The 64,368-nt window shown below is 40.6% G+C and overlaps 2 protein-coding genes across 2 annotated transcripts; both read right to left on the reverse strand.

The window, feature by feature from the left end:
• Window positions 1-7,440: 7,440 nt before the first annotated feature.
• Window positions 7,441-34,029, reverse strand: smyd5 (SMYD family member 5). Its single transcript, XM_084041311.1, has 13 exons — window positions 33,914-34,029; window positions 31,098-31,206; window positions 28,390-28,529; window positions 26,982-27,103; window positions 22,102-22,171; window positions 21,137-21,241; window positions 20,323-20,385; window positions 20,031-20,101; window positions 18,337-18,443; window positions 15,531-15,587; window positions 12,886-12,980; window positions 9,055-9,125; window positions 7,441-7,758 (listed from the first exon to the last, which is right to left on the reverse strand). Exons 1-13 carry the CDS (start codon window positions 34,019-34,021, stop codon window positions 7,617-7,619), a joined length of 1,260 nt encoding a protein of 419 aa, XP_083897437.1. The 5' UTR covers window positions 34,022-34,029; the 3' UTR covers window positions 7,441-7,616.
• A 3,178-nt stretch (window positions 34,030-37,207) lies between these two features.
• On the reverse strand, window positions 37,208-57,566 carry sfxn5b (sideroflexin 5b; the record flags this gene model as incomplete). Its single annotated transcript, XM_084086050.1, has 14 exons — window positions 37,208-37,285; window positions 38,375-38,492; window positions 40,209-40,294; window positions 42,304-42,419; window positions 43,194-43,284; window positions 43,699-43,764; window positions 44,629-44,685; window positions 45,615-45,668; window positions 46,798-46,823; window positions 46,928-46,982; window positions 47,128-47,154; window positions 48,574-48,651; window positions 49,005-49,073; window positions 57,507-57,566. The coding sequence occupies 14 exons, from the start codon at window positions 57,564-57,566 to the stop codon at window positions 37,208-37,210; spliced, it is 981 nt and encodes a 326-aa protein (XP_083942176.1).
• Window positions 57,567-64,368: the final 6,802 nt, after the last annotated feature.

Genomic DNA, 64,368 nt, shown 5'->3' on the forward strand with positions numbered 1-64,368 from the left:
CTAAAGTTCTCCTCAGAAAAGGGATGCTAGGGTTCAAGTGGTTAATGTAAAAAAATAATAATCATAGCACACAAAGTTTTGGCAGACCCCCTGTAGTAACTCTGAGGACCCCCTAGGGGTCCCGGACCCCCTGTTGAAGACCCTTGCAATAGATAATGTGTTACTTTACCCACCTTTGACAATTTAGACGGAGAGTGATTTTTTTTCTTCTGGAGTTTTGGCCTTTAAACTTTCTGTTTATAAACCACTGATTTAACGTTTGAGCCACACTGGCATTGAAGATGCAACCGAGAATGTAATATTTAACCCACCTTTTAGAATTTAGATAGAGTGATGATAATGTTCTTCATGAGGTTTGATCCCTGAACCAATTGCATTTATAAAACCCTGAATAATACCTCGAGCCACACTAACATGGAAAACTCACGTAAGAATGTAATACTTCTTACTTCTAAACCAACCTCTTCGATTTTAGATTGAGAGTGAAAAAATATATTAAGTGTTTCAAACCCTAAACCTTCAGTTTATAAATCCCTGGTATATCTCCTGAGCCACACTAATATGGAAGATGCGACTCTATTTAATGACTATAAGATATGACAATAACGGATTTCTATTTTGATGACATTAAACATCCCTCTGTTTGCTCTCAATGAAAGAGTAAATCTGGGTGCAGAGAAAAATGTTCCAACAGATGTTTTTTTTAACAATAACTGTTGTGTTTTCTTGTTGTGTTCCCTGTTTCTTAGTTATACCTGGTGTTTTACAATACAGTTGTGTTCCTTTACATTTTTAAGAAATGTATAAGTTATTTGTTTTTTAAGTCTGACATCATTTTGTAGTCAGGTGTCACTTCCGGGTCCAAAAGGCACCAGCGCCGTCCACTCTTCATTGTAAACATAAAACATATTAATATTAAACATCCCTCCATTTGCTCTCCGACCATCTGTTGGATTCTTTTTTTCCAACAGATGGTATTTAACAATAACCTAAAACTCAGTGTCATAATGAACCCTGATCATCAGTGGGGTCTATCTGTAGATTCAGTCGTTCTGTCAGAGGGAGAGGTGTTTTCAGTGTACTTACTGTATGTACTTATTATTAATGATTTAAGATTTGTTTTTGTGTCTCAAGACATATACATATTAAGGAAAGCTATTGTTTTATTAAACAATTTCTTATTTCACATAATTGATTTGATTGCTTTTTTATTTTCTTATTTCCCCTGTCATGGTTTCAATCACAGTGTTAGAATTTTATTGAGACACTTTTGAGTTTTGTAGTATTATTTGCAACATTAGTTTGATATGATAACTATTTTGGTTGTTTGAGTCGTTTTGTTTTAGTTGAGGTTTGAACCCTGAACATTTGGTTTATGAAACCCTGATTTATTTATTGCGCCACGCTGGCATGGATAATACAATTGAGAATGTAATACTTAACCCACCTTTTAGAATTTAGTTGGAAAGAGAAAAATGTTTCGTGAAGTTTTCAACTCTAAATCTAAACCCCTGATTTATATCTTAAGCCACAATGGCATGGAAAAATAAATGGAGAATTGAATACTTAACCCACCTTTTAGAATGGAGATGGAGAGCGAAAAATGTTCTTCAGGAGCTTTGAACACTACACCTTTGGTTTGTAAACACGGATGCATGTTATGATCCACGCTGGCGTGGACAATGCAACTGAGAGTGTAATACTTAACTGAGGACATAATACCTCACCCACTTTTTAGGATTTAGATGGAGAGTGAAAAATGTTCTTTATATAGAGTTTTGATTCCCAAACCTTTCGTTTTAAAACCCCTGATTTATCTCTGAAGCCACACTGGCATTTAAGATACACTGAGCATGTAATACTTAAACAACCTTTTAGAATTTAGATGTGAATTTAGATGTTTAGATGAGTGTGAAAAATGTTCTTTGGTAGAATTGAAACCTGAACATTCTGTTTAAATACCTCGGATTTATCACTTGAGCCACACTGGCATGGAAGATGCAACTGAGAATGTAATAGTTAAATCTTTTTGGACATAAGAGAGTGACATGACACGATGCGACGCGTTGTGACTCTGAGCTTTATTCTTCATTTTCTAAAGATTTTGATAGCTAATCAAAGAGAAACTGTGGTCATAATACCCACTGTTACAGAAAGTAGTTGAAACCCTAATATCCACCAATTATTCTCATGCAACAGTGACAAATGTACTTGATTAAACAAAACCTTGTATAGTCTTGTTTGATTAAAACTGCTATACTTCAGGTCTTCTCAAACTGATACATGAATATAAATTTTAATGACATCTCTCTGATTGCTCTCAAAGAAAGAATAGATCTATGGGTGCAGAGTAAAGATGTTCCAACCAGTGGTTCTCAGCCTTTTCAGTCTGTGACCCTCCAAAATAATCATATTTGAACTGACAAGCACTTGGAATTGTAGGAGTTGAGGCATTCAATTTAGTTTGACTCTGTTCCACAGATAAATATTGTGGAATAGCCGATCTACAAGCTCACAACGCCTCGCAACGCAAGGCGTTGTGAGCTTGTAGATTGGCTATTTTGATTTTTTTTTGCTTCTTTCTTATATTATTTGACAATTTGGCCAATGTTTGACCAGTTTTTATAGTATAGGTTGTTGATTACATTTGATGCAGTAATGCTTTTATTTTTTGCTTTATTTTTGGTATTGAAAAGGTCTTAAAAGTCCTTAAATTGTCACTTCAATGCCATCTGGGGACCCCCCAAAAATCATGCGGGGGACCCCCAGTATAGTATGTTATAATACTTAAGTAGTTTTTGGAGGGAACCTATACTTGAGTTTATATATTTATCACAACTTTCACTTTTATTTCAATACATTTAAAATAAGAAAATTAAGATTTTACTCCGCTACATTATCATTGGACACATTGTTACTAAAATAAAATCTGAATATACTGTAATTGCAAGTCTCTCATCATCATGACATTGTATCCATGTTCATATTAACATGTTAACAACTGGTACTCTCAATTATGGTGACTTATTAGTGCCCGATTCATAACGCATTCATGCATTTTGATGTTTGATAGGATGCTGCAATATTATATTGACCGATTCAATACCATTCAATTTGATTTTAGCTGTATGAGTGTGTACGTCACGATCTTTCAAACATAGCAGATATACAAGCTCATAGTGCGTCACACTTCGTGCCACGCTACGAGTTTGTAGATCTGCTATTTTTTCTGAAATCTGTGCAAATCTTTGAATATATATATATTTTTTAAAGCAAACATTAGTTACTCAAATCTTTGCTTCTGGGGGTCCCTGGAACAAAATATTTTGAGATGGCGGTTCCGTGGCCAAATACATATCATTTTGGGGGTCCTTTTGAGCAACATTATCATCACACACACACACACACACACATATATATATATATATATATATATATATATATATATATATACACCATGTATATAGGCTCACTGGTAGGCGGGTTTCTGAACTCTCCACAGCCCTCCTCTGAGTCACAGAGTCAATAGACAAAATGGTGCCATATAATAATGAGCATTAATTAGTGAGGACCACTTACTGTATATGAAGACAGGTTGAAAGTGGATGAAGTCGTCCTTTAACTGTGTAAAAAGTCACATTAGTAAGACTTTAAGTTGTTATTACTCCTCACACATTGAACTATACAGTATGACACTGTCACTGAACTGCATCACCAGCAGTTGATTTAACCATCATCAAGGTTAAAGGTGGACTATGTTGTTTATAACAGCCTGGTGCTAAACGTGTCCACTAGCTACTGCACACTGGCTGGGTAAAATGGACAAACAATGGAAGCTGATTTTTCTCTTTTACAAACAAAAGTCATAGTGAGTGGTTGTTCAAAATGGGAACCACATGGAAACAATCTCCAAACGACATTAGTGCTTGTCCAAACCGCTTACCGCAAATGGAGACCATGGCTGGCCTGGTTGGTCTGCTCCATGTCTGAGTGATGGATGAACGGACGGACGGACGGACGACCATGTGTATATTTCACCTCATATCAGCCAACCTAAAGTTTTGGCGGATGTACTGAATGAAAAATAAACAGTGAGGTATCATTTTAAGAACACATAGAGAACAGAACAGACCACTTTGTACTGTAGGGTTTGATTGTGGTGATTTGGGATTTCTGCGGTGGGTTCGTTCTGCTCATAAGTCATTTCCTTGGCCAGATGGGAGTGGTCAGAACTGGTCTGAAGCAGCTCAGGGACAAAGCAAAGCAAAGTTTGTTGTTTACCCAGGGTGTCAGACTAAGTACGAAACTTGTTTCCAGCCAGACCCTGCATGGAAGCCTTGCTCAAGGGCTATTCAGCGGTGATTCATGATTGATGTGATGAATTGGGGAATCGAACTAGGGACCTTCCGGTATCAAGGCCGCCCCTCTAACCACTAGGCCACCGCTGCCACCTTGGACACGTTGTGGGCCGGCCGTCCCCGGTTGCCTCGCGGTCACCTTCACACAGAAACATTGTAGACTTTCAAGTGGCATCACATAGTGGTTCTTAACCACTAATAAATAGCAGATCGACAAGCTCACAACGCGGCGCGTTGTGAGCTTGTAGATCTGCTATTTTCAGCAAAGACATTTAATGCAGAGTGAAAACTGAAAAGTCACTATAGTAGCCTATACAGTGCTGAGGAACTTCGAACAACCATATAGGGTTAAGTGGTTTAACTTTTTTTGGCTTAAATTTACGACCCCCACAACTCTGTTACGGGTCCATTTGGTTCTATTTGTACACTCAGAGTTAGAGACCTGTTAAGGGTCCATTTCAAAATGTTTCAACATTTTTCTCCAAAAAGTATGAAATATGGTTAAAGTGGTTAAAATGATTTTGATGCTATATTAAAAGATTTTGCTGGGGACCCCCCCCCCCTCAAGGTCAAGGACCCCTGGGGGTTCTCAAACCTTCTAGCTCAAGACCCAAAAGAGACATTTGATGTCTCCCCGGGACCCAAACTAGTGAAAATAGCCAATCAATATGAATGCATTGCGAGCTTATAGATCTGCTATTTTCACTACTTAAGATTTTTTATAAACATTTTTTATTTATGGAACTTCTTTGATAGATTTAAATATTTGTTAATTTATTTAATTGATTATTTTGGAAAACATCTTTTTAATTTCAATATTAAGGGGAATTTACCCGCAACCCATAAAAATTGGTCCGCGATCCAAACATGGGTACCAACCCAGTGTTTGGGAAACAGTGCTCTAGGGGTTCCTTTTACCCCCCATATAAGAAACACAGATGTAAATCTCGCTGAATGCTAGTCTGAGCCAATGGAACGGAACCTGAAGAACTGAGTTGCGTATACTGTATATATCATTCAAACAGAGCGTTCAAAACCACTTGAACCCTATAGCATCCCTTTTCTGGGAGCAAGCGAGCAGTTACCGAGAATAGACGATCTACAAAGCTCACAAAGTGCCGCAACACGACACATTGTGAGCTTGTAGATCGGCTATTTCCAGCGAAGAGATATGGTGGTGTTTCATAAGAGAACCTTTGTTAACATAATATTCAGATAAAGAAATAAGCCTTAAGACATAGCAACATTTTACAGCCTATTATTAGACTGTCAAAAGTTCCTATATTCTGTTTTGTAGCGTACAAAGACTGGGGATAAACAAACAAATCTGCCTGTAGTATAATAGACCAAAGACATATTGCTCCCATTAATCCGTGGCCTCTGAACAAGCATGCATTTAAACCTGAAATAATAATAATAATATTTATGGCAGTTTATTTATTTCTTTTCTTTCTAACCACCACTCAGAAGAAGCAGCATGTTTTTTTTGCTCCTACGCGGGCTGTCAAGTAAATCCTGGTTTATTTTCCTCGCCGGTAGTTCGTATCGAGACGCCTGAACATGTTGACATTTCCCACATTTCTGCCAGTGCCAAATGCTGCAGAGCCTCGGACAATTAAAAAAAAAAATACAGCCATTGTTGCTTCATGTGAAAGCCATGATGAACTGTTGAATGCACAGAAGAAATTCTCTGGCGAAGGTCAAAGCCAGGCCCTCCCTGTTTGACACCCAACTTGGCTCTGACTCATGCGGCGCAAATGAGGCTTTTGAACCCCTTTGGGCCATTCAAGCGTTATCTCGCAATCTCAATGTCACATTTCCCTCCGCGCTTACAGACAATCAACACATCCTTGCTGGATGAGGCTAACGCTTTCTTTGGTTTTGTGTGGCATTTTGAAGTCAGTGGATGCCACAGGGAGCGACAGTATCCAATTATGCTTTGGCGCTTATTCTTGGGTCGTCGGAATATTTTGCGGGCTAACAAGATAGCTTTGAGAGATAAGAACTTTTTTTTTTCAATATCAAGTGCTTTCTCTCTCTCTCTCTCACATCCGGGGAGCGGTTTGATGGCCTGCCTGCCTGCTCAAGTGCTGCTCATCACACAAAAGGTCACATTCAGCACCAGCAGGCAATTAAAACAGAATTCTTTTCACACAATGTAAACAGAGAAAACACAGGACTGGACTTGTTATGCTGTGGGCCTGATGTGTATGCAGTGTAATGAGCTTTTTTAAATTTAAATTGTAGTATTATCATTATTTAGATAGAGAAGGGGGGGGTTCTTAAGACAAATGGAAAACATGAAACGGCAGCACAAACACTTACTGGATTTGATTAATTTATCATAGAAGTCATAAATGTTACAGTTGCTAGGATAAACAGGATGAGTTGGCACCTAAATATATATATTTTTTACAATATTATGTAAAAAAAATAAAGAATTTGGAAAATAGTCTGAAGTAATGTAAAGTATACATACATGATTTAAACATGCTTGAGCAATTTACATTTAAGGCATAATATTTCTACAATTGCTATATAGCTACAAAACCTGTGGCTAGCAAGTCATTAGGGGCATAATGCATACACCAGAAGTTGAATGGTAAACATAGGTCTGATAATAATGTACCGTGCATGTTCAAATCATATCATGTAAACTTTGCCAAGCTCACGACGCATCATGTTGTGAAACGCTGAACGTTTACCATTTTCGACTTAACCTTCACCTATTTCCCCGAATGTTCGCCAACTATGACATGCCCAGAATAGGGACGCTACGGTTCATATTGTCATTTTCCACTTTTTAACAAGGTGTTTGAAATTAATAAACAAAACAAAAACAGATGCTTCTGTGAACTTTATTTTGTGATCTTGGACCTGTTGACATATCAGCAAAAAGAAAAAAAAAAAAAGAAAGGAAAACCTGAGGGTTAACATTTCTTGTAAACATTTTGTTTGTTTTTGCACAACTTTAACCACTTGAACCCCAGCATCCGTATTCCGGGGAAAACTTCTCGTTGAAAATAGCCGTTCGACCAGCTCACAGCGCGTCACGGCGTGACGCGCTGTGAGCTGGTCGAACGGCTATTTTCAGCGAAGATATTTAACGTAGAGGGAAAACTGAAAAGACACTAGTACAAAGCCCTGAGGGACTGAGCTCAACCACATGGGGTTTAAAGTGGTTGATGTGGATGGTGTCGGTGATATGTCTCATGTTTTGGCATGGCGGAGGGGAAGGGGAAGAGGGGGGGGGGGGTGTCACACGTCTGTCATCTCATCCTCCATGTCGTCGCCTTCGGCTTCACCCTCCTCCTCCTCCTCTTCCTCCTCCGACGTGATGTCCAGCTCGTCCGACTGTGACGTGCACTTTGGACACGAGCACGCGAACAGGTAGTTCTCCCTGGGGAGAGAAGAGAGAAGAGCCACAACGTTACATACACACCCTGTCATGTAAGGACGGAAACTACCATCAATCAATCATTGGTTCTCAAACTTTTTCATGTCAAGGACCCCCCAATCTGGGAACCCTGAGCCAACTGAAAAGGAAAAACAGCGACCTCTGCTGTTTGTTCTATCTCAGTTAGCTCTGGGACAATGACGACGTAACACCCGTGCGCAAGGAAACCGGGGTTTTGGTCTGCCTTCAGCGCATCACTTCCGGTGGTGCGACTATGTTTTCATTCCCACTAACAATATTTCTACACGGAACACTAACACCACTTCTCCCAGAGAACATGGATCGTTTTGGTTATAAGCCCACTTGTTTCTATGATGAAAGGGCAAGTTAAAATGTGAATATCTTTCCGTGGTTTTGTCTGCTCCGAGGACGCTATTGTTAAATTCGTTTCGGTTTGTTTCGAGGGGGGAAGGATCGACGGACACGTGAATCCCGCCCACTACATTTGATTGGGTAAAGCGCGGCCTGCTTCCTGATCTGAAGGCACGCCCACTTGTAGGCCAGTGTGTACACGTTATGACGAACCTTCACGACAGATTCCAACGCAGAGCAGAATCTGTTCTTGAGAGATTAAGGACCCCCAAATTGACATGCGTTTGGCCGCAAACCCTGCCCCCAACTGAAAATATTTTGTGCCAGGGACCCCCCCCAGAAGAGAAACGGTGTCATCAGTTTGGGGGCAGTGTGGGGGCGGGGCATCAAGGCCACTGTGGCCCTAGAGGTCATGCACATGTTTGAGGGGCAGAGGGCCAAACTGAGGGGCCATGGCTTTCGTGGTCTGTGAAATTCCTAACCATACTTTTACTTAAGTAAAAAGTAAAAAAATCTTTGTACTTCCTCCACCACTGCTAATTTGTACGCTAGAGGTGGCTGCAGTCACAGCCCATTCCACAGGATAAAGGCAAATATGAATATTAGAAAAACAAACTTTGTCCTTGAGGTGAGGACTAAGAACTAAAATCAATAATGGATTTGTTGGAGCTTGGCTGACCAATATGTTAAGAGGAGAAGAGCAGTCACCAGACACCCACTGGTATTTATGCTTCAGGAGGACTGCCTGTTAAACCCCATTTATACTCCGTACTTAGTATACTTTAAGTTCTTATTTAATCGGTGTCACAATGTAAACTCAATTACTTGAGTTACATGATTACATGATTTTATTTTCCTTTTACATACATTTTTCTTAACATGAATTTTAATTTGTGTGTATTAACAATAAAATGTTAAGTTGTTCACCTCAGGGTTTTGTGTCTGCTGTGACGGCTCCGGTCACGCTGGCAGCAGTCCAAGTAGCTGATGCAGATCTCCTGGAGGACAGACGGACACAACGGACAGGTGAGGCTGGGTTCCAGACAGCGGAGGAACAACCCCACATCTCAACACGTTCTTGTTGAATTGAAGGAATAGTTCAGCCAAGAAATTACTTTATTTATATCATTTACCTACCCGGTGTCGTCTTTGACTCACGGAGCATTTTAGTTTGTAAAACATTCCTTAACACTTTACCTGCCAAAAACGGACATGTCCGTCTTTTAAAATACACCCGTTTACCTCCAAAGACGGACATGTCCGTCTTTTAAAAATAAAAGTCAAAAAAGTAAATTCCACACAGAACCAGAGATATCGCTATCCAAAGATTTACTGCTCCATTCACTCCCTGGTTAATTTATTACTTAAAAATCCTGTATCTCGGCTCCTGTGTACTTTTTCTTTTTACCATGTAATTTTTGGTGAAACATGCTTTTTTCAACTGGCTGCAATTATGGAACGGATAATTTTTTTTCCACGACTCCTGTGTGTGTAATGAGGGGATCACCGTGAGGATGGTGATCACAGAAAATATTTTGTGACTACTTAAAAAATGGTTAAAAAAGGTTAAAACATCTTACAAAATGCTGGCACTGGGTGGGAATTAAAAAAAAAAAACTGGCAGGGAATGTGAAAAAAAATGTGATGAATGGAATCAATCAGAGACTTGTAACAGCAAAACAATAACCCAAAATCAGTCCAAAACTCTGCTCATAATGCATTCCGGTGTCTGTTCTATATCTTCACGTTCTATATTTTCTTCTTTTATGGTTATAGAAGGAGAAAATAAACGTTTAAAACATGTCCAGGCTAAACCGGTTCATGCTCGAAAGACGCACACGCCTGGGCGCTCGTGCATGTGAATAATTGATGTTTTTGTTTAAATGTTTGTGTCAGACCCCAGGAAGACTAGCTTTTGTCATGGCAAAAGCTAATGAGGATCCTAATAAACAATAAAAAATAAGCTCCGTTTGAACCCTACGGGCACGCCCATGCGAGTTCTTCGCTCGCGCATGAGCCGGTTTAGCTTCCGGGTGTTTTAAAAGTTTATTTTCTTCTCCTTTGGCGATATTTCCGGAACGTTTCTGAGCGGACTTCGGTAGAACAGAATCTAAATGATAATATGAGCGGTGTTTTGAACTTCTTGGACAGATTTTTGTTATCGTTTTGTTGATGTTACGCGCAGTCCGTTTTGCTAACTAAAACTCTGCATGAGTCAAAGACAACACCGGGTAGGTAAACGAAATAAACTACTGCTTTAAGCAATAATACATGCTTCATACCGTCATTATCGGCAGTTTGGCAGCGACAGTGATGCACAGGTCAAGGACAAGGCGCTTACGCCAAGAGCGTCACCCAAGTATTATTGTGATTACCCTACAAAAGGTTACCAGCTAATTGAAATGGAATAACTGAAAGAAAAAATGCATTCATACTGTATTGTGGGGCAATTTGCTTTCAAAAAAAGAAAAAAAAAAACCTTTTTGCTAGTGTTATCTCAGTTTCTATGGCAACACCTCAGATCTGATTGAGACATTAATTTGACTTAACCGCGATGAGTAAGCCAATCCTGAGCCATTAACCCATTAACACAATGGCTGCCAATGACGTATATATACGTCTTTTAATTATCAGCTGTTGTCCGCCAAAGACGTATATATACGTCATGGAAAAAAGGAAAAAAAAATAAAAAAAATTCAAAATTTTTTTTTTTTTTTTTTTTTTTGATTTTTTTTATAATTTCAACCCTTGTCGAATTACGAACAGATTAGGAGCTAAAAATGTTCGAAGATTTGCTGCTCCATTCACTTCAATGTTAAAATTCAAACGGACAAACAATTCACTTTGTTTTTTGGTTTAAAACTACTGGTTTTGAGCTATATTGAAACATCAAACAACACATGTCAACGAGGTCAAAATGACCTCGTTGACATTTGTGAAACCACACCTGAATCTCATCTGTGATTAGAAACCATCTGGGGATCAATCATACTGGAGGAAAAAAATCTGTGGCTACACGAACAGGTACCAAAATCATGGCAAAACCCTGGCAGACAACAGCTAAAAATCTGAAAAAACTCTGGCAGGCAATGTGTTAAGACCTGGAACGCATCTGTGTCACTTTAGATTTCTTTGGCTATTTTAGAAAAATCATTTTTAAGAATCGCCTCAGGCCTTAATGTGTTAAGACGGCTCTATGCCAGCCAAATTAAGCAATTTCTTTTTTTTATTAAAATAAATAAATAAATAAGTAGAACTTAAGCAGCAACCATGATCTGGCACAACCCAAATTTACGGGAAAGTTCTCATTCTACTACTCTGCAACCATTAAAGGATGTGGTATCACTATTACTTTCCAGGATTCAAATTCAAAAATGGCAAAAGTAGTATATCGACAAGGTCAAAACACGGTGCGGATTCAAGCGTGTAGATCTGCTACTTTTGATGCTTTTGTGTGACACTGTAGTACAGCGCTACTCAACATGCGGCCCGAACGCAGCGTCTCTGCGGCCCCTCATGGTCAAACCATGAGGGGCCGCGGGTTGCACAGGATAAAAATATACATTTCCGTTATGGGTTGCTACATTTTTTTTCAAAAACAAACAGACAGACATACATACAGGTGCGTCAATTGTTACAGGTATAATGCATAGTTTTCTATGCATTTCGTTTTTTGGGGGGGATTTGACCCCCATTTTTTTTCGGCTGCGCGCCCAGGATAGGTGTCCCTTATTTCAATCTCTGGGAGTTGGCAACCCTAACCTTGCCATACCTTAGCTTTTGCTGAACTGATGCCACTGGACATACACAAAATAAACGGGTACAGTGAAAAGAATATGATGTCAAAATGTACATTTTCTTATAACAATAACAATGTGTAGTGTGTGTTACAAAATCGAAAAATCCAAAATAGGACCGTCATTTTTAGCTTGCGGCCCCTTGGACTTTTGGTATTTTGCTGAGTGGCCCCTGAGCCATCTTAAGTTGAGTAGCCCTGCTGTAGTATGATCAAGTAGGTGTTAATTAATGAAAAAACACAGTAAGAACACAGAGGTTTCTGCCCGACAGAAACGTCTACTTCTCCTCAATCTTTTCCAACAGCAGCCCCGACAAAATCCGCTACGATCCAACAAAGCCTCTGTTGCCCTGGTTTGCTCTCTGACACCGGAGCACCGACAGAGAGGGAGGGCAGCGTTCTACAGTCGTGGAAAGACTACTCGCCATTCTTTACTTAAGTAAAAGTGTCAATACTGCAATGTAGAAATACTACTGTTACAAGTATAACTCCGGAATTTATTGGAGTAAAAGTACAAAAGTATTGGCATCAAAAAAGTTAAAAAGGTAAAGTACTCGTTATGCAGAATGTCCCAAGTTTCCCAAAAAATCTTTTGAAAATAGCAGATCTACAAGCTCACAATGCAGATCGGCTATTTTCAAATGGCCGAAATGTATATAGGGCTGAAGTGGTTACTGTATGTTTTGTTTAAAAAAAAAAATCAGAATCTACAAAGTAATTACGTTTTCAAATAATTGTAGTGGAGTAAAAAAGTACAATATTTGCCTCCGAGATGTAGTGGAGTAGAAGTACAGAAAATTGGAAATACTCCAGTAAAGTAAAAAAAAAAAAAACTCAAAACTGTACTTAAGTACAGCACTTGAGTAAAAGTACTAAGTTACTTAGTACTGGCGGTTCTGTAAACCGTCTAGCCAGGGCCAGGGATTTGTCATCAACCTCGGAACCCAGACATGTCTACTGACCTCTCCCGGCGTGATGTCAGTAAGGGCACTGAGGTGAAGCAGGAAGTTGTTATCTGGGAAGGCTGCCTCTGCGTTGGGTATGCAGCTGTGGTTGCCTGCAAAAAAAGGGCCAGGGACACAAAAAGGCACACAAACACTTAGAACAGTGCTTTTAAAACCCTTTTCATATCAAGGTCCATTATTTATTCGGAAAATGAGCCACGGAACCACCGTTTGATGAGATTTAGCCTCTCAGAACCCAAAGCGTAATATGTTTTTGTTGGATACGATTTTGTCCACAATTCCATCCATGCTGTATTGATGTTGGTACCAATAGGAGAGATAACAGGCAAACGTTGATCAAAATATCAATTCTTCTACATTCTCTAATTGTGTAGACTTCTTGTAAATTAAGTAATGCAGATGTTTAACAATAATTTAACTCTTGAGAGCGTAAAATTAAACCAAATGGACCCTTACGGGTCCATTTGGTTTCATTTGACGCACTCAAGAATTAAAAGATCTATAAGGGTCCATTTGGTTACCAACTCTCCATCATTTAGCTGGGGACCACCTGGAACCCCCTCAAGGACCACTGGTGGTCACCAGACCACTGGTTGAGAACCACTGACTTAGAACAGTGGTTCTCAACCCTTTTCATGTCAAGGACCCCCCCACATTGAAATGTATTGATATTTGGCCACGGAGCCCCATCTGAAAATATGTTGTGCCAGGGACCACCAGAAGAGAAGAGTAAGTTAATAAATTATCAGAATTATTTAAAATGTTTCAAACATTTTCACTAATGTTCAAGATTTCTATTTTTTAATAGCAGATCTACAAGCTCATAACGCGTCACGAAGTGACACGCTATGAGCTTGTATATCTGCTATTTATTAACACATTGAGTGCCAAAAACGGTCCGGACCGTTTTTCATAATTCAAACGAGGTGTGCCAAAAGCGGTTATGTTTTTGGGCAAAAATATATTAATATTCACAGCACCAGGAGATATGATTTTACGAAGATTTAGACTCCAATCCACTTCCTGGTTAACTTATGACTTCAAAAGCCTGTATCTCGGCTCCTGTGTACTTTTTGTTTTTACAATGTATTTTCGACTATTTTCAACTGGCTGCAACTATGGAACGGATTACCGAATGTTTTTAATCTTTTTCCCCGGATTGTACGAGACCTCTATGTGTGTAATGAGGGTATCACCGTGAGGACGGTGATCACTGAAAATGTTTTGTGACTACTTGAAAAAGGTTAAAAAATAGTTAAAAATCCAGGTACCCTGTTTTGAAAAAGGAGGTACCCTGTTTTGAAAAACCCCTGGCACTCAATGTGTGATGCTATATTAACTACTTTTGCTGGGCACTCCTGGGGGTCCCTGGACCCCACTTTGAGAACCACAGACTTAGAAGGAGCACTTCATCCATGTTCAACCGTGTCTTCATATAATTGGTCCTCACTATAATGCTCATAATAAGATGGCACCGTTTACGTGTACTCGCTCTCAATTTTCTTTACCAAGGTACATTTGCTGTGCTCATTTTCAGCGACACACACACACACACACACACGTTAATTTGTTGTCCTGGCATCCTATAGTTTCTATAGTTTCAATGTACAAATCATTTTTTCCGTTGCTGTCGGGCAGAAACCAGCTAACTCCATTTTTTCCCTGCCGGTCTGGGGAATCGAACCGGGAACCTTTCGGTAACAAGTGGGCACGTCTAACCTTTAGGCCACCGCTGCCCCCAAACTATAGATAATACTGTATGTTTAAAGTTGACAGCATTCTGGCCCCTTGAACCGGTTCCTTCTTTTTTCCCACCTAATTTGAACCAGTTGAGTTTTTTCTTGCCCTGAACAGGGAACCAAAGTGGGCGTGTCTCTATTATACAGGATGGAAGATGCAGATGCGATATAATGGCAAAAGCTAGCGAAAAATCATCATTATAAAAAAAGAAAAGGAAAAGGGAAACCGTAACTGCCACTGACGATTGAATTTCCCCTGTGAAAATGGACACTTCGGCCGGTCATATTTGACACGTTGCTGGCCAGGCCTGAAATCGAACCTGGGGCAACTGGGGACTCCTGCTCCCCAGGCGGGCTCTCTAACCACTTAGCATAACCCATTAAGACCGGGAACGCATCTGTGAGTCATCTCAAGATTTCTTTGGGCTATACAAAAATAGCAGATAATATACAAGCTCATAGCACAGCACCGAGCGCCGCACTACGAGCTTGTAGATCTGCTATTTTTGAAAAATCGTGAACATTTGTGCAAATCTTTGAATATATATATTATTATAAAAACAAAAACTTATGCTGCTATACTATAAGTAGTTCTCAAACTTTTTCATGTCAAGGACCCCCAAAATTATATTTTGTTCCAGGGACCCCCCAGAAGCAAAGATTTGAGTTACAAATGTTATACGAATAGCCAAAGAAATCTTAAAATGACACAGATGTCATTTAAAGGGTTAAAACTGGTTGGAAACGCAAGCCGGTTTCACAGCCAGTTCTGTGAAAGCACCAAGGTTCCAAGAATCTAGAATGGAGCCAGTTCTAGAATCAAAAGTTATTTTAGTGGAAAAGGGGCCTTTGAGATGTCTGGTATCCCAGATCCTCACACATAATGGATGGATGGGAACTCACATGAGCTTTGAAGGAGGAAAAGTCCAGAGCCCTCACAGTTCAGGAAGTCTCCCGTTGCTACGGAGAGAAAAATAAACAAAACGACAAAATCAGGTTCACTGCTGCTGACCTTCATGAAGATTAGTGTGCAAGGTCAATCACATTATTCCATTGATGTTCTTGCTTTGAATTTCCAACAGGGACACTAATTACTGATCGATCACACCAGACGATCATTACAAATCCACTCCTAGTTGACAAGGGTTTCACATCATCAGTGGTGAACAGAAGTACTCAATTCAATACTTGAGTCAAAGTATAGAGTTTTGTTCTCAAATGTTATATCTCAGCTACAAGCGAAAAGTTGCTCAGTCAAATTTGTTCTCGAGTTAAAGTACTAGATTATACTACAGCGTCACACAAAAGATCAAAAATATCAGGTCTACAAGCTCAAAACGTGTTGCGTCGCACTGTGTTTTGAGCTTGTACTACTACTTCTACTACTACTACTACTACTTTTGAATTTGAATAATAAAAAGTATGAGTTTTGGACGCATGAGGTTTCCACGATAGATGGCTGTGGTTGGTTGTGTGGGTTTGTGTCCCATTAGTGCAATCGTAATTAACCCTGTACGGATTCACGCTCTAGTAAGGCCTGCCACTAATTCTACACCCGTGGACCCGCTCCCCGGAGTTTCTTTTATCTCCCACGTCGCAGGTCCATGGACTGTCACTACGGACACCAAGCTGCGGCTCAAGACTGTGACTGCGGACCGGGCCTCTCCATGGAGCACAACCGTGGATTTCTACTACATTACACTGTACCACTACACTATACTGTATATTATCTTAACATTCTTATATTATACTGCATACACATTATTGTTGTACTATATTATATTATCATATACTATCTTACACTATTATATTTGCTACTATTGTTATTGTTACTACTTGTATCTCTCTCCCTCTCTCTCTCTCTTCTTTCCCCCCCCGACACGGTCGAGGCAGAAGGCCGCCACCCTAGAGCCTAGGGTCTGCCTGACGTTTCTTCCAGTTAAGGGGGAGTTTTTCGTTGCCACTGTCGCAAAATTGCTTGCTCAGGGTGGGACTGTCGGGTCTCTGCTCTACATGTAAAGTGTCTTGAGACAACTTGTTGTGATTTGACACTTTAATAAAATTTAATTGAATTGAATTAGATCGATTGATGTACCCACACGTATACACTTTAGTATTGAAATGTGCATGCTTTTAAAAATATGTGAAAAGGTACAAATGACAAAGTACATTTTCTGTTTTAATTGTACAAAGATTTTGATGTAAAAAAAAAACACCCCTTCCTAGAGATGGAAGTGTAGTCTGATATTTGTCTTTCCATGTAGTGGAATGAAAAGCATAAGTATCCCCAAAAAAACAAAACAAATACTCAAGTAAAGTACAGGTACTCAAAAAGAATCAATGGGGAGCGGGTCATATATTACTGGGAAATAAACCCTGACGGGGTGATTAGACCCCGCGATAGAAGAGGGTCTAATCAAATGTTTTTTTTTTTAAAACATTCTTGAGAGCATTGTTTAGCTGTAAATGGCATTGTGTGTTTGTTTACATGGCTGCCATGTTGGATACGGAAACGGCACAAAATCAAGCAGCGCAGATTTGTATGAGAAAGTGCTCTGAGCCTTTGATTAGACAGCGGTCTGTCTGTTAATGAGTTCAGTGGTCATCGGTGGTGGAAAAAGTACTCGAATATTTTACGTAAAAGTCATTTTAACTCATTCAATGCCAATGACGTCTTTTGACGGCTGTTTTCAATTGGCCATTAGTGCCAATGACGTCTTTTGACGTCTCCTAAAAAAAAAAAAAAAAATTCAAAATAAAATTTTTACATTTTTTTTTGGGTTATTTTTTCATTATTTTTATCTCAAAGGAACTAGGAGAAAACGATTTTCAAAAACGTATTGCTCCATCCACTTCAATGTTAAAAAGGAAACGGAGAAAAAAAAAACATTTTTCCTACCATTGTAAACCCTGTATTTCTGAGTGTGCCATGCCACATTCAAACATCAAAAACAAATGTCAACGAGGTCACAATGACCTCGTTGAAATTTGTGAAACCACACCTGAAGTGACTCAGTGATTAGCAACCATCAGGGGATCAATCACACTGAAGACAAACACTCTGTGACCAATTGAAAAGGTAAAATAATAGCCTTTTCCATGGCACAGGGATCAACAGGCTTGAAAAAGCCTGGCACTGAATGAGTTAAGCAAAAGTAGCAATGCCTCAATAATGAAAAGTACTCTGTTACAAGTAAAAGGCCTGTGTTCAACATGTTACTTGAGTAAAAGTACAAAAGTATTAAAATGTTTGAAAATAGCAGATCTACAAGCTCGCGATGCGACGCGTTGTGAGCTTGTCGATCGGCTATTTTCAAATAGCCTAGGTATAATATAGGGCTAAAGTGGTTAATGTATGTTTTATTATGTAATAATTCTGCAAATCTGCAAAGTAACTAAAGTTTTCAAATAATTGTAGTCGAGTAAAAGTACAATATTTGCCTCTGAGATGTAGTGGAGTAGAAGTAAAAGTATCGGAAATTGGAAATACTCAAGTAAAGTACAAATCCCTCAAAAGTGTACTTAAGTAAATCTACTTAGTTACTTTCCACCACTGGTGGTCATTGTTAGAAAAATAACAATTGAATTCAGTGATTGACCAATCGAAATCAAGCATTAGACCCAAGCTGTGTAATAAACTATAAACTACGTTACTGTCCACCACTGTATGACAGGTTATCCACAAACACAGCTGAAGATGCATTGTGACCTTTCTCTATGTCCTTGTACAGCTGGTCAATAAAGGCATCCAACGTCTCCCTCTGCTGGCCAGGAAGCTCAAGTGCATCACAGGCATGAACCCACCGACTTAAGGAGCTTGATATTGTGGGGGGAAAAGAAGGAAGAAAAGAAATACACCAGTCAGTCCAAAAGTACCATTTCTTTAGTTCACACGGTGGCCATTTTGTACTTCAAAATCTCTGTGTTGTTATTCATAGGTGTGTACTATAGTAAAAGCACTCATTATGCAGAATGCCTCATTTCAAGTTTTCTAAATGTATATATTTTTTTGAAAATAGCAGATCTACAAGCTCACAACGCGCCACGGCACGATGCAATGCGTTGTGAGCTTGTAGATCGCCTATGTTCAAACAGCCAAAATATATAATGTATGTTTAGTAATGAAATCTAAATCTGAAAAGTAACTAGTTAACTAAAGTTTTCAAATAATTGAGGAGTGGAGTAAAAAGTACAATATTTTCCTCAGAGATGTAGTGGAATAGAAGTAAAAGTATTGAAAATTGGAAATACGCCACTGAAGTAAAAAAAAATACCTCAAAAAGGTACTTAGGGCGCGCTCCCACCGCACTTTTATTTTACCTCTGGGGCAGAATCTGCCAATGCTTTGTCAATGCAAATGCGTGGATTCACGCAAGAGCAGATTTTTCCGCTTGTCGCGCAGACCTTGCGTTTATCCGCTCTACACGAAGAAGCATAAAACTGCTGGAGGCAGGAGCTGATTTTCCCCCTCTGTCCAATCGGGTGAGTCGAAGGCGGACCGTCCCAAGACTCAGGAAGCAACATGGTGCTCTCAGTGGACCAACTGGTTGTAGCTGTTGCATCACCCAGTACTTTATGATTTGACCATGAAAGAGTTCCATATGACTGACATTAAAGAACTGGCCTAGTTACAAGTCAGTGCGGTCGCAAAGGCTTCAGGTTAGTGTAATAATATATTTAGTGTAATAATATTACTACTACTCTACTACTCTAACTATATATTTAATAGCCTTATCAGTTAAAAATAGTCTTTTGCACTTGGGGTTCGTACATCTACATACACATTTAAAATATAAAGTGCTTACCCCATGGCCACGGATTTTACAATCATGTACGGGCCCTGAGAAGTACCCGTATCTTCCGTATTGTTCAATAAAAAGCATTTTAATCCGATTGGTGGCCATTTTTCCATAGAGTTATAATGTACCAACAGTGCAATACACCTCTCAACCGCTAGGATCGCGCAGTTGAAAACATACGGAGAAAATTACCACTGATTGGATTAAAATGCTTTTTATTGAACAATACGGAAGATACGGATACTTATGAGGGCCCGTACATGATTGTAACATCCGTGGCCATGGGGTAAGTACTTTATATTTTAAATCTGAATGTGTATGTAGATGTACGAACCCCAAGTGTGAAAGTGCAAAGACAGATGCTGATGTGCGTCAGTGGTTGCCTGGCAACGTCAAGGCAGAAGTCTGTGCGGGCTACGGGGACGGTCTTGAATGTGAGTGACAGGTGCATCACAGCGTTTTTTTAGAATCCGCTGGCTGCAAAAAACTGTGGCCGCGCACAACCTGCGTTTAACAGCGGCCAGCCAACTTTTGGTGAGAGCGCGCCCTTAATAGGTACTTTACACCACTGGAAAAAAGGTGAGATGAAAGCAAGGACAATTACCTGGTGCCGATGCCTTGTCCATTGGTCCCAACCAGAGAGAACAGCGAGCGGAACCCGTCAGGAGTGAACCACTGGAATAAACCACAGCCACATCCTGTATGACTCACCAATCAATGTCCAGCATCACATGCAGTAGCTGGTGTTTAGCTGCCCGAGTCGGCTCAGGTATACTTCCTTTATCGTGCTGAACGATAAACTAAGCCCTGGCTTTTAGTCGGTGCCAATAATACAGTATAATTCAGAACACAGTTGAGATGGAAGTAAAGAACTATGGAGCAGAATCCACACTCACCCGATTGAGATGGTCGTCATAAAGTGCTGTCTTAAACAGGCTCTGCAGCAAGGCCAACTGCCCCTACGGACACATAACGTGTTAGAAGTCATACATTCTATATCTAAAACTGCCCAAAAAAAAGTTCTGACTTTGGTCGATTATATCTCTCTTTTAACTCTTTCAGTGCCAGAGTATTTTCATAAAGTACTCCCCCAGTGCCAGCAATTTTCGTTTTTTTGTTGTTGTTATTTTGTAATTTAATTTTCAAATAGCTTGTCTATATGCAGTTTTAAACTCATACGACAGTTCTACCAGTAGAGAGCAGCAAATCGAAACATTGATCACCTCGTTGACTCGCTCGCCCCCTCCCAAACAGGCCCACGTCACATCCGGTCATAAACCGGATGTGACGCTTTCGACAAAACAACAAAAAAACGGTGCGTACCCGCTTCTATAATCTTTAGTTTGTTCACATATGCTTTGTCGTCTATGCGTGCTCCCGTTTCAGATACGTCCTCTTTCAAAAGTACAAACGAACCGGGAACTGGGTTCAGCAAATTAACTGAAAATATATCAAACCTCATCATTTTCATAATCCGTCATCGATCGTAATCAAAAGTTTGAAATACCGGTGGTATCGATTTGAAATCATAACGGCATATTATCGTGTACAAGAGAAGTAGGCCAGCCACAATTGATACATAATCGTCTCCAATGTTGACAAATGTTCAGACATTTTCTAACATTTTCCAAAAATTCTCTAACATTTCCCCCAAAAATAGCAGTAATAGCAGATCAACAAGCCGACAGCCCTACAACAAAAAGTCCTTACTCTGAACTGTTCTCCTAGGAGTTTATGAGCCATCTCCTCTTCCTCGTTGGCAGCACGGCTGCAGAAGTGAGAGAATAACTTCTGCCAAGGTCCTTTGCCTTGGGCCTGGGATGGAAAGGAATGAAACAATATGAATATTAATAACAAGTGGGGTGTGTGAATTATTAATGTGTGTCCTTTACGACACAGTTTGTATCAGACAGGTCTAACCCATTCGATCCGGGAACGCATCCGTGTCATTTTAGATTTTTGGCTACTGTATAACCATTATTTTTTATACTTTGGCTATTCAAAAATAGCAGATCTACAAGCTATGAGCTTGTAGATCAGCTATTTTTGAAACATTTCGAAAATGTGTGCAAATCTTTGAATACATGTTTTTTAAAGCTAACATTTGTAACTCAAATCTTTGCTTCTGGGGGGTCCCTGTAACAAAATATTTTACAAATGTTAGCTTAGAAAATAAAAAAAGATTATATATATATATATATATATATATATATATATATATAGCACAAATTTTCACGATTTCTCAAAAATAGCAGATCTACAAGCTCATAGCGCGGCACGGCACCGATGAGCTTGTATATCTGCTATTTTTGAATAGCCAAAGACATCTAAAATGACAGAGATGCTTTCCCTGATTGAATGGGTTAAAGGACAATTAACTTAAAAGTCATACCAAAAGTGCACCTGTGACCGGTGTCGGGGGGGGGGGGGGTTAACGCGGTACAAGTAACGGCGTTACCGTAATCGGATTACTTTTTCAAGTAACGGCATATGTTTTCCAATTAGAGTACTCGGTTACTTAGTTACTATTTTCCTAAATCAGTGGTGTTACTTAGTTACATTTGAGACATATATACCCCCTGTTATATATATGGAGATCAGAGGTTCCTGCCCGACCCGCGACGAAATGAAGAAAATCAAAAAGGAACAAAAAGGTAATAGGAGTGTTTGTTTACCTGTTTGACAACAGCGACCATTCTGGCCATGAGCATGATGCTGGACGTCTCTGGGGGATAATGCATACTCCTGCACAGAGAGAATGTATATCGACTGAGCAAGGCCATCCTCCGCATGACTGAATGGACTCTTATAATGAAAGCAATCACCAGCGGTGAAACATTTTTCTTCCAATCTGTGATTTGTGAAACCGAGTGGGAGCCTTCCCACACTAGCACTGTTTCCTACAAAAAATAGCACAATATGGAGCATTGTGATGTTTTGTTAATATGTTTCTATTTCTACATTCCAGTTGAAGAATTGGCAGATTGAGGCCTTTGTCTTTATTTATTCTTTTTACAAAATTTGGATCCCACGATTTTCTAACCCATTTTTTCACCCAGTGCCAATTGTCTAAGTAATCCTGGGCGCTACACTCCCTCTGCCAGCCTAGGGAGAGCCTAGAGCCAAGCTCATTCCTCTTTCAATGCATGAGAGCTAGCAAGCCGCTTCTTATCTCCTGACAGGGGGGAGTTTCCCAGTAACGCGTGGAAGGAACACGTTATTCCAACCAGTTCCTTTCCCCTCCATCAGGCGCCCCGGCTGACCAGAGGGAGGCAGTATAGTGACCAGGACTACTGCATGTATTTGTGAGGGTACCTACCCTAGGAGACATGGGGAGAACATGCAAACTGCCCTTTGCTTTTATGAAATATCCAACACCATTATGTTTTTATTTTTTGGAAGATGCTTCTGAACATGCAGTCTATAGCTAGTTTGGCCATTTCAAATACTCTTTAATCTTAAAATAACATAATCATTTATTTTGTCTTTTCTTTCTTTCGAAAATAGGCGATCTACAAGCTCACAACACATTGAATATAGCCTATCTACGAGCTCACAACACATTGAAAATAGGCGATCTACAAGCTCACAACACATTGAATATAGACTATCTACGAGCTCACAACACATTGAAAATAGGCGATCTACAAGCTCTTAACACATTGAAAATAGGCGATCTACAAGCTCACAACACATTGCGACGCGTTATGAGCTCGTAGACCGGCCCATTTCGAAAGGCAGAAGCATACAATAGTGCTTTCTTCTTTCTTTGTCTTTCGGCTGCTCCCGTCAGGGGTTGCCACAGCGGATCATTCGCTTCCATTTGGCTCGGTCCTCTGCATCCTCCTCCGTCACGCCCACTACCTTCATGTCCTCCTTCACCGCGTCCATGTACCTTCTCTTCGGCCTTCCCTTCCTCCTCTTCCCTGGCAGCTCCATCTCCAGCATCCTCCTCCCAATGTACTCCCCTTCCCTTCTCCGCACATGTCCATACCACCTCAGTCTTGCCTCTCTCACTTTCTGTCCCAGCGCTTCCCCTTATGTACTCATTCCTGATCTTGTCCACTCTCGTCACTCCCAGAGAGAAGCGCAGCATTTTCATTTCTGCCACCTCCAGCTCCGTCACCTGCCTGCTGGTCAGTGCCACAGTCTCTAGTCCATACAGCATGGCTGGTCTCACGACACTGCTATAGACCCTTCCCTTCACTCTCGCTGGTACCATTCTGTCACAGATCACCCCAGTCATCCTTCTCCACCCGCACCACCCCGCCTGCACTCTCTTCTTCACCTCCCTGCCACAATCTCCACTACTCTGCACCGTTGACCCCAAGTATTTAAACTCGTGCACTTTCGGTACCTCCACTCCCTGCATCTTCACCCCCCCTCCTTCCTCCCTCTCATTTACACACATGTACTCTGTCTTGCTCCTGCTCACTCTCATCCCTCTTCTCTCCAGTGCATGTCTCCACTTCTCTAGATTTTCTTCTACCTGCTCCCTGCTCTCACTACAAATTGCGATGTCGTCTGCAAACATCATGGTCCACGGGGCCTCCTGCCTGACCTCATCTGTCAGCCTGTCCATCATCATGGCGAATAGGAATGGGCTGAGGGCCGACCCTTGGTGCAATCCCACCCCGACCTTGAAACCCTCTGTCACTCCCACTGCACACTTCACCACCGTCTCACTACCCTCATACATGTCCTGTACTACTCTCACATACTTTTCTGCCACTCCTGACTTCCTCATACAGTGCCACAGCTCCTCTCTTGGTACCCTATCGTATGCCTTTTCTAGGTCTACGAATACACAGTGTAGCTCCTTTTGTCCTTCTCTATACTTCTCCATCAGCATTCTCAGGGCGAACAATGCATCTGTTGTGCTTTTCCCTGGCATGAACCCATACTGCTGCTCGCTGATGTCCACCTCTGCTCTCAATCTGGTCTCTACTACTCTTTCCCAGAGCTTCATGCTATGACTGATCAGCTTAATACCCCTGTAATTGCTGCAGCTCTGTGCATCTCCCTTGTTCTTAAAAATGGGCACTAGGACGCTTTGCCTCCACTCCTCTGGCATTTTCTCATTGGCCAAGATGTTGTTGAACAATCTTGCCAAAAAGTCCACTGCTAACTCTCCTAGGCAACTCCAGGCTTCCGCTGGTATATCGTCTGGTCCTACCGCCTTCCCTCTCTTCATTCCCCTCATAGCTGCCCTCACTTCCTCCTTGCTAATCTGTAGCACTTCCTGGTTCACTGCCTCCGCACTGTCTGTCCTCCTCTCTCTCTCATTTTCTTCATTCATCAACTCTTCAAAATACTCCTTCCACCTTCCCATCACACTGTCCTCACTGGTAAGCACCTTGCCCTCCTTATCCTTTATCACTCTAACCTGCTGTATATCCTTCCCTGCCTGGTCCCTCTGTCTAGCTAATCTATATAAGTCCTTTTCTCCTTCCTTGGTTTCCAGCCTCTCATACAACTCACTAAATGCCCTTTCCTTTGCCTTCTCTCTCTTCACCTCCTGCCGTGTCGCCTTGTATGCCTGTCTACTCTCTTCATCTCCCATCCTATCCCACTTCTTCTTCGCCAACTTCTTCCTCTGTACACTTTCCTGCACTTCCTCATTCCACCACCAGGTCTCCTTTTCTTGCTTCCTTTTTCCTGTAGACATGCCAAGTACCTTTCTTGCTGCCTCCCTCATAACTTCTGCTGTGGCTGGCCAACCTAACGGCAGCTCTTTTCTCCTACCTAACGCCTGTTTGACCTCCTCCCTGAACTCCCCACAACAATCCTCTCTCTTTAGCTTCCACCATTTGATCCGTCGCTCTCTCTTCCCTCCCTGGACTTTCTTCCTCTTGACCTCCACTGTCATCCTACAGACCACCATCCGGTGCTGTCTAGCTACACTCTCTCCTGCAATCACCTTGCAATCCCTAACCTCTTTCAAATTACCCCTTCTACATAGGATATAGTCTATCTGTGTGCTCCTACCCCCACTCTTGTATGTTATCCTGTGCTCCTCCCTCTTCGTGAAGTATGTATTCACTACTGCCATCCTCATCCTTTTTGCAAAGTCTACCACCATCTGCCCTTCTACATTTCTCTCCTTGGCACCATACTTTCCTATCACCTCCTCATCCCCCTTGTTACCTTCTCCTACATGCCCATTGAAGTCTGCTCCAATCACAACTCTCTCCCCTGCGGGTATGCTCTCTACCACTTCATCTACCCTGCTCCAGAATTCTTCTTTCTCTTCCATCCCACATCCCACCTGGGGGGCATATGCGCTAATGATATTAAGTATTAGCCCTTCCCTCACGAGTTTCACAGCTATCACTCTGTCTGATATTCTCCTCACTTCTACCACTCCACTAGCATACTCCTCCTTTAGGATTACTCCTACCCCATTTCTTTTCCCGTCCACCCCATAGTAGAGGAGTTTGTAGCCTCTCCCCATACTCCTGGCCTTACTCCCCTTCCACTTGGTCTCCTGCACGCACAATATGTCTACCTTTCTTCTCTCCATCATATCCACTATCTCACCCCCTTTGCCAGACATGGTGCCAACGTTCAGGGTTCCTACCCTCACCTCCTCCCTCCTCCCCGCTCTCTTCTCCCTCCTCCTCTGGACATGCTGCCCTCCTCTTCTTTTCTTTCTACCTACAGTAGCCCAATTTCCACCGGCGCCCTGCTGGTCCGCAACGCCGGAGGCGGTCGTTGTTAACCCGGGCCTCGACCGATCCGGTATAGAAGCCTGTATCCTGATCCGCATAGTTTATTTGGCATAGGTTTTACGCCGGATGCCCTTCCTGACGCAACCCTCCCCATTTTTCCGGGCTTGGGACCGGCACTCTAGGAGTGCATACAATAGTGCGTAAGTGGTTAATGTATGTTTTATAATAATAATCTAAATCTGGAAATTAACTAAACCTGACAAAATCATAGTGGAGTAAAAAGTACAATATTTGCCTCAGAGAGGAGAGTAGAAAATGGAAATACTCGAGTCAGTAAAAGTACCTCAAAATGTTACTCAAGTAACAGTAATTGATTAACGTTCCACCACTGGCAACCAGCCAAATAAAATCTCACGACTCACAACATTTTTGTATGACCAGGTCCTAATGTGCGATTTGTGAAACATTCTAAAAGGAGCCCCCCACACTAGCATGGATTCCTAAACAATTAACACAATATGTAAAATCGTTTTAGTAATATAAGTACTATTATTATTATTATTATTATTGTTCCTGCTGTTCCTTCATACCGCCAACCAGGTGAAGAAATCACAGATCGAGGCTTTAACCTTTGCTTTTATATGAAATATCCAACACTATTAAGATGTCATGGAAGACGTTTCTGAACACATTGCTAGTTTGACCACTTAAAATGCTCTAATCTTAAAACAATAAAATAAAATAGGCACAATCTACAAGCACATTGAGAGCTTGTAGACGGGTTACTTTGGCTGCGCAACATGCTTCCATATAATTCAAATGTCTGAAACCAGTCGTGGCGACTGAGAACGTGAATCCATGGACCGGGTGAAGTGGTCCCTCACCTCCAGGCATCCTGCAGTTTGTTGACGGGGTGGTCCGGGTCGTCCTGGGAGGGTCCTAAACACAGAGCCCTGTGGTACTGGTCCAGTGCAGCTTGTCTGCACTCACTGCTGCAGTACATGACCTACAGGAAGAGACAGAGGCTTTACTTGACCACTTAACACATTGGGTGCCAAAACCGTAAATCTACGGTTTTGCAAAAAGTGGCGTTGAGTGCCAACCGTAAAAAAGAAAACGTAGATATACGATCTTTTCGTGGTTTAATAAACGATCGCGCTGTTTTCTGTAAATTCCGTCACCGGGTTCCCTTTCCACTCACTTCCCACTCACCCGGATGCAGAAATAGCGGGTTCCGTTTCTCGGTTTTAGCTTGAAAAATTAGATTTTTAGGAAAACATGCCAAAACACGTTTTTTCACACGGTATAAAAAACGAACGGAGAGCTCCGGTTATATTTTCTTTACTCTGGACGACGAACAGTTATCGTCGTCGTGTTTACCAACGATCTGAAACCCGATCATAAGCTAAGCTAGGCTAAGATGGCCTGCGGAAGGGGGGCGGAAATACGACTACAGCCACCGGATATGACGTTTGCAGCCTGTTTGGGAGGCGCAGAGAGAGAGAGAATGTTGACAGAGAGAAAAAACGTAACTCTTTGAGTGCTGGTCGATCTGTCGTGTGTGTTTATAAACACAGCCAGACAAACGTTTGTGCATATCTTTGAATGTATATAGTTATTTTACATTAATTTTTATCTCCGATCTGTGCTTCTGGGGGGTCCCTGGAACAACATATTTTGAGATGGGGGTCCGCCAAATACATATCATTTTGGGTGGTCCTTGACATGGCAAGGTTGGAGCACCACTGATATAGCAACATACTTAGATTTAGAAAGCATTTTTATATATGTATTTGGCTGCGGTCCCCCCAACATCTCAAAATGGTTTGTTCCAGGGACCCCCATGAAGCAAAGATTTGAGTTACAAATGCTCGCTTTAAAAATAAATATATTCAAAGATTTGCACAAATTTTCAAGATTTTTCAAAAATAGCAGATCTACAAGCTCATAGCGTGGCACTTGGTGCAGGTTCAAAATTGGAGTTCCCTTCAACATGGCAGCAGCACATTTAAGAATGACTTAACAGCAATTGCATCTCAAGGGCACTTTTACCCAAAATAAAAACTTTTTCAATCACACAACTGTGCAGCAAGTGTTGGTAGCTACTTTAAGAACAAAAGGACAAGGACTTAGGAAAAAATAACAGGAGACTCAAAGCAAGCAATTCCAAAATACTGAACATTGTTGGCTCTAAGGGGTAATTTCTGGTGTCAAGCTTAGAAGACTTTTCTTGTTATTTTGGTTGACTTTCTTGATTGATTTTTGTTGCCATTTTATGCTTCATTCACTCACCTGGCATTGAGGACAGGCTTGGTGCAGCTCTGGGCGTACTCGACACAGTTCAGGGTAGGGTAAGCTGAGCGCTGGCTTACCACTCAGTCTCCTTGCATTCTCCTCCGCCGTCTCCAAGGCCCGTAAACAGTATTCACAGGCTGAAAAGTACACACACGACACGCACAACTTCATTTGTACACACACAAAAAAAACTGAGCTGGGTACAGTTAAAGGTAGGGTTAAAACAAAACATGTTTTTGTTAAGGTTAAAGCACTATATTCTGATAGTACTCATTGCTACAGTGTTTGCTGAGTAACAGGGATGTGACGTCCCCGTCTCTCCAGCTCTTTAATAAACAGAAAAGGTGGGTTGTAAAAAATCCAGCCACTAAGGAGAGCGTACCCATTTATCAGCTTCAGTTTCATAGTGTTCCAGTTAAACTTTTGTGGCTCATTTCTTTGCGTCATCACTTACAATTTCACTTGTTTAATCTGTGTCCTGTCCGAGTTCTCTGTCCTGATTGGATTAAATTGGTATGTTCTGTTTAATAAAGAGCTGGAGTGACATGGAGACTCCTGTTACTGAACAAACACTCTATATCAATGAATACTATCAGAATATAGTTGTTTAAAACTTATTTTAACCAAAGCAAATCACTTACTTACCCTACCTTTAAGCCTTATATAAGTTCTCAAAACTTTTCATTTCAAGGACCCCCATAACTCTGAGACTTACAGACCTGTAAGGGTCCATTTGGAACCCCCTCATGGAACCCTGTGACCCCAATTTGAGAACCACTCAATACTCATTGTATGACGAAAACAAATATAGCAGATCTACAAGATCACTGCGTGTTGCATTTAATTTGCCCAAAATAGGGACACCAGGGTTAATGTGAAGACCCTGTAAACAGAAAGTACCCTAACCCAGGACAGTATGAGTAGGCCTATAAGCAGCATTATGTATTCACATTGTTTTCAGACCACAGAATAATATGTTATAAACCAACCAGCCGAATTACAATGATTTAAAAAAATATATATTAACATACTTTATTATTCATTGAAACATTAAAATATTATATTATCAAACATGAATATGAAATAGATCAGACAATCTACATGTTCCAAAAGGAAATGCATGTACAGTGTTTAACTCAGTCTGACCAGAAGCAATGATAGAACATATTCCCACCAGGCATCATTTCAGAGAATAAGAGGGTGGCAAGAAATGTGACCACTTAAGGGATATTTCACTTTCAAAATAACTTTGGGTCATTTTATCGTCTACTCAGGCTTTTGGGAGCACCCCGGACAGTTTTTAAGTTGCTTGATTCAGTATTTAGATATTTGATATTCATTTTATCAGACACGCCCCCTTCCTATACAAACCCATTGTAACTTCAAACTCCATTTTAACCATGTTAGATTCATCGGAAACACCCGTCCTTGGTTCTGGTGACTGATCTTGTCCTTCTATCACGTGTCCTTTTGTCAGTGTTTTTTTCAATTACTTTTCATTTATTTTTTATATATATTTTGGAAAATGAAAAAAATGAAATACAATAAAAAAATAAAAGAAGAAGAAAAATGTAATCGAAAAAACACGGCCCCCTCACGTATTAGGAGGGCAGGGTGAGTCACCAAAACCAAGGACGGGTGTTTTTGATGAATCTAAGATGTTAAAAATGTAGTTTGAAGTTATAATGGGTTTGTATAGGAAGGGGGCGTGTCTGTTAAAATTAATATCAAATATAAATACTGAATCAAACAACTCAAAAACCGTCTGGGGGGTTCACAAAAGCCTGAGCAGACGATAAAATGACCAAACGTTTTTTTGAAAGTGAAATATCCCTTTAAGTCCGATTTCAAAAATAGCAACATTAGCTGCAATTCCAGTTGATTCACAATGCGAAGCCTGCGAGCTTGTACACAGCCAAAGAATATAGGTTTAAAATGCATGTGGCCTAGTCGCTTCTTTTGGGCTTGTTTTCGTAGACCCGTCACCTGGCTGCTTATTTCTCACACAAAATCTGGCAACAGAGAAGGTGGCAGCAAGGCGTACGGGGAGAGGTAAGTACAACCCCTTGGGGGTCCCCGGACCCTACACTTTACTGCTTTACTGTATTAATCCATTCAGACTGGCGGACGCAGCTGTGTCATTTTAAGATTGCTTTGGGCTTTTCAAAAATAGCTGATCTACAAGCTCATACGAGCTTGTAGATCTGCTATTTTTGAAAATTTGTTTTGATTTTGAATCATTTTTTGCAAATCTTTGAATATAAATATATATGTTAAAGCAAACATTTTTAACTAAAATCTTTGCTTCTGGGGGATTCTACAAATGTCTTCTATATCCTAACAGTTTCTTTAATTTTTATTATGTTGCTATAATATCAGTGGTTCTCAAACTTTTTTCATGTCAAGGACCACCCAAAATGTTGAGAAGCAAAGATTTGAGTTAAAAATGCTTGCTTCAAAAGTATATATACTTAATATACATTCAAAGATTTGCAAAAATAAAAAAGGAAAATAGCAGATCTACAAGCTCGTAGCGCGGCACCGAGTGCCGCGCTACGAGCTTGTATATCTGCTATTTTTGAATAGCCAAAGTATAAAATAATGCTTAAAGTGGTTACACACAGATGCGTTCCCGGCTTTAATGGTTTAAGCTGTGCCAGTGTGCCACTTCTGTCAAATTAAAATGAATGCATGAATGGCCTCACCTTTATATTTGTACAATGAATTCCACAGGAACTGGGCAGAGACGAGCGGGCGCTCTGTGAAAATGGTGTCTCCCTTTTTGATGGCCTTTTTAGCAAACAGACCTTTACCCTGGAAATGCAGAGTCAAACCATTCATAAATATAAACAATTGAACCTGAAAAACGTTAAACATAAACATGCGTTTAAACCACGTGTTGCAATTATGTGACAGCATTGTCCACCTTCGTGTAGGTTAACTGGGCAGTTGTATGCATACCAATAGAGTACTACAACATGATAGTAAATCTGAGTTCAGGAGCCAGGGACCGAAAAGGAAATTTATGTCAAAAAAATAATAATTCTAAAATAGCAGATGTGCAAGCTCGCTGTGAGCTTGTAAATCTGCTATCTTTTAATACCCAACTTATAAATGTATAAAGAGGTTAAAATGATTGTGACGCTATACTTTTGCTGCACGGCACCCCCTGGAACCCCCTCGCCCCCCACCCAGGGAAAACCACTGCAACAGGAGTATTGCAATAAACATAACATTACATAGTAATATTGATTGCCACTTTCAGGCCATCAGCTAGAGAGAGTACCCATTCATCAGTTTGGATACAAGTGGTATCCAAAGCTGAACATGTATTTTGTGTTTACTAAAGAGCTGTAGAGAAAGGTATTACTAGTACCCCAGGTTCTGAACAGAACAAACGCCATGATTTACTATCACAATATATATCACAATATAGTAGTCTCGCGTAGCCAGACCCCACAGAAAATGAAAAACAGCGACCTCTGCTGTTTGTGATCATTGTCTGTGGGGTCTGGCCGGAGGCAAATGGAAGCCTAGTGCGCAGGGAAACACCGGTTTCATGTCTGCCTATAGCGCATCACTTCCGGTTGGTGCGACCATGTTTTCATTCCCACTAACAATATTTCTACACGGAACACTAACACCACTTCTCCCAGAGAACATGGATGGTTTTGGTTATAAGCCCACTTGTTTCTATGATGAAAGAGTAATTTAAAATGTGAATATCTTTCCGTGGTTTTGTCCGCTCCGAGGACGCTATTGTTAAATTAGTTTCGGCTAGTTTCGAGGGGGGGAGGGTGGATCATGGTGGATGGACACGTGAATCCCGCCCACTACATTTGATTGGGTAAAGCGCGGCCCACTTCCTGATCTGAAGGCACGCCCACTTTTAGCCAATGCGCACTGGTTAGGACGAACCGCTCCGACAGATTCCACCGCAGGTCGGAATCTGTTCTTGAGAGATTACAATATAGAGCTACATTTTATTATTTTATTTGGTAAAAACAAATGTTAATTACAATTAACAATTGTTTTTTTTAACCAAATAAATTCACTTACAAGCTTACAGACAATAACCTGTTGGATGTTGTCATTTTGGAAATGGTTGAGCTTTAATACAGTGAAATCCTCAGTGTTAAGAGTGTACAAATTATGTACATTTGCTGCATTCTGTCTCTACTGTTTTACACTTGGTGTTGCATGCTGTAAATAGCAGATCTACAACGCGTTGTGAGCTTGTAGATCTGCTATTTACAGAGCACGAGATACTTGCATGCAGATGTAGACTAGCCCCATTACGAACAGCTCCGAAATGAGGTTCCACTGGGACGGCTACCGGAATCGGTAGAACACCGGGCAAAGGGTCCGTGGATTACCCCTTTCGCTACATGGTATCCAAAAACAAATGTTAGTCCTCAACTTCTACAGTTGTTTGAAGATGTTCCGGAACCCTAACCTTTTAGAAAGGGGCGAAACAACCACTTAAATCGCTTATTTTAGTCAGCCTGTGGCTATGGATTTCCCCATTGTAGCCGAACCGGGAGCTGCAGTACTGGCACCTGACGCAAGGGGGTTCTTTCGGATTGACTGGGAAAACATGGCCACGGGCTGACTAAATAAGCGATTTAAACGGTCGTTTCGACCCGGTCTAAAAAGTTAGAGTTCCGGAACATCCTGAAACATCTGTAGAATTCGGGGACTACCATTAGTTTTTGGATACGATGTGGCGAAAATAGAGCCCCATAGAGACATGGACTTTCTGCACTATGACCCTCAGATACTCCAAACGTGTACACATTGAAAATAAAGGTGCTTACCCCAAAGCCCCAAATTAACTACTTCTACGCGGTAGTAGTTTAATGTAATAATCCATATCTTTCAATAAAGAAGTGTTTTAATGCCGTCTGTGGCCGATTCTGTCGGAAGTTCCCAATGGGCGGTAGTGACGGGAAGTGAGGGGGCGCATCCGGTGAAACCCGGAATTACACTAAATGTAAACAGAAAGTAAACGAGGGTGAAAAAATGGCGTTCGGCCACAGACGGCATTAAAACACTTCTTTATTGAAAGATATGGATTATTACATTAAACTACTACCCCGTAGAAGTAGTTAACATTTGGGGCTTTCGGGTAAGCACCTTTATTTTCAATTTGTACACGTTTGGAGTGTCTACGGGGCAGTGCTGAAAGTCCCTGTGTCCATGGGGGGTGAACCCTACAACTCTCGTAGATCGAAAACGTCAGAATCATAAATACGTCTACGAGGGTTGTATACTACAGCTAACACTTGGGTGTTGCGTGCTGTAAAATAGCAGATCTACAAGCTCACAACGCGTCACGTACGTGACGCGTTGTGAGCTTGTGTGTATGTGCAAACGGACGATACTGTATGCAAACTGGCAGGCTGTGCAGCGTGGCGCTGCTGCATGCACGTGTTGTTCTTCACCAAAAATAACAAACACCGCAACCACAACAACAAGCGTGTTGGGGAGAAAAGGAAGCACAAACAAAGTCATCGTTTACCTTGATTTTGTCAATGAATCTCACTTCGGCACAGCCGCTAACTTTGCCGGGATCCACGCAGAAGGAAAACATGTCATCCTGGGGAGCAGCCATGTTCTCTCCATCCATCCACAACCTTTACCCTTTCCACTATGACACTGTACTGACGTATACACAGAGAGAGAGAGGAGGGAGGGCGACCTCTAGCGGAGAGGAAAACATCTCTCTCTCTCTCTCTCTCTCTCTCTCTCTCTCTCTCTCTCTCTCTCTCTCTCTCTCTCTCTCTCTCTCTCTCTCTCTCTCTCTCTCTCTCTCTCTCTCTCTCTCTCTCTCTCTCTCTCTCTCTCTCTCTCTCTCTCTCTCTCTCTCTCTCTCTCTCTCTCTCTCTCTCTCTCTCTCTCTCTCTCTCTCTCTCTCTCTCTCTCTCTCTCTCTCTCTCTCTCTCTCTCTCTCTCTCTCTCAAACCCTTTCCACTACGACAGTGGTTCTCAACCAGTGGTCTGGGGACCACCGGTGGTCCTTGAGGGGGTACCAGGGGGTCAACAGCTAAATGATAGATATTTAAGAACCAAATGGACCTTTTATCATAAGGGTCTTATGTGCCTGTCACTCAGAGAGTGTACAAATGGAACCAAATGGACCCTAATGGGTCCAGTTACACAGCATACAGATTAAGCTGATGAATGGGTACTCTTTCCTGATTGGCTGAAATCTTGCAACTAACTTAAAAATGTATTTTCTGTTTATTAAAGAGCTGGAGAGACTGGGAGACCCCTGTAACTGAACAAACACTATATCTATAGCAATGATTACTATCAGATACAGTGCCTTTTAACAACTCTTTTTTTTTTTACCAAAAAATATCACTTGCCCTACTGTACCTTTACTGTACAGCTATTATGTAGCTATATGTGTTACGACCAAGGGGCAAGTCTTAGTCTTACGATGAGGCCGACACGGAAGCTTATAAATGGCCAGAGTGGCGCTGTTTTACCCTGCGCCGACCTGCGGTGTCAGAAAGAATTTATTTTAACGCAAGTGAATGGGTTTTTTGACAAACTTTAGATGTAATAAAAAATGTCATAAATTCTATATGCTTCCAGTCGCTAGTTTAAAGTCTCCTTTCAATCATCAGGGTATGCGTTTTGCTAAATTATGGCAAAATGAATCGGCTTCATTTTCGGTCTGTAGAAAGCAACGGAGAGGCTTTGTCCATCTCATTTATACAGTCTGTGGTTACGACAGAGAAAAGAAAGGGAGTCAAAAAACAAGGATTTATTATATTATTTAGATAACATGATTAAAAGTTTGAGTAGCAAACATTAGTATACATATTTAAACAGCATTTTATAAAGGAAATTAAGAACGCTACAGTACTTGGATCATCGGTACGATAATATTCAGTGTTATATTAAGATCATGTGCAAAATATTGTGCAAAATAAGTTATTCATTAGGAATATATAATAACAGCTCGTATAGGTTAATAATCAGACGGTGGAGTATACCTGCTGTTGTCCCTTTAGTTAGTAGGCTAGTTAAGAAGGATATATCAAAATCGATACAGTACAGTACATACTTTAGAAAAGTCGTTCCCAACCTTTTCACAGTCCACTTGAAAAACCTTGAAAGCGTTCGCACCGGCTCGCCCGTTTTGGCCGCATTCCTAAGCCGAGACTCTTTGTGTCTCCTACCGGAACCGCTGCCGGTCATCAAATTATTGGCTTAGGAATGCGACAAAAACAAAAAAGAAATATCCATGAATTCGAGTCTCCATGGGGTGACTAATCGATAGAAAAAGTCATTTTGGGGGTGAACTATCCCTTTAGGTAATCAGATGGGCGGGCCGTGTGCATTTTCAGAACACGTTCAATTTTGAGGATCAACAAATTGATTGTGTTCCGAATTATCAACAGAACTAACGTGGTATACTTCACTGCTAGAAAAAAACAATACCTGCGACCTCATCTCTACCATTTTCACATTGTTAGGGAGACCATGATCAATAAAGATATCAATCAATCAATTAATCAATCAATCATGCAGCTGGCTGCCTTTCACAAGCTTAAGCATTTAGCATTACTATCTATCTACAAGCTTCGCAATGGCTCATTGTTTCAATTGACAAAATTACAGCTGTTGAATGGCATAATTCACATTGGCAGTATCTCCTTAGAATGCTGAATTAAACATTTCATAAATGTTTAGTCTCTAGTGGCCAGACTACTATTCCACAATCTCCGAATGATAAAGAGAGAGTCTGGAAATACAACTCCCGTTTTTGGCGCTTCCGTGGACCAGACCGGATGACGTAAGCATTCGAATATTGTGGGAGGCAACAGTCTAACTCGCGAGACCATGTTTTATTTAAAGGGCACAACACCACTTTGGTAGAGGTTTGGGTTGTGTAGGTACCTTGCCATGATGTAACTCCAAAAATAATTGCTCCATTGATTAGAAATTGATAATTCAAAATATACTCCTCGTTGACTTACAGTACTGTATGTTGTACGCAGAAACAGCTCTCAAAGTCACTCTTTTAGCATATAAACAAATGCAAACAAAGTTGATTCAGACAATATAGAACATCACCAAACCCAGTACTGTTTTATTTTTTATATATAGAAATGTTACCTTCCCGTTGATTTTACTATTTGAAGGATCCATGGATCCAGTCCGGGTTTTCTTCCTAATAAAAATAGCAAAATCAACAGAAAGTTGACATTTTTATATAAAAAAAACAGTACTGGGTTTGGTGATGTTCTATTATTATTGTCCGAATCAACTTTGTTTGCGTTCGTTTATGTGCTAAAAGAGTGACTTTGAGAGCTGTTTCAGCGTACAATGTAAGTCAATGAGGAGCATATTTTCAATGATCAATTTTTAATCAATGGAGCAATTATTTTTGACTTCTTGTCCACCTTTGGAGTTACATCATGGCAAGGTAACTACAGTACACAACCCAAACCTCTACCAAAGTGGTCTTGCCCTTTAAAGCACATTGAATTAATTGCCTTGTTGTTGAAATGTGCTATAAAAATACATTTGCCTTGCCTTGCCTTGCCTTAATCTGTTTTATTATGTTGCCTTTGGTTGCCTTCTCTACCATGTTTCCTTCTCCATGGCGTACAAGCACCGGTTAGTGCACTATGTTAATGCAGCAGAAAAAAGTCCCTTGTCCTGTAGACAGGTTGTATAAAATGGAATCCCTATAGGGACCGACGGGCGGGGGGATCCATGACAGCAATTCCTAGCACAGCCTCAATTTACATATTATCCTGGTTGACTGTCCTCCGCTCTCCTGCAGTGCAATCTATCATAGGCCCTTATTGTAGGTCAGCACCTTGCAGTCTGTGGCCCGGGCGATCTCCGGCTCAAGGTGAGACACATCAATCTGCACAAAGGGGAAAGGAAAAATGTCTAAGTCAAGAACATTGGTAGGAATTGAGCACATCATCACTGTCGGGAGGAAAACTTGTATGTCCATAACCGCAGTGGTGGAAAAAGTACTCAAATGTTTTACTTAAGTAAAATTATCAATACTGCAATGTAGGAGTACTCTGTTACAAGTAAAAGTCTGGAATTCAAAATTTACTTGAGTAAAAGTACAAAAGTATTGGTATCAAAATGTACTTAAAGTACCAAAAGTAAAAGTATTAAATTGTTTGAAAATAGCAGATCTACAAGCTCACAACGCGTCGCGATGCGACGCGTTGTGAGCTTGTAGATCGGTACTAGTTACTTTCCACCACTGGTCACAAGCTCTTTGTTAATCCTTTTCATTGGTTCAATATAATATATTGTTGCATCGTCGGGCAGAAACCTCCATATTCTAACTTTGTGTTTTTTTCCCCCGTAAATGAACGCCCTACTTGATCACACTACAGCGTCACACACAAGCATGAAAAGTAGCAGATCTACAAGCTTGTAGATCTGCTACTTTTGCTGTTTTGGAATTTGAATCGTGAAAAGTATCAGTTTTGGACATAATATGAGGATTTCCACCCGACTAAGACGATATATATATATATATATATATATAAATATGTTGATACAAGGTTTCGGCCCACTGACAGCAGCGACATAGTAGTGGTGCTGTTTTGCAGATCCGTCAGTAAACCCTGAAATCATTCCGACCATTAATTAGATGTGAGAAGACCCCATCTGGGTGGGGAGAGAAGAGAGAGACTGTGTGTGTGCACGCGTGTGTGTGTGTGTGTGTGTGTGTGTGTGTGTGTGTGTGTGTGTGTGTGCACGCGTGTGTGTGTGTGTGTGTGTGTGTGTGTGTGTGTGTGCGTGCGTGTGTGTGGTGGAGGGGGTGGTGGTGTAAATGTCAAGTGATGTGTGTGTAATTTGAATTCCAGCCCAGCTGTCCCCCCCCCCCCCTCCTGAACCATCTGGATTGAAGCCTACATAACATACATACAGTATACAGAAGCAACAGCAGCGGAAAAAGCATTGGCAGCCTCTATCCACACTGTACCTGAGACATCTGTGGGAAGAGGCTGATGGCCAGAGGCAGAGACAGGCTGAACGTAGCCAAGCAGACCAGGCTGTGGATGGGCAGCAGCAATCTGCGGTTGCTCCGGAGGAACTGGAGCCTAGTATATATATATATATGGAAACCATATTATTAATGACAATGGGCTGCGTTGAAACCCACTTAACCCATTAAGACCGGGAACGCATAGCTGTGTCGTGTTAGATTTTTTTTTTTTGCTATGACCATTGTTTTATACTTTTGGCTACTCAAAAATAGCAGATATACAAGCTCATAGCGCGGCACCGAGTGCCGCGCTATGAGCTTGTAGATCTGCTATTTATTTGAAAAATCATGAACATTTGTGCAAATCTTCGAATATAAAAAAATGTATATACTGTATATATTCAAAGATTTGCACACATTTTCACGATCGTTTTTTCAATCGGTGCCGCGCTATATGCTGAGCTTGTATATCTGCTGTTTTAATAGCCAAAGAAATCTAAAGTGACACAGATGCGTTCCTGGATTGAATGGTTTAAACCCTCTATTCTCAGAGAAACGGGCTTGAGACAAACCGTATCGCTTCCCCCCCGTCTTACACCAAATCTCTTCGCCGAAAATACCCGATCTGCGTTGTGAGCTTGTAGATCGGCTATTTTTTGGCCAATGTTTCCCCCCAGAATAGGCATGCAAGTGGTTAATGCATGTAACCTGGGTATTTCACATTACATTGTGATGTACTGTTCATTGATATACGGTGTCCCGTCTATATAAACAAATAAATAGAGAGTATATACAGTAGTACTACACAAACACATGAATTGTTAGCTCTTCTTTATTCAACGTTTGTTCAGTAATATGGGTCTCCCTGTCTCTCCAGCTCTTTGATAAACAGAAAGTACATTTTCAGGTAGGTGACAACATTTCAGCCAATCAGGAGAGAGTACCCATTTATCAGCTTAATTTGTATAGTGTTCCAGTTCCAACTCTGTCTGCTCATTTCTTTGAGTCATCACTCCCAATTTCACTTGTTTAATCTGTATCCTGTCTGAGTTCTCTATCCTGATTGGATAAAATTGGTATCCTGACCTGAAAATGCATTTTCTGTTAAATAAAGAGCTGGAGAGACATGAAGACACCTGTTACTGAACCAACACTCTATAGCAATGATTACGATCAGAATATACAGCTATTTAACACACACATTTTTACCAAAGAAAATCCCTTACCCTACCTTTAACTCTGAGAGAGTACAAAAGCCACAAAATGTACCCTTATGTATATGTTACAGGGAAATTGCCCCCCCCCCAGGCAATTCTGATGAACCAACACTAGAGTTACAAATGGATTTTAGATTTAGAATATTCATTATTATCATTAAAATATCAGTGTTGCTGTTGTGTGTGACTCGGCCTATGGATCAATCCCTGGTACAGTATGTGACACCGGAGTCTGTCTGAGACCTACAAATACAAAATGCAACCATAGCACATTTGTACGGGCAGTATATTGTTTTTTGGGTCGCCGTCACAACATGATGAAGTGGTGCTTTTGCTTAAATGTACTCCTTTACCCATAGAATAGACCTATAGAATAGAACGTGAATTATCTTTTATGTGTGCGTGTTATGTGGTAAACCAAAATCTTTGAATATAATATTTTTTAAAGCGAACGTTTGTAACTCAACTCTTTGCTTCTGGGGGGGGGGGGGAGCGGGGTCCCTGGACAAAAATATTTTGACATGGGGGTCCGTGGTCCAATACATATCATTTTGGGGGTCCTTGACATGACAAAAGTTTGAGAACCACTGTGGTAAACAACTTAGTTTACACACCTTTCTAGGTATGACATGATGATGGGGGGCAGGACGAAGATAGGCATGGGCAGGACCACCCGCGTGAAGGCAGTCTCCATGATGGCCTGTAGGGGGAGACACAGGAGAACACCGGGGAGGTTAATGTAAAATTCCCATAGAAAGGAGGTGTCATTCAGTACCGCCAATTTTTTCTCCTTTTTCTCCTATGCTATGTTGATGAATTGAATGGGAACACAATGGAAACAAGTCCCCAGGACTTTATTGTGTTATCCTTTCAGCCTTTATTGTGTTATTTCTTTCACTGCCAGCCTTATTTCTGGCTGCGTGCACCCACTGCCAGCGATTTTTTCGATTTTCTTACCTTAAAAATAATGTCATCGCGGCCTCCCGTTCGCTTGTTATACGGCGTTGAAAATACTGTAGCATGTCTCGCCAAAAATACATAAAGCCGTAAACACAGGAGCCGAGATACAGGCGATTTCTCAAATACGTTAAACAGCAAGTCAATGGAGCAGTAAATCTTGGGATCACGTTATCTCCTGGTTCTGTGTGAAAAAATAAATAAATAAATAAATAAAACCCACAAACAGACTTAACCGCTTTCACTTTCAAAAATGCTCTATAATAGCATTTTTTATATTTATATAAAAATGTTTTCTAAAGTATATAGTAGATCGACAAGCTCACAACCCGTGGCAGTGTGACGCGTTCTGAGCTTGAAGATCTGCCATTTTCACTACTTTTCCTGACACTCTTGTACGACGAAGTAGGCTATTGATTTACCGGGGGGGGAAAAACGAGTTGAAATATGGAAATACAAGGTTTCTGCCCTGACAGGCAGGCGGTATGCCTCATTTCAAAACGCTGAACTGTGTTGGATGTCATCCTCCATCCCAGGAGATTGGACAGATAAGGCGGTGAAAGGTGTAAACATGTGAAACTAACAGGAATTGACGGCAACCTGCTTTTCCATTTTCGCCCCTCTGGTAACGTCAGACAACCTGAACTAAACCCATTTGCCATGCACTGGGCACCAGTGTTGATTTTGTCGGTTACATGGCGCCTTTCCGACATGTCGCCTTTCCGACGTTAACGAACCCTATACCTAACCCTCACCCTAACCCTAACCGCACGCGGAAGCCACTAGTCGGAGTGGCGAGATGTCGGGATGGAAGACGGTTACCGATTTTGTCAACTAAAACTATGACCAAAAATGTTGGTCGACTACCTTTTTTCACTGACGAAAACTAAATATAAACTAAATAAAAACTAAGCTATGATGACTAAAACTAAGACTAAATATATTGACAATTTCGTCACAAACAAAAACTAGACTAAAATGTTAGTGAGGGACTAGTGGAGAAGAGATCCAGTAGAACTAAAAGACAAGTCATTTTATCTACAAGCTCACAACGCGTCGCAGCGCACCGCGTTGTGAGCTTGTAGATCGGCTATTTTCAGCATGCAACCAAGTGTAAAATCAGGCATTATGACGCCATCAAGGCACCGCCAGAATACATTTTAGTCGACTATATCAACTGTAGATTCAGTCGACTAAAATCTTATGATATTTAGTCGACTAAAACTAGACAAAAACTAAAACATTTCAGGTGACTAAAATATGACTAAAACTAAATGGAATTTGATTCAAAAGCCTATGACTAAATCTGTAGATTTAGATCGCTGTATGCACGGAGATCGCCTCATTACACGCACGTGGGTCTCGGGAAAAAAAGATTAGCCGCTCGCGATAATCCATTGTCAAGCTATGGCCAGTTAAATGTGCCTGATTTTGGCCGTAAAGCAAGAGGAACGGAGATATAGGCATTTTTTCACAGGAAATAAACAGGAAGTAAACAAGCCGTTTTTTTTTTACTATTTTTACTTCCAGGTCAATTCCGGGTCTGACGTCATCTGGCAGTGAAAGCATCATTCATAAGCTAGCCAACATCGCCATCTGGTGGAAAACCACTGAAAAGCCCCAACTCGTCTAACTCGTCCATGGCACTGTGGACCAAGTACCATCGGACGAATTAGCTCGTCCAAAGGGTTAACTTCACAGCGTTGTCAGGCCCGCCAGTCAGCCAGCCAGCAGTAAGCGGCCATCACTCACCTGCCTGGCTGCGATCTTGGACGACCCCACCACGTTACCGTTGGTGTCCAGGACATCGATGCCCTCAGACAGCTCGTTGTGCCTCATCAGACCCACGTTGCAGATGTTAGCACTGGCTGAGGAGTACATACAGGGAGGGCCACACAGGTGTTAGCACTGGCTGAGGAGGACATACAGGGAGGGACACACAGATGTTAGCACTGTCTGAGGAGGACATACAGGGAGAGACACACAGATGTTAGCACTGTCTGAGGAGGACATACAGGGAGAGACACACAGGTGTTAGCACTGTCTGAGGAGGACATACAGGGAGAGACACACAGGTGTTAGCACTGGCAGGGTTGTATTAGCCATTGGGCCGCTGGGGCCGTGGCCCAGGGGCCCTTCGGGGGAACTGGGCCGTGCGGCCATCGACAATTTACTAAATTGAAATGTATAGGTTTAATGAAATATAAAATGTGTGGGCCCCTCCTGTGTATTTGCAGCAGTGATTCTCGCTGGGTTTGAGGCCCTGACAAGGGCTCCTGGGGCCCTTCAAGGGCTCCTGCATGGTCCCTTCCTTATATGATGCAATATGATTAATGATTTCATAGCATACACACCATACCTGTTTGTTTGTTTTAAATCCCCACATTTTGTGATGGATCTACAAGCTCACATGCGACGCGTTGTGAGCTTGTAGATCGGCTATTTTCAAACATTTCAGTATAACATTGTCACATTATTTACTTAGCAGATGGACGGACGGACGGACGGACGGACGGACAGACAGACAGACAGACAGACAGACAGACAGACAGACAGACAGACAGACAGACAGACAGACAGACAGACAGACAGACAGACAGACAGACAGCTGTGGTCATAGAGCTGGCACTATGATTACGTACCCACAGCTGGGAAGGGGACAAGTCTCTGTATGATCGTTCGGGTGGCCGGACTCAACTTGTTCGCCTTCTGAATCAACACATTCAGTCCCACCTTCAAAAGAACAGCAACGGTTTAAACTGATGATCTTAATGTCCTTACTCTTAATTGAAAATATCACTAACAAAGCTCCTATATTGCGTCTACTATGCAATGATCACTGACACTAGTAGTCTAAAGCCATAGGTCCTTAGCACTAGCGTTAATTGTGTGCTGTACCAGACCGATACATCAGTTGGGCAGATATACAGTATGCCGTTATTTGACTTTTTGTTTTACAAAATCAGTATCAGCAATTATGCAGCCTATGTGTAGTTGTCAGAAATTCTCAAACAAGGTCACAATGTCTGTTGCATCCCAACATAAAAACGAGTTTGTATGATGTCTGCTATTTTTGAACATTTATGAATACATACAATATAAGTGGTTAAATAAAATAAAAAACGTGGTAAATCCGAGGACACTTACTGCGATGGACACGGCACTGGTCACTGCTCCGACATAACCCTGAAGGAACTTGGACATAGGCGTAGGCTGGTGTGGGAGCAAAATAATACAAGATTACATAAACACATTTTACTTGTTGATACAAGGCCACTTACTTACCGAAATGTCATATAAAAAACACGGTGAAGCAGCATTCTGCTTCTACGGGCCGACGGCTTGGAATAAACTCCCATTACACCTAAGACAGGCACCCTCTGTAGACAGTTTTAAAGCACAGCTCAAGACTCATTTCTTCACTCTTGCTTTTAGTTGATTTTGTTTTCTTCTAAATCTCTGTGTTGTTATTCATGTCTTCACTGTTTTGCTTGACTCACTGCCTTTTGTTTTAGGCATTATTTTTATGCCATTGTTTTTTGCCATGTTTTATTGTCTCCGCCAGAGGTGGAGAGTATGTTTTCGTCTCCGTCCTTCCGTGTGTCCGCCAAGCTAACATTGGTCAAGCTTCACGTGACACGTGACAATATGTTGAAAGGGTGTGCTTTGATTGGCCAGCATGACCAAATAGAAACCTATAAATAGGTGTGTAACTTCAAAAAATCATTTATATTTTTTTAAGTGAGCTTCCATCAGCCAAGCTAACATTGGTCAAGTGACACGTGACAATATGTAATATAAATAGGTAAGACAGGATTAATCAGGAACAGTACTGGCGGAGACCTGTGCTCCGAGGAGCACATTTTCTACTTTTGTTATGTTTTAGTTTTTTTGCTCTGTAAAGCACTTTGAGCTGCATTTATGTCATGAAAGGTGCTATATAAATAAAGTTTATTATTATTATTATTATTATTACTCATATGGTATTCTTTACAGATACTTTTATGTACTGTATCTGACTCATACTGACCAGATTATTCTTTGTACTGCTTGTGCTGCACACTGAATATCTCTTACCTTGGTAGCGTTGCGGTTGGCATAGTTCACACAGGCATTATGACTCTGATTCAGCCACTGGAGAGAGAGAGAGAGAGAGACAGACAGACAGACAGACAGACAGACAGACTGTGTTGTGGCTCTTATGTGTGTTTTCAAATTGTATGACATAAGCCAGCGGTCCCCAACCATTCCTGGATCAAGGGGCCCAATTGAAAACTTCGTGAGCCTTCACAGCCCACCCATATCTAAACCACGTATCTGACCACTTGACATGCGGACCCTGCCGTGTTAAGTGGTCAGATGGGTGGGCTGCGTGCATTTTCAGAGCATTGTTTATTTTAATGATCAAACAATCGATTGTGTTCCGGCTTGGATTTTTTTTTACATCCTTTTTAAAATATATTAAAGGTAGGGTAGTGATATAATTTGGTTAAAGTAAATGTTAAATAGCTCTGTATTCTGATAGTACTCATTGCTATAGAGTGTTTGTTCAGTAACAGGAGTCTCCATGTCTCTCCAGCTCTTTAATGAACAAAAAATACATTTTCAGGTCGGGATACACATTTTTATCCAACCAGGAGAGAGAACTCCCACAGGACACAGGATAAGCAAGTGAAATTGGAAGTGGTGACACAAAGAAATGAGCAGACACAATTGGAACTGGAACACTATAAAACTGGAGCTGATGAATGGGTACTCTCTCCTGATTGACTGAAATTGGCAACCCACCTGAACATAATATTTTCTGTTTATCAAAGAGCTGGAGAGACAGGGAGACCCCCTGTTACTGAACTCTATAGCAACCCAAAAAAATATATATCACTTACCCTACCTCTAATATCATCGTTAGTGTTTTTTATTATTTTGGGGGCGCAATTGCAATATTCTCGGTGAATTGCAATATCCTCATGGCCCACCAGTGGGCACCGACCCATAGGTTGGAAATGGCTGGCTGACAAACTGTAAACAATGTTCTTACTTTCTTATTCTTACTGTTACTGTACCTGCCAAATAATGGTAGAAACCACTGTTTGATTAGGAAGGAGCAGACCAATGACCTGAATGGAACCAGGATACAAACAGCTTGTTATCGGCTGAAATGTATCATCCCCAAAGATGCATTTCACCAAGACCCAAACAAGGCTATTAATGAGGCAGGGCTGGGCGACACGACTTCAATCCATAACACTATTATTTCGTCTCCTCATATGTACAAAACTGTTCCTTTTCAGGATTCGAATAAAAAAGTATTGAAAGTAGCAGATCTACAAGCTCAAAACGTGTCTGCTACTTTTGGTGTGACGCTGTAGTATGATCAAGTCAGGCGTTAATTTACAAAAAAAAATAAACTGATAGAATATGGAGATAAGGTTTCTGCCCGACAGCAACGATTTCAAACTCTCCTCGCCTTGATTATGATTATTTAATGATTATTATTTTTTTAAATAGGGATAATAGTCGGCTATTTTCACTATTTTTGTACGCCACCAATTTACAACAAAGTATAAAAGGGGTTAAGTGGTTAATCAGACTCATTCAGTCAATTATTTAAAAAAAGAATATCTGGGCAAGGATAACCCAAATTTAAATCGAGTTGGCAAGTTTTTTTTTTTAACTTTTCCCTTCTTGCCATTCACAGAGCATATCTTTGGCTTGACCGTTCAATAGAGCAGGAGGGAATCGTTGTCGCTGAACGCCAGACAGTAGATAGCACCCAGGAGTGTTAGTGATAAATCTGCGCTTATAGTGTGAAACTATATGGCTCTTGAGAGAAGCAATTCAGTGTGTTTTAGCTGTGAAACACTATTTCTACACTACCTTACCAGCTTTGAAAAACAATATTCTTCGCGGTGCAAAAGCCGTAAACAGCGACATTTCGAGCTGAACTCAGCCGATTTGAAGCTCATCTTGACATGTTTTACTTCTGAGTTAAACAAAAATATCTATTTCTATCTGGGGAAAAAAACACTGCTTCATGGTTATCCTACAGTACATGTCGGTTATTGGTTCTAAATATTGGTTTCGATATCGTTTCCGATTAACTGCCCAGCCCTATTAATGAGTGTCTTTTGGGCAAAATTAACATTCAACATACAGCAGTCAACTTTGTGCAAAAAGTTGAATATTGTATACAAATCATTTATGAAAATAATAAAATAAAAAAAACATGGATCTCATAAGACTCACGATTGGTGTTCCAAATGGCACATAACCTGCAAAAATTATAAGGCGTAAAAAAGAACAATGGATTAATAATAGTAATGGAGGGATTTAATGGTTGAGCTTGTGCACAGATATCGTCATCATGGCGTCATACCTGACATTCGGAATGGCATGAAGATTTTCTCGCCTGTGTCGGGGTGAATGATGGCCTGTGCAGGGACAGAGCAGGACACGGGTGTCACCACGCTAGCTGTCAGCAAGCTACGGCCACACAATGTGTTGTTGCTGTGGGTGCATCGTGGTGGAATCGCAGTCACCCTGGGCTGACATCCGGGGTGTCGCCCATGCACTTACCTGCTTGACTTTTTGGGCTTCCCACAGCTACGGAAAATAAAACAGGACAATGAATCAGGATGTTACACCCATTTAGACTTGGAGCACCTCTGCTTGTTATACCTTTCAAGTCGGGAACCTAGGTCTGTGTGTAGTTGTGGCTACATTTTAAGTCCCTCCTTAAGACTCACTTTTTCGACTTGGCTTTTAATCACAGCTGAGCTCTATTTTAACTTGATCACCTCCTGCTTGATTGATTGTTTGTTTGTTTGATTGTATTTGATTCTATTGTTTTTGTTGTATTGTAAACGACTACAATCGTTTTTAAGTGTGCAATATAAATAACGTTTGATTTGATTTTGATAAATACAGTATAAAGCAACATTATCATTTTTGTTATTCTGAAAGCTTAGGTCAGGATTTAGAAGGTTTTTTTAGAACCGGCCTCGGGACTAAATGGGTTAACCACTTAAACCCCATATGTTTGAGCGGAGTCCCTCAGGGCTTCATGGAAGTGTCTTTTCTGTTTTCTGTTATTGTGGGGAAAGCCTTCGCTGAAAATAGCAGATCGACAAGCTTCTCGATCTGCGAAAGCTTTCCCCACGATACGGATGCTGGGGTTTAGGTGGTTAAGACATATTTTGTGCAAAATGTCGGCACGTGACAAAGCATAAATCACGCTTTAGATGTAGCAGAGCACATTCATGGGATGTCAGACTTTATGTGACTTGATTTGATAATCTGCATCTTGGAACATTCAGCTAAAATAAGAAAACATAAAATAAAATAATATATATATGCTCAAATATAAAAACTGTGCTGCTTTTGCAATGCATTTCCTCCGGGATGCTGAATTATAATGAATCATAGTATGTGATTTTGTATTGCATTGCATTGCATCGCATCGCATTGCATTGCACGGCACGGCACGGCATGGCATTGCACTGCAATAGACTGTACTGTACTGTACTGTACTGCAGTGGTTCTCAAACTTTTTCATGTCAAGGACCCCCAAATTGACACTTATTAGCCCGCGGACCCCCATTTGAAAAGATATGCCAGGGACCCCCATAAGAGAAGATTTTTACGCTCTAGCAGTGATTCTCAACCATTTTAATTTCAAGGACCCCCAGTTTGACATGCATTAGGCTGCGGACCCCATTTAATGGCATTTCTATCTCTGGGACCCCAATTTATATTGTAAAATCAATGTTAATTTAACTCTGAGAGTATTTTATTTTGTCATTGAACGCAAGTGTAACAATTATCTTCATGGCATCAATCCAATGCACAAGGAGTGACAGAATGCATAGATGTTAGTACTGTAGCAGCATAGGTACTAATACATTATGGCATTGCACTGCATTACACTGCACTGCACTGCGCTGTACTGTACTGCATTGCGCTGTACTGTACTGTACTGTATTGCATTACATTGTAATTGTATTGTATCACAGCAGCACTCACCTGGCCATCTGTCACTCCGGGAGGAAGCGTGCCATGTTTGAAATCGTCCAGCAGTTGGATGCACTCCTTCAGTCGCCTCTACAGACGGACAAAGGGGTGTGTTTGTCTGAGTTAGCACAGGAAAGGCTCTAATAGAAAATATAAGCTCACAAAGCTATTTTCAATTAGCTGATGTACTGTATATAGGGTTAAAGTGGTTAAAGGGATAGTTCGCCCCCAAAAAAATCTTTCGATTAGTCACCCCATGGAGACTTGAATTCATGGATATTGTTTTGTTCTTGTCGCATTCCTAAGCCAATAATTTGATGACCAGCGGACCGGTAGGCAGACACAAAGGAGACTCTTTGTGTCTCCTGCTGCTGCCGGTCATCAAATTGACAACCACTGGTTGAATATTGTGAGATGTAAGTGGATTGAAGTGTAATGTTTACCTCTGACACAAAGAGGGTGCTGGGGTCAATGATGTCTACAAAATGCCTCAGACGACCCAGGTAAGAACCCTGGAAGAGACAAAAAGACGCCTTGGTTAGAGACAGATGATATTGTTGCTGTCGGGCAGAAACCCTGTATCTCCATGTCCGGAGTCTTGGTGCAATTTATTAGTCCGTATTTTTCAATAAAGAAGTGCTTTAATTCCATTTATGGCCGAACGCCATTTTTTCCCCCTCGTTTACAAAACTCCGGGTGTGTAATTCCGGCTTTCACCGGATGTGCCCTGTCAATACCGCCCATTGGGAACTTCGGACAGAATCGGCCACAGGTGGGATTAAAACACTTCTTTATTGAAACATACAGACTAAAGGTCTTTGCAGACAGGGTGCGATTTTTCGCAAGGATAAAAGGCTCAATATCATTTTTTAAAAGAACACATGGTTCTCTATGACGCCTGAGGCCTGAGGTTCCGATTCTAAATAAATGTCTTCTAACCTTTTCTGAAAAACCTATGTTTCTATGTCAGTGGTTATCAATCTTTTTCATGTCAAGGACCCAAAATGATATTTGGCCGCGGACCCCCCATCTCAAAATATTTTGTTCCAGGGACCCCCAGAAGCAAAGATTTGAGTTAAAAATGTTCACTTTAAAAATATATATATTCAAGAGTTGCACACATTTTCACGATTAAAAAAAAATAGCAGATATACAAGCTCTATTTTTGAATAGACAAAGTGTAAAATAATCTCGTAGATATAAAAATGTCAAAATCGATAAAATACATCTACGATAGTCTTGATCTAAGGCCAACCCCACAGCGACCATATCAAACCCTCCCTTTATTTCTGCAAATGGATAACCTTCATAGAGAACAGAGAGACAAACAGGATGAACAATGTTTAATCATTTATAAGTGAATTGATGTTCAACTGATTTGCTAAACTTTTTCTCCCCCCTTCTGGTTCACTGATGTGTTGAGGTCAGTGGTGGAAAAAAGTATTCAAATGTTTTACTTAAGTAAAAGTATCAATATCACAACGTAGACATACTCTGTTGAACGTAAAAGTCTGTTAATAAAAATGTGCAAACGCGCAAGTACAAAAGTATTGGCATCAAAATATACTTAAAGTGCCACAAGTTAAAAGTACTATTCATTATGCAGAATGTCCTGTTTCACAAGTTATCATATGTATAAAATGTATACAAATCTTTTTGAAAATAGCAGATCTACAAGCTCACAACACGTTGCATCGCAACACGTTGTGAGCTTGTAGATCTGCTATTTTCGAATAGGGCTGAAGTGGTTAATGTATGTGTTGTAATAATAATCCAAATCTAACTAAAGTTTTCAAATAATTGTAGTGGAGTAAAAAAAGAACAATATTTGCCTCTGAGATGTAATTAAATAGAAGTAAAAGTATTGAAAATTGGAAATACTCCAGTAAAGTAAAAGATACCTCAAACATGTGCTTAAGTACAGTACTTGAGTAAATGTACTTAGTTACTTTCCACCTCTATAATTGATATAGAATCTAACACACACACACACACACACACACACACACACACACACACACACACACACACACACACACACACACACACACACACACACACACACACACACACACACACACACACACACACACACACACACACACACACACACACACACACACACACACACACACACACACACACACACACACACAGTGGACTGCTTTGTTCCATTTGGCTTTTGTTTTTGAGAGTTAATGAATTTCACGGCCATCAGAAGCCAACAGTTACCTTTAACCATGGATGATGCTAAAGTTCAATGACTTGATGAATACGAATAGTAGCAGCAACTCCAAATGCTTTATTTGAGGGAAGGTTCAGGATTTGAAAACCCATTATGGTTCCTATGAAAAGAGGTTATAAATGTAGTAGCTTAGTTCAACACAATATATACTGCCTCTTTTTTTTTTTTTCCCAGACCAGTGGTGTAAAGTAACTAAGTACATTTACTCAAGTACTGTACTTACGTACAATTTTGAGGTACTTTTACTTTACTGGAGTATTTCCAATTTTCAGAGTATTGAGGGTTTAAAAGTCTGAAATTACACATTAACATGAATCCAACATATTAATAGAAAAGACAAGTCAACAGACCAAAAAACATGAATTGACACGACAAGTAAGCTATCTATGAAATCTATGAAAAAGTTTCATCTGCAACACAATTTTAAACAATATGTAGAGGGGGTCCCTGCTTCATCTCTCTCTCTCTCTCAGCTAAGGGGTCCTTGACCTGAAAAACGTTGAAGACCCCTGCTTTAGAATATGGAAGGCTGAACATACCCTAACCCATGGGAGAAAAGACAGTAATACGTTTAAGTGTAAGTAATTGTCATCATACATACAGTATGAATCCTTGTGATTAATGATGATAATTGTGTAGGTGGCTTTGTACCTTGAAACATTAACATACAATAATAATAATAATAATTCTGTTTGCTTTTTAGGAGTTGTAAACAAAAATTGCACAGGGCAGATATGCCAAGTGGCAACGACCGGTGTAACAACAATCAAAAATAAATAATGTGCTGTTTTGTGTCCAAAACAGGCGTTAGAATATGGAGAGAAGAGGTTTCTGCCCGACAACATCGTTATGCAAAACAATTGCGATTCTCTGAAATCATTGCGATCAGGCCATTAGCCCATGTAATAATTGTGACAGGTCTAAATGTAAGTAGGGGGTCTTGCTTCAAAGCATTTGGTTTTCTGTTCCCTTTCAGAAGTCTGTGGGCACTGTCAGCCAGGCAGGCTAAACCCCTTTGTGCCAACGGGTTTGAAAAGGCCCGATGGCAGTGCATGCCAAGAGTTTCTTTGGCAAACCAGATGGGAGGGGGGAAAAAAAGAACATGGCAGCTTCTATCAGATCCCTCCGAGCCATTTGTCACTTATGAAGCGCGGCCAGGCAGGCAGGCAGGCAGGCAGGCAGGCAGGCAGGCAGCACAGTGGAAAAGACAGTAAAAATGCGCTCTTATCCGTTTTAATTATCTTTCAAGTGTCAGGTTCAGATTGAAGGGGGCAGGAAAGTTCAACCCCCTTCCCGAGGGACGAGAAAAGGGGAAATGCATGTGAAAATCTCAAGTGTTTTTTAATGCCGTTACGAAATGTTACGCCTTCACCCCTGACTCAGGCCTGTTCTTGACACACAGAAAATGGATCGTTGCTGTCGGGCAGAAAGCTCTTATCTCCATACTCTAACTTTTTGTGTTTTTTTGTAAATTAATGCCCTACTTGATCATACCACATAGCGTCACACAAAAGCATCAAAAGTACCAGAGATCTACAAGGTTGAAACGCCGCGAAGCGACACGTTTTGAGCTGTCGCTCTGCTACTTAACTATTTTTGGAATTTGAATCCTGAAAAGTCCACCCGACAGAGACGTAATGGCTCTCTAAAATGGAACCATTTTATATAGTGAATGGTTCTTCGTGCTCCTCATTATGGTTCTAGAGCAAGGGTTCCCAAACCTTTCAGGCCCCCCAGTTCAAATAATCATATTTGAACCGGGGACCCCCCACCCTGACAAGCACTTGGAACTGTAGGAGTTGAGGCGTTTGACTCGGTTCCGCAGATAAATATTGAGAAAATAGCCGAGCTTGTAGATCGGCTATTTAATTTTTTTTTGCCTCTTTCTTAGGTCATATTTGACAATTTGGCCAATTTGTATTTATTTTTTCATTTTAGAGGTAATAAAACAACCTTAAAAACTGTATGTTGGTTTGTTTACTGTTGAGTGAGAAAACAATGTTGCACATTAAGCTAATCCTCATCGCCCCCAAAAGAACAATCATTTGGGGACCCAAAAAAAAATCCAAGTACAGAGACAACTCAGGTCCAGTTTACTAAGTCTAGAGTGGTCTACAACCTGTATTGTAGTATATAGTATGAGCTGTTAGAAAACAAACACAGGTCAGATAGCACAAATAACTTAAATATACAAACAGTTTACAGACATATTTAAAGGTAGGGCAAGTGATATTTTTGGGTTAAAACAAAAAGTATTTTGTTAAAAGGTTAAAGCACTATATTCTGATAGTAATCATTGCTATAGTGTGTTTGTTCAGTAGAGTCTCCCCGTCTCTCCAGCTCTTTAATAAACAGAAAATACATTTTCCGGTAGGTGTCAAAATCTCAGCCAATCAGGAGAAAGTACCCATTTTTAAGCTTCTTTTTTTTATAGTGTTCCAGTTCCAATTTTGCCTGCTCATTTCTTAGTGTCATCACTTCCAATTTCACTTGTTTAATCTATATCCTAATTGAGTTCTCTATCCTGATTGGATACAATTGGAAATTAAACTGAAACTAAAATGCATTTTCTGTTTTATAAAGAGCTGGAGAGACAAGGAGACTCCTTTTACTGAACAAACACTCTATAGCAATGAGTACCATCAGAATATAGAGCTATTTAACACTTATTTTAACCAAAGAAAATCACTTACCCTACCTTTAATCATTTAAAGTAGCAGACGTGCACAGCTGATCTACAAAAATGTCAAAATTGCGGACACAGCTGATCCACAAGCTTACAATGCTATTTTTTGGAATATTTTTCAACATGGAAACGATTATGCAACATCATTTACGATTATCGCAAATCATTGCGATTAGGCGATTATGTAATTGTAATTGTGACAGGCCTATATAATTCATAATGTTACATGTCTTCACCAACCCTGACAGGAGAGACCAGGCCGTGTAACTGTGTGCTGCAGCACAGCAGAGCAGAGCTGTTTTGTAACACTGGGGTAGCAGCAGAGCAGAGGCTCCATGTTTGAAGAACTGTGTTAATTATGCATGTGTTCCAGCTCTCCTGGGAATACAAAACAAGGCTGGGGCTCTCTACAGCCCAGAGATGGAGCACGGTAGAGTAGAGACACACACACACACACACACGTTTGAATTACTATACTTGTGAGGACATCAACATTTTCGGAAGACGATTTTATGATTGATTTATGATTTTTTTTTGCATTTTTAACCCCAAGTCTAAAGCCAAAAAATAGCAGATCTACAAGCTCACAACGTGTCGCGTTGCGACCCGTTGTGAGCTTGTAGATCGGCTATTTTCCGGTGTTTGATATCACCGCACAACTAAGTATAAAATAGGGGAAAATCTAACCCCAACCCCCTAAACCTAACCTCTAAAGGTCTAATCCTAAACCTATAACCCCAACCTGAATATTTTTCTTATTGTAAACGTATCTCTAAAAATATTTTTTTCAACCATAAAATAACCATTTCTCTTGTGAGGACCAAGAAAATGGTCCTCACAACATCTATTTCTCATGTTCTACTCTACTTGTGGGGACGTTTGGTCCTCACAACTATAGTAATACAAACACGCACACGCACACACACACACACACACACACACACACACACACACACACACACACACACACACATTTATATAAATGCTGATTCAATAAGAGACTGGCCTCATTTTCTCATCTGCTTTGATGCAAGGAGCTGTAAGAGCTGCATGGGCAATTGACCGAAGATATGTGTGTGTGTATATATATATATATATATATATATATATATATATATATATATATATATATATCCAAACGGATATCGTTGCTGTGTGTAAATTAACGCCCTACTTGACCATACTACAGCGTCACACAAAAGCATCAAATGTATCAGATTCACAAGCTGGTGGATCGGCTACTTTTGCAATTTTTTTATTTGAATGTTGGGAAGAAGCAACAGTTTTGGACATAATGAGGTATTTAAGAACCAATGACTGACTTGTAACCGAATAATCGAGAAGCAAGGTTTTCATTGATAAATTTGGTTCCCTTGTAACAAATCGACATGAAGTTTTTTAACAAATAAAATTTTGCTTTTGTTCCCATAACAACCTAACAACGCCTCGCAGTGTGCTTGTAGATCGGCTATTTTCGGCTAATGTTACCCTCAGAACAGGGATTCTAGGGTTGAAGTGGTTGATGTAAAAACAAATCACACAAGGATTTGGCTGCTCTAAAACACTACAATGTAGTTAACATAATATTAATAACACTTGTTTTGCGCGCTTAGATATTGATCAGAACATGGAGGTATACCAGAACGAATAACGGACCCAAGACCTCAGTGACTTATTTACAGTGGCGTAAAGTAACTAAGTACATTTACTCAAGTACTGTACTTAAGTACAATTTTGAGGTACTTTTACTTTACTGGAGTATTTCCAATTGTCTATACTTTTACTTCTACTCCACTACATCCCAGAGGCAAATATTGTACTTTTACTCCAATTATTTGAAAACTTTAGAATACAAGTTATTTTGCTGATATAAATGATTACGTTATAAAACATGCTTTAACCACTTTAGCCATATTTTATACCTAGGCTATTTCAAAATAGCCTATCTACAAGCTCACAGCGTGTCACATGGCGACACGTTGTGAGCTTGTAGATCTGCTATTTTCAAACATTTTAGTACTTTTGCTTTTGGTACATTTCGATGCCAATGCTTTGGTACTTTTACTCAAGTAAAAGTTTTTAAAAAATCATTCCGGACTTTTAATTGTAACACAATTAAAAGTCTTCTACATTACAGTATTGATACTTTTACTTAAGTAAAACATTTGAGTACTTTTCCCACCACGGCTTATTTACAAATGCTGCTTATGGACTTTGTTCTGATCGAGCAGCACAACAGTAAGTATCAGGTAAATAATTCCCTAGTCCAGTCACTGTCTTAATATTGCTGGAGAGTTGCCTTAACTGACCCAGGAATCAGCTGATTTGACATACTGTGTGAACCAACATGAAGGTCACCGTATGTTCCAGAGATGGAAAACAATAATTCATTTTTCAGGATGAAAGATAATGCTTTAACCATTATATTATAGGCTACTTTGGCCATTCAAAAATAGCAGATATACAAGCTCATAGTGCGGCACCGAGTGCCGCGCTATGAGCTTGTAGATCTGCTATTTTTGAAAAATTGTGATTTTTTTTTTGGGGCAAATCTTTGAATATATATATATATTTTAAAGCGAACATTTTTGTACTCAAATCTTTGCTTCTGGGGGGGTTCCTGGAACAACATATTTTGAGATGGGGGTCCACGGCCAAATACATATCATTTTGGGGGTCCTTGACATGGAAAGGTTTGAGAACCACTGATATTATAGCAATATAAGTTTTTTTTTTTTAACTGTTAGGATTTAGAAGACATTAAATGTCTTCTAAATCCTAACAGTTAAAAAAAAAAACTGATTCTACAAATTTTGTAGAATCCCCAGAAGCAAAGAAAAACATTTTCTTTAAAAATATATATTCAAAGATTTGCACATATCTCGCGCTACGAGCTTGTACATCTGCTATTTTTGAATAGCCAAAGTGGCTATAAGATAATGGTTCAGGTAACTGGAAGACTGGGCACTAAGGAAGAGTGGGCACCTTGATGTCAATGTGTCTGTTTGGTCCAAAAAGTTTTAAAAAATGAAATATTTGCTTAAGTAATGTAAAGTAGGCTACACATGATTGAACATTTGACATTTAATGTCTAATATTTCTACCATTGCTGCAAATTGCTACAAAACGAGTAAATCCAATAAGTTTGGACATAAACAGGAAGTTGAAGGCTAAGTCTGATAATGATGTACTGTGCGTGTTCACATCATGTACACTTTGCATTACTAAAGATCTTTTATATTTTTAAATATTTTTTTAAATATTTAACATTTAGCAAAAATAGCAAGTTTTTGCCCACTTTTCCTTAATAGTGCTGACTCTTCTTGTATCCGTGGGCAACAGTCCACAAACTGTAATTTCTGACCCTAACGGGTCCATTTGGTTCCATTTGTACACTCTCAGAGTTAAATGAACACTATAATGATGGTGATACAGTGCAGATGGGGACCCCCCAAGAAATCAAAATGGTTGAGTCCCTGGCATATCTTTTCAAATGGGGGTCCGTGGGCTAATATGTGTCAATTTGGGGGTCCTTGACGCGAAAAAGGTTGGAAACCACTGCTATAGGACATAGTGTCATTGGTTGGTGGGTCGCCCCTCTGCAAAGCTGCAGGGGAAACCGCGATAGCTTAGAAGATCATCGTGAATATAACACAACGATAACCCAACCCTCCAAACTACTCTGATCCCACATTCCACCAACAACAACACCTCAAAGTTTCTCACATTGGGATGGTTTGGTTTCAGTGTGTTCTTTTTGCACAGAGTGACAAAGACAACAACGCGCATCATCAAAGGCAACTTTCGCTGCAGCATGCATGCAGCATCCACCCAGGAATGCACACACACACACACACACACACACACACACACACACACACACACACAGTGCAGAAGCACTGTCTGCTTTCACGGTGCATTCCTTCCAACCAAGCCCCCCATGGATGCTGCTGATCCGACCTGCAAACCGACACGAAATGCGATGAGATAAATTGTTAAATAAAGAGGTCTTACCTGGTCATAGCGAGGTCTTCCCAGCTGGAACCCTGGAGGACATGCTGCTGATTCCGCCATCATCATCACACACGCTCCTCCAACAACCGCTTATTTATGAATGAACTGTATCTGTTGGAGGCTATCATGCATCTCTGCTCTCAACTAGAGTGAACCGTTACTATGTTACTACTACACTCACTGTGAAACTATAGTGATCGCGCTACGTCTGTTGGGATGTGTAGTTTTTTGGGGGGGGTTGTCCACTTTCTTTTGCAATAACAAAGTTGAACCACACACAGGCGCGCGCGTGCACGTACGCACAGGCAGGCGCGCGTGTGCGCGCACACATACACGCGCGCACGCACGCAAGCACCCACGCACACACACACACACACACACACACACACACACACACACACACAAAGTACTCAAATGTTTTACTTAAGTATCAATAATGCAATGTATAAATACTCTGTTACAAATAAAAGTCCGGGGGGGGGGGGGAATTACTTGAGTAAGATTACACATGTTGGTATCAAAATGGACTTAAAGTACGAAAAGTCAAAAGTACTCATTATGCAGAATGTCCCATTTCACATTTTATGTGTTGTGTTAATGATCAAAATCTACAAAGTAACAAAAGTTTTAAAATTATTGTAGTGTAGTAAAAGTACAATATTTGCCTCTGAGATAGTGGAGTAGAAGTAAAAGTATTTAAAATTGGAAATACTAAAGTAAAGTAAAGGCCTAAAATACCTCAAAATTGTACTCAAGTACAGTACTTGAGTAAATGTACTTGGTTACTTTACACACACACACACACACACACACACACACACACACACACACACACACACACACACACACACACACACACACACACTGCATAACAGACACTGTATTGATTGACCTTGCAGAGGGAGATATGCGGCAGATAATAGGCTACTGTGTCAATGTGTGTGATACGGTGGCCCGGTAGGAAACGCGGATTCGTTTTTTTCACTGAATGTTTTATTTGTTTGCCTCCCAAAAGCTAAATGTTGTAGAAGACTTACTTTATAATGTATATGCTACTTAATAAACGTTATTGTCACATCAGGTTCACAGGTGTAAAAAAAAAAAAAAAAAAAAAAAAAAGACATAGCCTATATATTATATTATATTTGTAGAGGCAAACTAACAACAAATAATTGCCAGTGAGGGATGGTGTGAAGCTTTTCCAGACGCGTGGTGTTGACAGTAAATCAAGTCCTTTCTTGAGTGCATTTAAGATGTTTATTTTGGATTGCAGGATATGATGACAGCAAAACAAAAGCCTGGTGTTTAGTTGTAACTAAACAACTAACTGTGAATAAAGAAATAAACGGAAAATAACTCAAAACAAACTGAAAACAAACGAAAACACGCACGGTTGAAAAACTGTGTGGCTCCCCTCTGGTGATTCCCAATCCCTAATGCTGCTGTGCACCTGTGACATCCCAGTAGTAGTACTCTGCAAACTTCTAAATAAAGTATTCAATCAATGACAATCAATCAAACCCCCAGGCGTATTTTCACAACATTTATCGTGTGGAAACGAATCAAACTAAATGTAATGCCTCAACTCATACAATAGGCTCTATTCACAGCAGCCATATTTATGAAGACATTCACAGGTGTTACCAATGATACTAATGAAGGCTCTGTTCCATTCTGGTCAAACAGAGTCAGGGTGCTAATATTGTGCATGTTGGCCCACTGGAAACACCAGTGGGTCTACAGTTGGGGTCCAGGGACCCTCATGGGCTTCCAAATGGCCCCTTGCAGGTGTGTAACTCTCAGAGTTATGGGGTCGTGGAAACCACTGTGCTACACTAAATGGAACAGAGCCTTCATTAGTATCATTGGTAACACCTGTGAATGTCTTCACAATATGGCTGCTGTGAATAGAGCCTATTCCAAGTACTTGTCAGGGTGGGGACCGGGTCCCCAGTTCAAATATGATTATTTTGGGGGGGAATAGTTTGGCAACCACTGCAGTAGCTATGTGGTCAGTTTGAGTCCATGACCATGCTTAAACAGACTGTGGACACTGCACACTTGAGCATGCATCGACTCAAACTGTCAATGCATGTCAATGCTCAAACAGCAGCAGCACTAATGGGAGGACAGTGGCAGCTGGTATTTGTCAGGTATAGTGTGCCCTCTAGTGGAGAAAAAGCAACATTCACCTGTTGGTCGCGTTGGTCGGGACACCCAGGGGGGTCCGGGGTCCCCACATGATTTTGAGGGGTCCCCAGATGACAGTGAAGTGACAATTTAAGGACTTTTAAGACAAAAAAATGAAAAAAGACCATTACTGTAAAAAAAAAAAAAAAAAAGTAATCAACTGGTCAAATATTGGCCAAATTGTCAAATATTATAAAAAGAGGCAAAAATTGTTACAGCCGCAGATCTACAAGCTCACAACGCCTCGCAACGGGAGGCACTGTGAGCTTGTAGATCTGCTATTTTTTTTTACAATATTTATCTGTGGAACCGAGTCAAACTAAATGCAATGCATCAACTCCTACAAATGCTTGTCAGGGTGGGGGGTCCCCAGTTCAAATATGATTATTTTGGGGGGTCGCGACCTAAACTGCCCTCACGGGTACCCAACCCAACCAACCCTTTTTTGATCAGGTGCCAGGGGGGCAGGGTCCTCTTGAAAATGTCCCTATATCTGGGGCGGGGGGGGGGGGGATCTACACAAGCTCACAACAACGCGACTATATTTCCGGCAAAAAATATTTGGTGTAAGGGTGGACAGCGTATATTACCAAGTATAGATGGTTTAAGTGGTTAATCTATAGCATATATATTGTCTGGAGTAACTTACTCCAGACTTAAGCCAGTTTTTTTGGCCTAAGTCACATTGTCTTTGACTTAAGCGACATAAAATGGCCTATGATTGTCACACTCTTTGACATAGGCCATTATACTACTAGGGTGGAAACAGCATGATCTTTTCAATAAGGATATATGCAATTTCACCAGAGGTGGCCAGTGTCATGAAGAGATGATTTAGGCAACAAAAAAAAAACTAACACACATTTTCCTCAAAAAATTACGCAGGCCATTATTTTAGGAAGGCGAAGACGCCTGCTGTATTTTACACCTCGAGTCATATACAGCACACTGAGCACAGGCAGATTGCTGAGCACGCAATTCCCATAGCCTCAGTCTTTGTTACATACAGTAGAGTGCACTCTGCTGACCAGCAAAAGCACCGCTTCATAGATCTATATGATGCCCCACACTGAAGCAGCATATGGATTCAACATGCCCTTGAACAGTACGGTCACTCCCCTCCACTTCTAGCCAGCTGAGGCCCTTCTTCTCGTGGTTACAAGACTGTGGCGATTCCCCTGTTCCAGTGCTTCTCAAACATGTTGTGCCCAACAGCCCATAAGGCAAGGTACACCAAGGGCATGTCTCTCACATCTGTATTCATATTATCCAACGGACCCCCTGTTGAATACCCCTGCTCTAGCACACCGCTTGGGAACCACTGCCTCCCATCTCGATTGTGGGGGGGGGGGGGGGGCACACCATCATATTAGCCTAAAGCCTACAGAAGAGCTTGAAAACTTAAATTGTTCATGTGCATTTTATTTGACTTAATTACAGTACTGCGGTCATGTGAAGCAATCGCCGTAATCTACAATCAATGGTACTAGAGTGGTATTAGAGAATACAATATTATGACAACACAAACGTAGCAAAATAATTTAATACATTCTTCTTCACCGCATCCTCCCTTTGTCATTTCTCCAGCAAAAATGTTTTGCTTTTTTAGCTCCAAACGAAACAGTAAACCAAACGATAAAGGGTGGCAACATTTCTTAGAAACAATAAAACTTAAATATACGTACATTAATAAACACCCCGAACATTACTTGGGAATAAAACAAAAAGACTGTGCTCTTCCAAGACAGATGTAAGGTTGCTGTAAGGTGTTTGCTTATAATACAGCAATGGCAATGCAGTTTCTTTTTTCTCAGACTGTTTTGTAGCATTCATTTTGGATTGCAGTATTTCATGATTTGATCATTTTTCTTTTTATCAAGCATTTCTTTCTCTCTTTTTTCCCCCCTTCAAAATATGAAATCATCATCAAGTAAACATGTGTCCAAAAAATTGCCGATCTACAAGCTCAAAACGCGTCGCGATACGACACGTTGTGAGCTTGTAGATCTGCAATTTTTTTTGGTGCAGCTGTTGGAAACACATGTTGTTAGAACATCTTGTGCCAAAAAAAACCAACAACATATTTTGTTAAAGTTAAGGTAGCATCGCATTACGCCAGAGTAATTCTTTTACACTCTGAACAGCAAATCAAATGTACTTGTAGCCTATTAATTCTTCAATGCGTATGTGAAAGCCTTTGGCTATTTTAAATGGACAAAAGCTGCGTATCTTACTTTATTTTATGAAGCAGGTGAGAGCCATTTGTATCTCGTCGCTGTCGGGCACAAATCTTGTATCTCCGTATTTCAACTTTGTATTTTAGTATTTTTTCCCCCCATAAATCAGATGTACAAGCTCGCAGGGCGGCACAAAGTGATGCGCTGTTAGCTTGTAGATCTGCTATTTTTGAATATCCAACATATAAATGGATAAAGTGGTTAAAAAGAGTGACTGATGCTGTATTAAAGCGGCACTATGTAACTTGTTTTTATGAATAAAAAGGCTAAGTTTGTCCAATCTGTATGGTAGAGCATGTTAATACAATATAACATATACAATCGAATCGGGTGGTTGTGTTTTGTCTCCCTGCTCTTCTATTGAGACATTTAGATTGTGTCAAAGGTGTCAAATGGTAATAATTCGGGGTAGAAGAGGAACGTTACAACTTTAACAAGAGCTTGGGACTAAATCATAACTACATAGGATCAATTGGAACAAAGGTTCATTTTTTTTCATTTCCTGAAAAGGAAAACAGTTTTGACATACAAGCAGTGGTGTAAAGTACATTTACTCAAGTACTGTACTTAAGTACAATTTTGAGGTATTTTTACTTAATTCTTACTCTACTCCACTACATCTCTGAGGCAAATATTGTACTTTTACTCCGCTACAATTATTTGAAAATTTGAGTTACTAGTTACTTTGCAGATATAAATTATTGTATTATAAAACATAACCACTTTAGCCCTATTTTATACATAGGCCATTTGAAAATAGCCGATCTACAAGCTCACAAGCTTGTAGATCTGCTATTTTCAAACATTTTAGTACTTTTACTTTTGGTACTTACCCAAGTAAATTTTGAATTCTTGTAACAGAGTATTTCTCCAATGCAGTATTGATACTTTTACTTAAGTAAGAAATGTGAGTACTTTTTCCACCACCGCATACAAGTGTTGTGCCTGACAGTGACAATCTGCCAATGATAGAGGTTTTCTCTTATGTTCTGCTGCTCGTACCAAAATGTTTTACGTTAAGAAGCATGCATATGTTACGGGTGGGTTATGTCGTGTCTACATCAAACTGGGCAGTTATTAGCAGTGGGAAGACTTGGCTGACTGTGAGATCGGGTGTTGTGGAAAGTCTGTGTGGCTCCACCAGCTTCTAGAACAAACAGTGATTTCTAAAAACATGAGAAATCTTAAATCTCACGTGCAAGAAAAAAAAAAGATCAAAAGAGCGATCGATCAATAGTTAAAACATGACTTCAATAATGGACCCTGTCTCTGCATTGAAGTTACAAAGAACTCGCAATCAAACACTTGAGGAAAGCGAAAGTTCTAGAGTTATAACTGTTCCTATAACCACTTTAGCCCCGACAATCCCATTTCAGGCGAAAATGAACATTAAAAAAAAATCAGAATAATTTTGACCGTTTAATTTTTTCAGATAGCCGATCTACAAGCTATTTTCAAAATAGTTCAGAAATTGTGGTCAAGTGGTTATGAAAGGGGATACCGCTCATGTTCAACGACGCTAAACCTAAAGAGCTGTTGAAAATAAGACAAGGAGTCATTTTTTTCAGCTCACGTAATCAGTGACGTAGGGCCTGCAGAATGGGGAATCTCTTCACTTCCGGCTGAAACGGCGCAACGTGAATATAAAATGAAAAGACTTGTAAGACCATTTTCAGCCCATTTTTCAGCGGTCATACTGTACATACAAGTACGTCTCTGATCACACAATCCCCAAAAAGGCTGTTATAGTAAAGTTATAGCAGCGACGAAAACGGGTGGTATCCCCCTTTAGAGGGGCATGAAATCCCAGGCTGATTTTGTATTTTCTTTTCCAGATTAAAAACATGGCAGACTTGTAAGCAACACAGCTGCACCAGTGGCGTAGCCAGAAAGCTGGCAGCAGCTGGGCATGGGGATTTGTGGGTGGGCACTCATGCACGCGCGCGCAGCGCGCGTGCATGAGTGCCATGTGCGCGCGATTTTTTTCGGTTATTATCGGTTAAAATCTTACTTTTTTGCGCAATTTGCGGGTCTTTTGCGGGTTTATTAAGTTATTTAATTGTTATTTTTGCCTTAATTTTCATGAAAACATTGACAGGTCGCAAATAATGCCCCGTTGTCCGCCTCCTCCGCGCGTCCGCAGTCCGCGGCTGTCCGCCTCCACTCACAGAGCACAGGCACAGTTCACAAGCAGAAAAAATGTTTTCTTCTTTTTTTTTTTTGGGTGGGCACAACAGCCAGGTGGGTGGGCCCAGGCCTACCTATGCCCACCCGTGGCTACGCCCCTGAGCTGCACCAAACAAAGTGTGTTAGATTTTCAGAGGTGTGTCCAGAGCATGCCGATGTGCAAGCATGACAGTATTGATACGCCTAAAATCAAAACGTTACTACGGTAAAATTGCATTTGGGAGCAGCAATACTGGTGTGCAGATTTG

The sequence above is a fragment of the Gymnoscopelus microlampas genome (genome assembly GCF_963454915.1).
Source record: "Gymnoscopelus microlampas genome assembly, chromosome: 18".
Lineage (NCBI taxonomy): Eukaryota > Metazoa > Chordata > Actinopteri > Myctophiformes > Myctophidae > Gymnoscopelus > Gymnoscopelus microlampas.

Coding starts and splice junctions, on each gene's coding strand:
- smyd5 (XM_084041311.1), bottom strand. CDS start 34,021: ATGGATGGAGAGAACATGGCTGCTCCCCAGGATGACATGTTTTCCTTC. Junction 22,172..26,981: donor AAACTGCAGGATGCCTGGAG/GTGAGGGACCAC, acceptor CTCTCTGTGCAG/GAGTATGCATTATCCCCCAG. Junction 18,444..20,030: donor GGACAAGGCATCGGCACCAG/GTAATTGTCCTT, acceptor CACAATATCAAG/CTCCTTAAGTCGGTGGGTTC.